The following is a 72,089-nucleotide window of genomic DNA, read 5'->3' on the forward strand; positions in this document are numbered from 1 at the left end:
GAGTCATCATTGCTTATCAGATGGTATGTGCCAAGGCTGTGTGCACTCCACTGGGGTGTGATTTCTATGTGAAGTAATTAGCCACCAGCTGCGTACGGGCTGCCTCACCCCGTGCCCTCTCCCCTCCCATGCGCAGCGGGCGTGCATGTGGTTGGGGATGTGGGGGCACCACCATGTCCACAGCCAGGCCCCGGCGTGTTGCAACATTGTCCAGGACACATGCTGCCACTATGATCCTGCACACTACTGGGGGCGCATATAACAGCTGCCCGCCAGAACGGTCAAGGGACCGAAAGCGTGATTTGAGCACTCCGAATGTGCGCTCCACTATGCCCCGGGTTGCAATATGGGCTGTGTTGTATCTTACCTCTGGAGGCGTGATGGGGTTCTGAATTGGCGTCATCATGTGGGTGCTCAGAGGTTAGGCACTGTCCCCTGGTGAGGAGGTGATGGGTATCATTAGTAGGGTAGTGACATAACTCTGCATCTGACATGCATGCATGTGCAGTGGCATTCATACTCACCAAGCAGCCATGTATCGCCATGCCGCCCAGCTTCTAGGTCCCGGCTTAGGGTAGACATTCGGTAAATGAAGCTGTCGTGGGTGGACCCTGGATAGTTGGCATATACTGAGGTGATGATTCCCTTAGCATTACATACTACCTGCACGTTGATGGAATGCCAGTGCTTGCGGTTCCTAGAGATGTGCTCTGATGCCCTGGGGGGACGTAGTGCCACATGGGTGCAGTCAATGGCACCTAGCACTTTTGGGAATTGTGCCACACCGTGGAAATCGAGGGTGGCAGCCTGCCTTTCTGCAGATGTCCTGGGCAGGTATATGTGCCTATGGACTGATGGGCGTGCAGTGATGATGTTCAAGACCTGGTGTAGGCAGCGTGACTGCGTGGCCTGTGACACCCCACCCACTATGGGACTTGTCCGCTGAAATGATCCTGTGGCCAAGAAGTGCAGTACATTGAGGACCTTCTCCAGGGGGCTGAGTGCTTGGGAGCACAGGGTGGGTGATGTGAGGTCATCCTCCCACTCACTGACCAGGTCCAGTATTATGTGTGATGGAAACCTATACCTCCCATACACCTGGTCATCAGGCATCCCAAAAAGGCTGGTTCTGGGAGTGAAAATTCTGGCCCTCACTATCCTCCTCCTCCTCCTTTGGTAATCCACGGCCACTGCTGCTAGGAACGGTATATTCATCCTGGCATATGAGCTTGTTTGTTGTTTGCGCGCACTTTTATGCTGCGCGGGTCGACGTACGCCTGCTTCATGCTGGCGCACGTGTTTCAGGATTAGACCATTTATTTTTTCGGCACGTCGTAGGCGAACGTGTGAATCTTCCCGCCCACCCCAGGAATACACGTAGCATGCTCTCCCAGGCCCAGTCGCGAGTAAATATTCCCGCCCACCCCTGGAATACACGTACCCCACTCTCACAGGCCCAGCCGCATGTGGAAGTTCACGCGCACCCCGAAGTACACGTACCCAGGCCAATCGCGTGTGGAACTTCCCGCGCACCCCCAAGTACACGTACCCAGGCCAATCGCGTGTGGACCTCCCGCGCACCCCGTGGTACACGTACCCAGGCCAATCGCGTGTGGATCTTCCCGTGCACGCGGAAGTACACGTACCCAGGCCAATTGTGTGTGGAACTTCCCGCACACCCCGAAGTACACGTAACCAGGCCAATCGCGGGTGGGACCTCCCACGCATCCCGTAGTACACGTACCCAGGCCAATCGCGTGTGCAACTTCCCACGCACCCCAAAGTACGTGTACCCAGGCCAATTGCGTGTGGAACTTCCCGCGCACCCCGAAGTACACGTACCCAGGCCAATCGCATGTGGAACTTCCTGCGCACCCCGTAGTACACGTACCCAGGCCAATCGCGTGTGGAACTTCCCACGCACCCCGAAGTACACGTACCCAGGCAAATCGCACGGCTGGGGGGTGGGGGTGATGGGAGACATGAGTGGGGGCCTGGTGGAGGCTGCCCCTGGTGGCTGGGGGGTGGGGGTGGTGGTAGACATGGGTGGGGGCCTGGTGGAGGCTGCCCCTGGTGGCTGGGGGGTGGGGGTGGTGGTAGACATGGGTGGGGGCCTGGTGGAGGCTGCCCCTGCACTGCTGGGGGTGGGGGTGATGGGAGACATGAGTGGGGGCCTGGTGGAGGCTGCCCCTGGTGGCTGGGGGGTGGGGGTGGTGGTAGACATGGGTGGGGGCCTGGTGGAGGCTGCCCCTGCACTGCTGGGGGGTGGGCGTGATGGGAGACATGAGTGGGGGCCTGGTGGAGGCTGCCCCTGGGGGGTGGGGGTGGTGGTAGACATGGGTGGGGGCCTGGTGGAGGCTGCCCCTGGTGGCTGGGGGGTGGGGGTGAAGGTAGACATGGGTGGGGGCCTGGTGGAGGCTGCCCCCGGTGGCTGGGGGGTGGGGGTGGTGGTAGACATGGGTGGGGGCCTGGTGGAGGCTGCCCCTGGTGGCTGGGGGTGGGGGTGGTGGTAGACATGGGTGGGGGCCTGGTGGAGGCTGCCCCTGGTGGCCGGGGGTGGGGGTGGTGGTAGACATGGGTGGGGGCCTGGTGGAGGCTGCCCCTGCACTGCTGGGGGATGGGGGTGATGGGAGACATGAGTGGGGGCCTGGTGGAGGCTGCCCCTGGTGGCTGGGGAGGTGGGGGTGGTGGTAGACATGGGTGGGGGCCTGGTGGAGGCTGCCCCTGCACTGCTGGGGGGTGGGGGTGATGGGAGACATGAGTGGGGGCCTGGTGGAGGCTGCCCCTGGTGGCTGGGGGGTGGGGGTGGTGGTGGACATGGGTGGGGGCCTGGTGGAGGCTGCCCCTGGTGGCTGGGGGGTGGGGGTGGTGGTAGACATGGGTGGGGGCCTGGTGGAGGCTGCCCCTGGTGGCTGGGGGGTGGGGGTGGTGGTAGACATGGGTGGGGGCCTGGTGGAGGCTGCCCCTGGTGGCTGGGGGGTGGGGGTGGTGGTAGACATGGGTGGGGGCCTGGTGGAGGCTGCCCCTGGTGGCTGGGGGGTGGGGTGGTGGTGGACATGGGTGGGGGCCTGGTGGAGGCTGCCCCTGGTGGCTGGGGGGTGGGGGTGGTGGTAGACATGGGTGGGAGCCTGGTGGAGGCTGCCCCTGATGGCTGGGGGGTGGGGGTGGTGGTAGACATGGGTGGGGCCTGGTGGAGGCTGCCCCTGCACTGCTGGGGGGTGGGGGTGATGGGAGACATGAGTGGGGGCCTGGTGGAGGCTGCCCCTGGTGGCTGGGGGGTGGGGTGGTGGTAGACATGGGTGGGGGCCTGGTGGAGGCTGCCCCTGGTGGCTGGGGGGTGGGGGGGGTGGTAGACATGGGTGGGGGCCTGGTGGAGGCTGCCCCTGGTGGCTGGGGGGTGGGGGTGCAGGGGGACATGTGTGGGAGCCTGGTGGAGGCTGCCCCTGCACTGCTGGGGGGTGGGGGTGATGGGAGACATGAGTGGGGGCCTGGTGGACGCTGCCCCCGGTGGGTGGGGGGTGGGGGTGGTGGTAGATATGGGTGGGGGCCTGGTGGATACTGCCCCTGGTGTCTGGGGGTGGGGGTGGTGGTAGGCATGGGTGGGGGCCTGGTGGAGGCTGCCCCTGGTGGCTGGGGGGTGGGGGTGTAGGGGGACATGTGTGGGAGCCTGGCGGAGGCTGCCCCTGGCAGCTGGGGGGTGGGGGTGATGGGAGACATGAGTGGGGGCCTGGTGGAGGCTGTCCCTGGTGGCTGGGGGTGGGGGTGGTGGTAGACATGGGTGGGGGCCTGGTGGAGGCTGCCCCTGCACTGCTGGGGGGTGGGGGTGATGGGAGACATGAGTGGGGGCCTGGTGGAGGCTGCCCCTGGTGGCTGGGGGTTGGGGTGGTGGTAGACATGGGTGGGGGCCTGGTGGAGGCTGCCCCTGGTGGCTGTGGGGTGGGGGTGGTGGTAGACATGGGTGGGGGCCTGGTGGAGGCTGCCCCTGGTGGCTGGGGGGTGGGGGTGGTGGTAGACATGGGTGGGGGCCTGGTGGAGGCTGCCCCTGCACTGCTGGGGGGTCGGGTGATGGGAGACATGAGTGGGGGCCTGGTGGAGGCTGCCCCTGGTGGCTGGGGGGTGGAGGTGGTGGTAGACATGGGTGGGGGCCTGGTGGAGGCTGCCCCTGGTGGCTTTGGGGTGGGGGTGGTGGTAGACATGGGTGGGGGCCTGGTGGAGGCTGCCCCTGGTGGCTGGGGGGTGGGGGTGGTGGTAGACATGGGTGGGGGCCTGGTGGAGGCTGCCCCTGGTGGCTGGGGGGTGGGGGTGGTGGTAGACATGGGTGGGGGCCTGGTGGAGGCTGCCCCTGCACTGCTGGGGGGTCGGGTGATGGGAGACATGAGTGGGGGCCTGGTGGAGGCTGCCCCTGGTGGCTGGGGGGTGGGAGTGGTGGAAGACATGGGTGGGGGCCTGATGGAGGCTGCCCCTGGTGGCTGGGGGGTGGGGGTGGTGGTAGACATGGGTGGGGGCCTGGTGGAGGCTGCCCCTGCAATGCTGGGGGTGGGGGTGATGGGAGACATGAGTGGGGGCCTGGTGGAGGCTGCCCCTGGTGGCTGGGGGGTGGGGGTGGTGGTAGACATGGGTGGGGGCCTGGTGGAGGCTGCCCCTGCACTGCTGGGGGGTGGGCGTGATGGGAGACATGAGTGGGGGCCTGGTGGAGGCTGCCCCTGGGGGGTGGGGGTGGTGGTAGACATGGGTGGGGGCCTGGTGGAGGCTGCCCCTGGTGGCTGGGGGGTGGGGGTGAAGGTAGACATGGGTGGGGGCCTGGTGGAGGCTGCCCCCGGTGGCTGGGGGGTGGGGGTGGTGGTAGACATGGGTGGGGGCCTGGTGGAGGCTGCCCCTGGTGGCTGGGGGTGGGGGTGGTGGTAGACATGGGTGGGGGCCTGGTGGAGGCTGCCCCTGGTGGCCGGGGGTGGGGGTGGTGGTAGACATGGGTGGGGGCCTGGTGGAGGCTGCCCCTGCACTGCTGGGGGATGGGGGTGATGGGAGACATGAGTGGGGGCCTGGTGGAGGCTGCCCCTGGTGGCTGGGGAGGTGGGGGTGGTGGTAGACATGGGTGGGGGCCTGGTGGAGGCTGCCCCTGCACTGCTGGGGGGTGGGGGTGATGGGAGACATGAGTGGGGGCCTGGTGGAGGCTGCCCCTGGTGGCTGGGGGGTGGGGGTGGTGGTGGACATGGGTGGGGGCCTGGTGGAGGCTGCCCCTGGTGGCTGGGGGGTGGGGGTGGTGGTAGACATGGGTGGGGGCCTGGTGGAGGCTGCCCCTGGTGGCTGGGGGGTGGGGGTGGTGGTAGACATGGGTGGGGGCCTGGTGGAGGCTGCCCCTGGTGGCTGGGGGGTGGGGGTGGTGGTAGACATGGGTGGGGGCCTGGTGGAGGCTGCCCCTGGTGGCTGGGGGGTGGGGTGGTGGTGGACATGGGTGGGGGCCTGGTGGAGGCTGCCCCTGGTGGCTGGGGGGTGGGGGTGGTGGTAGACATGGGTGGGAGCCTGGTGGAGGCTGCCCCTGATGGCTGGGGGGTGGGGGTGGTGGTAGACATGGGTGGGGCCTGGTGGAGGCTGCCCCTGCACTGCTGGGGGGTGGGGGTGATGGGAGACATGAGTGGGGGCCTGGTGGAGGCTGCCCCTGGTGGCTGGGGGGTGGGGTGGTGGTAGACATGGGTGGGGGCCTGGTGGAGGCTGCCCCTGGTGGCTGGGGGGTGGGGGGGGGTGGTAGACATGGGTGGGGGCCTGGTGGAGGCTGCCCCTGGTGGCTGGGGGGTGGGGGTGCAGGGGGACATGTGTGGGAGCCTGGTGGAGGCTGCCCCTGCACTGCTGGGGGGTGGGGGTGATGGGAGACATGAGTGGGGGCCTGGTGGACGCTGCCCCCGGTGGGTGGGGGGTGGGGGTGGTGGTAGATATGGGTGGGGGCCTGGTGGAGACTGCCCCTGGTGTCTGGGGGTGGGGGTGGTGGTAGGCATGGGTGGGGGCCTGGTGGAGGCTGCCCCTGGTGGCTGGGGGGTGGGGGTGTAGGGGGACATGTGTGGGAGCCTGGCGGAGGCTGCCCCTGGCGGCTGGGGGGTGGGGGTGATGGGAGGCATGAGTGGGGGCCTGGTGGAGGCTGTCCCTGGTGGCTGGGGGTGGGGGTGGTGGTAGACATGGGTGGGGGCCTGGTGGAGGCTGCCCCTGCACTGCTGGGGGGTGGGGGTGATGGGAGACATGAGTGGGGGCCTGGTGGAGGCTGCCCCTGGTGGCTGGGGGTTGGGGTGGTGGTAGACATGGGTGGGGGCCTGGTGGAGGCTGCCCCTGGTGGCTGTGGGGTGGGGGTGGTGGTAGACATGGGTGGGGGCCTGGTGGAGGCTGCCCCTGGTGGCTGGGGGGTGGGGGTGGTGGTAGACATGGGTGGGGGCCTGGTGGAGGCTGCCCCTGCACTGCTGGGGGGTCGGGTGATGGGAGACATGAGTGGGGGCCTGGTGGAGGCTGCCCCTGGTGGCTGGGGGGTGGAGGTGGTGGTAGACATGGGTGGGGGCCTGGTGGAGGCTGCCCCTGGTGGCTTTGGGGTGGGGGTGGTGGTAGACATGGGTGGGGGCCTGGTGGAGGCTGCCCCTGGTGGCTGGGGGGTGGGGGTGGTGGTAGACATGGGTGGGGGCCTGGTGGAGGCTGCCCCTGGTGGCTGGGGGGTGGGGGTGGTGGTAGACATGGGTGGGGGCCTGGTGGAGGCTGCCCCTGCACTGCTGGGGGGTCGGGTGATGGGAGACATGAGTGGGGGCCTGGTGGAGGCTGCCCCTGGTGGCTGGGGGGTGGGGGTGGTGGTAGACATGGGTGGGGGCCTGGTGGAGGCTGCCCCTGGTGGCTGGGGGTTGGGGGTGGTCGTAGACATGGGTGGGGGCCTGGTGGAGGCTGCCCCTGGTGGCTGTGGGGTGGGGGTGGTGGTAGACATGGGTGGGGGCCTGGTGGAGGCTGCCCCTGGTGGCTGGGGGGTGGGGGTGGTGGTAGACATGGGTGGGGGCCTGGTGGAGGCTGCCCCTGCACTGCTGGGGAGTCGGGGTGATGGGAGACATGTGTGGGGGCCTGGTGGAGGCTGCCCCTGGTGGCTGGGGGGTGGGGGTGGTGGTAGACATGGGTGGGGGCCTGGTGGAGGCTGCCCCTGGTGGCTTTGGGGTGGGGGTGGTGGTAGACATGGGTGGGGGCCTGGTGGAGGCTGTCCCTGGGGGGTGGGGGTGGTGGTAGACATGGGTGGGGGCCTGGTGGAGGCTGCCCCTGGGGGGTGGGGGTGGTGGTAGACATGGGTGGGGGCCTGGTGGAGGCTGCCCCTGCACTGCTGGGGGGTGGGGGTGATGGGAGACATGAGTGGGGGCCTGGTGGAGGCTGCCCCTGGTGGCTGGGGGGTGGGGTGGTGGTAGACATGGGTGGGGCCTGGTGGAGGCTGCCCCTGGTGGCTGGGGGGTGGGGGGGGTGGTAGACATGGGTGGGGGCCTGGTGGAGGCTGCCCCTGGTGGCTGGGGGTGGGGGTGCAGGGGGACATGTGTGGGAGCCTGGTGGAGGCTGCCCCTGCACTGCTGGGGGGTGGGGGTGATGGGAGACATGAGTGGGGGCCTGGTGGACGCTGCCCCCGGTGGGTGGGGGGTGGGGGTGGTGGTAGATATGGGTGGGGGCCTGGTGGAGACTGCCCCTGGTGTCTGGGGTGGGGGTGGTGGTAGGCATGGGTGGGGGCCTGGTGGAGGCTGCCCCTGGTGGCTGGGGGGTGGGGGTGTAGGGGGACATGTGTGGGAGCCTGGCGGAGGCTGCCCCTGGCGGCTGGGGGGTGGGGGTGATGGGAGACATGAGTGGGGGCCTGGTGGAGGCTGTCCCTGGTGGCTGGGGGTGGGGGTGGTGGTAGACATGGGTGGGGGCCTGGTGGAGGCTGCCCCTGCACTGCTGGGGGGTGGGGGTGATGGGAGACATGAGTGGGGGCCTGGTGGAGGCTGCCCCTGGTGGCTGGGGGTTGGGGTGGTGGTAGACATGGGTGGGGGCCTGGTGGAGGCTGCCCCTGGTGGCTGTGGGGTGGGGGTGGTGGTAGACATGGGTGGGGGCCTGGTGGAGGCTGCCCCTGGTGGCTGGGGGGTGGGGGTGGTGGTAAACATGGGTGGGGGCCTGGTGGAGGCTGCCCCTGCACTGCTGGGGGGTCGGTGATGGGAGACATGAGTGGGGGCCTGGTGGAGGCTGCCCCTGGTGGCTGGGGGGTGGAGGTGGTGGTAGACATGGGTGGGGGCCTGGTGGAGGCTGCCCCTGGTGGCTTTGGGGTGGGGGTGGTGGTAGACATGGGTGGGGGCCTGGTGGAGGCTGCCCCTGGTGGCTGGGGGGTGGGGGTGGTGGTAGACATGGGTGGGGGCCTGGTGGAGGCTGCCCCTGGTGGCTGGGGGGTGGGGGTGGTGGTAGACATGGGTGGGGGCCTGGTGGAGGCTGCCCCTGCACTGCTGGGGGGTCGGGTGATGGGAGACATGAGTGGGGGCCTGGTGGAGGCTGCCCCTGGTGGCTGGGGGGTGGGGGTGGTGGTAGACATGGGTGGGGGCCTGGTGGAGGCTGCCCCTGGTGGCTGGGGGTTGGGGGTGGTCGTAGACATGGGTGGGGGCCTGGTGGAGGCTGCCCCTGGTGGCTGTGGGGTGGGGGTGGTGGTAGACATGGGTGGGGGCCTGGTGGAGGCTGCCCCTGGTGGCTGGGGGGTGGGGGTGGTGGTAGACATGGGTGGGGGGCCTGGTGGAGGCTGCCCCTGCACTGCTGGGGAGTCGGGGTGATGGGAGACATGTGTGGGGGCCTGGTGGAGGCTGCCCCTGGTGGCTGGGGGTGGGGGTGGTGGTAGACATGGGTGGGGGCCTGGTGGAGGCTGCCCCTGGTGGCTTTGGGGTGGGGGTGGTGGTAGACATGGGTGGGGGCCTGGTGGAGGCTGTCCCTGGTGGCTGGGGGGTGGGGGTGGTGGTAGACATGGGTGGGGGCCTGGTGGAGGCTGCCCCTGGGGGGTGGGGGTGGTGGTAGACATGGGTGGGGGCCTGGTGGAGGCTGCCCCTGCACTGCTGGGGGGTGGGGGTGATGGGAGACATGAGTGGGGGCCTGGTGGAGGCTGCCCCTGGTGGCTGGGGGGTGGGGGTGGTGGTAGACATGGGTGAGGGCCTGGTGGAGGCTGCCCCTGATGGCTGGGGGTGGGGGTGGTGGTAGACGGGTGGGGGCCTGGTGGAGGCTGCCCCTGCACTGCTGGGGGGTGGGGGTGATGGGAGACATGGGTGGGGGCCTGGTGGAGGCTGCCCCTGGGGGGTGGGGATGGTGGTAGACATGGGTGGGGGCCTGGTGGAGGCTGCCCCTGGTGGCTGGGGGGTGGGGGTGGTGGTAGACATGGGTGGAGGCCTGGTGGAGGCTGCCCCTGGTGGCTGGGGGGTGGGGTGGTGGTAGACATGGGTGGGGGCCTGGTGGAGGCTGCCCCTGGTGGCTGGGGGGTGGGGGTGGTGGTAGACATGGGTGGGGGCCTGGTGGAGGCTGCCCCTGCACTGCTGCGGGGTGGGGGTGATGGGAGACATGAGTGGGGGCCTGTTGGAGGCTGCCCCTGGTGGCTGGGGGGTGGGGGCGGTGGTAGACATGAGTGGGGGCCTGGTGGAGGCTGCCCCTGGTGGCTGGGGGGTGGGGCTGGTGGTAGACATGGGTGGGGGCCTGGTGGAGGCTGCCCCTGGTGGCTGGGGGGTGGGGGTGGTGGTAGACATGGGTGGGAGCCTGGTGGAGGCTGCCCCTGCACTGCTCGGGGGTGGGAGTGATGGGAGACATGAGTGGGGGCCTGGTGGAGGCTGCCCCAGGTGGCTGGGGGGTGGGGGTGGTGGTAGACATGGGTGGGGGCCTGGTGGAGGCTGCCCCTGGTGGCTGGGGGATGGGGGTGGTGGTAGACATGGGTGGGGGCCTGGTGGAGGCTGCCCCTGCACTGCTGGGGGTGGGGGTGATGGGAGACATGGGTGGGGGCCTGGTGGAGGCTGCCCCTGGTGGCTGGGGGGTGGGGGTTGTGGTAGACATGGGTGGGGGCCTGGTGGAGGCTGCCCCTGGTGGCTGGGGGGTGGGGGTGGTGGTAGACATGGGTGGGGGCCTGGTGGAGGCTGCCCCTGGTGGCTGGGGGGTGGGGTGGTGGTAGACATGGGTGGGGCCTGGTGGAGGCTGCCCCTGGTGGCTGGGGGGTGGGGGTGGTGGTAGACATGGGTGGGGGCCTGGTGGAGGCTGCCCCTGCACTGCTGGGGGCTGGGGGTGATGGGAGACATGAGTGGGGGCCTGTTGGAGGCTGCCCCTGGTGGCTGGGGGGTGGGGGTGGTGGTAGACATGGGTGGGGGCCTGGTGGAGGCTGCCCCTGGTGGCTGGGGGGTGGGTTGGTGGTAGACATGGGTGGGGGCCTGGTGGAGGCTCCCCCTGGTGGCTGGGGGGTGGGGGTGGTGGTAGACATGGGTGGGGGCCTGGTGGAGGCTGCCCCTGCACTGCTGGGGGGTGGGGGTGATGGGAGACATGGGTGGGGGCCTGGTGGAGGCTGCCCCTGGTGGCTGGGGGGTGGGGGTGGTGGTAGACATGGATGGGGGCCTGGTGGAGGCTGCCCCTGGTGGGTGGGGGATGGGGGTGTAGGGAGACATGAGTGGGGGCCTGGTGGAGGCTGCCCCTGCACTGCTGGGGGTGGGGGTGATAGGGGACATGAGTGGGGGCCTGGTGGAGGCTGCCCCTGGTGGCTGGGGGGTGGGGGTGATAGGGGACATGAGTGGGGGCCTGGTGGAGGCTGCCCCTGGTGGCTGGGGGGTGGGGGTGGTGGGAGACATGAGTGGGGGCCTGGTGGAGGCTGCCCCTGCACTGCTGGTGGGTGGGGGTGGTGGGAGACATGGGTGGGGGCCTGGTGGAGGCTGCCCCTGGTGGCTGGGGGTGCAGGGAGACATGAGTGGGGGCCTGGTGGAGGCTGCCCCTGCACTGCTGGGGGGTGGGGGTGGTGATGGACATGGGTGGGGGCCTGGTGGAGGCTGCCCCTGAACTGCTGGGGGGTGGGGGTGGTGGGAGACATGGGTGGGGGCCTGGTGGAGGCTGCCCTTGGTGGCTGGGGGGTGGGGGTGCAGGGAGACATGAGTGGGGGCCTGGTGGAGGCTGCCCCTGCACTGCTGGGGGGTGGGGGTGATAGGGGACATGAGTGGGGGCCTGGTGGAGGCTGCCCCTGGTGGCTGGGGGGTGGGAGTGGTGGTAGACATGGGTGGGGGCCTGGTGGGGGCTGCCCCTGGTGGCTGGGGGGTGGGGATGGTGGTAGACATGGGTGGGGGCCTGGTGGAGGCTACCCCTGGTGGCTGGGGGGTGGGGGTGGAGGTAGACATGGGTGGGGGCCTGGTGGAGGCTGCCCCTGGTGGCTGGGGGGTGGGGGTGCAGGGGGACATGTGTGGGAGCCTGGTGGAGGCTGCCCCTGCACTGCTGGGGGGTGGGGGTTATGGGAGACATGAGTGGGGGCCTGGTGGAGGCTGCCCCTGGTGGCTGGGGGGTGGGGGTGGTGGTAGGCATGGGTGGGGGCCCGGTGGAGGCTGCCCTGGTGGCTGGGGGTTGGGGGTGCAGGGGGACATGTGTGGGAGCCTGGTGGAGGCTGCCCCTGCACTGCTGGGGGGTGGGGGTGATGGGAGACATGAGTGGGGGCCTGGTGGAGGCTGCCCCTGGTGGCTGGGGGGTGGGGGTGGTGGTAGACATGGGTGGGGGCCTGGTGGAGGGTGCCCCTGCACTGCTGGGGGGTGGGGGTGATGGGAGACATGAGTGGGGGCCTGGTGGAGGCTGCCCCTGGTGGCTGGGGGGTGGGGGTGGTGGTAGACATGGGTGGGGGCCTGGTGGAGGCTGCCCCTGCACTGCTGGGGGGTGGGGTGATGGGAGAAATGAGTGGGGGCCTGGTGGAGGCTGCCCCTGGTGGCTGGGGGGTGGGGTGGTGGTAGACATGGGTGGGGGCCTGGTGGAGGCTGCCCCTGCACTGCTGGGGGGTGGGGGTGATGGGGGGCCTGGTGGAGGCTGCCCCTGGTGGCTGGGGGGTGGGGGTGGTGGTAGACATGGGTGGGGGCCTGGTGGAGGCTGCCCCTGGTGGCTGGGGGGTGGGGACGTGGTAGACATGGGTGGGGGCCTGGTGGAGGCTGCCCCTGGTGGCTGGGGGGTGGGGGTGCAGGGGGACATGTGTGGGAGCCTGGTGGAGGCTGCCCCTGCACTGCTGGGGGGTGGGGGTGATGGGAGACATGAGTGGGGGCCTGGTGGAGGCTGCCCCTGGGGGGTGGGGGTGGTGGTAGATATGGGTGGGGGCCTGGTGGAGACTGCCCCTGGTGTCTGGGGGTGGGAGTGGTGGTAGGCATGGGTGGGGCCTGGTGGAGGCTGCCCCTGCACTGCTGGGGGGCTGGGGGTGATGGGAGACATGGGTGGGGGCCTGGTGGAGGCTGCCCCTGGTGGCTGGGGGGTGGGGGTGGTGGTAGACATGGGTGGGGGCCTGGTGGAGGCTGCCCCTGGTGGGTGGGGGATGGGGGTGTAGGGAGACATGAGTGGGGGCCTGGTGGAGGCTGCCCCTGCACTGCTGGGGGGTGGGGGTGATAGGGGACATGAGTGGGGGCCTGGTGGAGGCTGCCCCTGGTGGCTGGGGGGTGGGGGTGATAGGGGACATGAGTGGCGGCCTGGTGGAGGCTGCCCCTGGTGGCTGGGGGGTGGGGGTGGTGGGAGACATGAGTGGGGGCCTGGTGGAGGCTGCCCCTGCACTGCTGTTGGGTGGGGGTGGTGTGAGACATGGGTGGGGGCCTGGTGGAGGCTGTCCCTGGTGGCTGGGGGTGCAGGGAGACATGAGTGGGGGCCTGGTGGAGGCTGCCCCTGCACTGCTGGGGGGTGGGGGTGGTGGTAGACATGGGTGGGGGCCTGGTGGAGGCTGCCCCTGAACTGCTGGGGGGTGGGGGTGGTGGGAGACATGGGAGGGGGCCTGGTGGAGGCTGCCCCTGGTGGCTGGGGGGTGGGGGTGCAGGGAGACATGAGTGGGGGCCTGGTGGAGGCTGCCCCTGCACTGCTGGGGGGTGGGGGTGATAGGGGACATGAGTGGGGGCCTGGTGGAGGCTGCCCCTTGTGGCTGGGGGGTGGGAGTGGTGGTAGACATGGGTGGGGGCCTGGTGGAGGCTGCCCCTGGTGGCTGGGGGGTGGGGGTGCAGGGGGACATGTGTGGGAGCCTGGTGGAGGCTGCCCCTGCACTGCTGGGGGGTGGGGGTGATGGGAGACATGAGTGGGGGCCTGGTGGAGGCTGCCCCTGGTGGCTGGGGGGTGGGGGTGGTGGTAGACGGGTGGGGGCCTGGTGGAGGCTGCCCCTGGTGGCTGGGGGGTGGGGGTGGTGGTAGACATGGGTGGGGGCCTGGTGGAGGTTGCCCCTGCACTGCTGGGGGGTGGGGGTGATGGGAGACATGAGTGGGGGCCTGGTGGAGGCTGCCCCTGGTGGCTGGGGGTTGGGGGTGGTCGTAGACATGGGTGGGGGCCTGGTGGAGGCTGCCCCTGGTGGCTGTGGGGTGGGCGTGGTGGTAGACATGGGTGGGGGCCTGGTGGAGGCTGCCCCTGCACTGCTGGGGGGTGGGGGTGATGGGAGACATGGGTGGGGGCCTGGTGGAGGCTGCCCCTGCACTGCTGGGGAGTCGGGGTGATGGGAGACATGAGTGGGGGCCTGGTGGAGGCTGCCCTGGTGGCTGGGGGGTGGGGGTGGTGGTAGACATGGGTGGGGGCCTGGTGGAGGCTGCCCCTGGTGGCTTTGGGGTGGGGGTGGTGGTAGACATGGGTGGGGGCCTGGTGGAGGCTGCCCCTGGTGGCTGGGGGGTGGGGGTGGTGGTAGACATGGGTGGGGGCCTGGTGGAGGCTGCCCCTGGTGGCTGGGGGGTGGGGGTGGTGGTAGACATGGGTGGGGGGCCTGGTGGAGGCTGCCCCTGCACTGCCGGGGGGTGGGGGGGGTGGTAGACATGGGTGGGGGCCTGGTGGAGGCTGCCCCTGGTGGCTGGGGGGTGGGGGTGGTGGTAGACATGGGTGGGGGCCTGGTGGAGGCTGCCCCTGGTGGCTGGGGGGTGGGGGTGGTGGTAGACATGGGTGGGGGCCTGGTGGAGGCTGCCCCTGGTGGCTGGGGGGTGGGGGTGGTGGTAGACATGGGTGGGGGCCTGGTGGAGGCTGCCCCTGGTGGCTGGGGGGTGGGGGTGGTGGTAGACATGGGTGGAGGCCTGGTGGAGGCTGCCCCTGCACTGCTGGGGGGTGGGGGTGATGGGAGACATGGGTGGGGGCCTGGTGGAGGCTGCCCCTGGTGGCTGGGGGGTGGGGGTGGTGTTAGACATGGGTGGGGGCCTGGTGGAGGCTGCCCCTGGTGGCTGGGGGGTGGGGGTGGTGGTAGACATGGGTGGGGGCCTGGTGGAGGCTGCCCCTGGTGGCTGGGGGGTGGGGTGGTGGTAGACATGGGTGGGGGCCTGGTGGAGGCTGCCCCTGGTGGCTGGGGGGTGGGGGTGGTGGTAGACATGGGTGGGGGCCTGGTGGAGGCTGCCCTGCACTGCTGGGGGGTGGGGGTGATGGGAGACATGAGTGGGGGCCTGTTGGAGGCTGCCCCTGGTGGCTGGGGGGTGGGGGCGGTGGTAGACATGAGTGGGGGCCTGGTGGAGGCTGCCCCTGGTGGCTGGGGGGTGGGGGTGGTGGTAGACATGGGTGGGGGCCTGGTGGAGGCTGCCCCTGGTGGCTGGGGGGTGGGGGTGGTGGTAGACATGGGTGGGAGCCTGGTGGAGGCTGCCCCTGCACTGCTGGGGGGTGGGAGTGATGGGAGACATGAGTGGGGGCCGGGTGGAGGCTGCCCCTGGTGGCTGGGGGGTGGGGGTGGTGGTAGACATGGGTGGGGGCCTGGTGGAGGCTGCCCCTGGTGGCTGGGGGATGGGGGTGGTGGTAGACATGGGTGGGGGCCTGGTGGAGGCTGCCCCTGCACTGCTGGGGGGTTGGGGTGATGGGAGACATGGGTGGGGGCCTGGTGGAGGCTGCCCCTGGTGGCTGGGGGGTGGGGGTGGTGGTAGACATGGGTGGGGGCCTGGTGGAGGCTGCCCCTGGTGGCTGGGGGATGGGGGTGGTGGTAGACATGGGTGGGGGCCTGGTGGAGGCTGCCCCTGCACTGCTGGGGGCTGGGGGTGATGGGAGACATGAGTGGGGGCCTGTTGGAGGCTGCCCCTGGTGGCTGGGGGTTGGGGGTGGTGGTAGACATGGGTGGGGGCCTGGTGGAGGCTGCCCCTGGTGGCTGGGGGGTGGGGGTGGTGGTAGACATGGGTGGGGGCCTGGTGGAGGCTGCCCCTGCACTGCTGGGGGGTGGGGGTGATGGGAGACATGGGTGGGGGCCTGGTGGAGTATGCCCCTGGTGGCTGGGGGGTGGGGGTGGTGGTAGACATGGGTGGGGGCCTGGTGGAGGCTGCCCCTGGTGGGTGGGGGATGGGGGTGTAGGGAGACATGAGTGGGGGCCTCGTGGAGGCTGCCCCTGCACTGCTGGGGGGTGGGGGTGATAGGGGACATGAGCCGGGGCCTGGTGGAGGCTGCCCCTGCTGGCTGGGGGGTGGGGGTGATAGGGGACATGAGTGGGGGCCTGGTGGAGGCTGCCCCTGGTGGCTGGGGGTGGGGGTGGTGGGAGACATGAGTGGGGGCCTGGTGGAGGCTGCCCCTGCACTGCTGGTGGGTGGGGGTGCAGGGAGACATGAGTGGGGGCCTGGTGGAGGCTGCCCCTGCACTGCTGGGGGGTGGGGGTGGTGGTGGACATGGGTGGGGGCCTGGTGGAGGCTGCCCCTGAACTGCTGGGGGGTGGGGTGGTGGGAGACATGGGTGGGCGCCTGGTGGAGGCTGCCCCTGGTGGCTGGGGGGTGGGGGTGCAGGGAGACATGAGTGGGGGCCTGGTGAAGGCTGCCCCTGCACTGCTAGGGGGTGGGGGTGATAGGGGACATGAGTGGGGGCCTGGTGGAGGCTGCCCCTTGTGGCTGGGGGGTGGGAATGGTGGTAGACATGGGTGGGGGCCTGGTGGGGGCTGCCCCTGGTGGCTGGGGGGTGGGGATGGTGGTAGACATGGGTGGGGGCCTGGTGGAGGCTGCCCCTGGTGGCTGGGGGGTGGGGGTGGAGGTAGACATGGGTGGGGGCCTGGTGGAGGCTGCCCCTGGTGGCTGGGGGGTGGGGGTGCAGGGGGACATGTGTGGGAGCCTGGGTGAGGCTGCCCCTGCACTGCTGGGGGGTGGGGGTGATGGGAGACATGAGTGGGGGCCTGGTGGAGGCTGCCCCTGGTGGCTGGGGGGTGGTGGTAGACATGGGTGGGGTCCTGGTAGAGGCTGCCCCTGGTGGCTGGGGGGTGGGAGTGGTGGTAGGCATGGGTGGGGGCCTGGTGGAGGCTGCCCCTGGTGGCTGGGGGTTGGGGGTGCAGGGGGACATGTGTGGGAGCCTGGTGGAGGCTGCCCCTGCACTGCTGGGGGGTGGGGGTGATGGGAGACATGAGTGGGGGCCTGGTGGAGGCTGCCCCTGGTGGCTGGGGGGTGGGGGTGGTGGTAGACATGGGTGGGGGCCTGGTGGAGGGTGCCCCTGCACTGCTGGGGGGTGGGGGTGATGGGAGACATGAGTGGGGGCCTAGTGGAGGCTGCCCCTGGTGGCTGGGGGGTGGGGGTGGTGGTAGACATGGGTGGGGGCCTGGTGGAGGCTGCCCCTGGTGGCTGGGGGGTGGGGGTGGTGGTAGACATGGGTGGGGGCCTGGTGGAGGCTGCCCCTGCACTGCTGGGGGGTGGGGTGATGGGAGACATGAGTGGGGGCCTGGTGGAGGCTGCCCCTGGTGGATGGGGGGTGGGGTGGTGGTAGACATGGGTGGGGGCCTGGTGGAGGCTGCCCCTGCACTGCTGGGGGGTGGGGGTGATGGGGGGCCTGGTGGAGGCTGCCCCTGGTGGCTGGGGGGTGGGGGTGGTGGTAGACATGGGTGGGGCCTGGTGGAGGCTGCCCCTGGTGGCTGGGTGGTGGGGAGGTGGTTGACATGGGTGGGGGCCTGGTGGAGGCTGCCCCTGGTGTCTGGGGGGTGGGGGTGCAGGGGGGCATCTGTGGGAGCCTGGTGGAGGCTGCCCCTGCACTGCTGGGAAGGTGGGGGTGATGGGAGACATGAGTGGGGGCCTGGTGGAGGCTGCCCCTGGTGGGTGGGGGGTGGGGGTAGTGGTAGATATGGGTGGGGGCCTGGTGGAGACTGCCCCTGGTGTCTGGGGGTTGGGGTGGTGGTAGGCATGGGTGGGGGCCTGGTGGAGGCTGCCCCTGGTGGCTGGGGGGTGGGGGTGCAGGGGGACATGTGTGGGAGCCTGGTAGAGGCTGCCCCTGGTGGCTGGGGGGTGGGGGTGATGGGAGACATGGGTGGGGGCCTGGTGGAGGCTCCCCCTGGTGGCTGGGGGGTGGTGGTAGACATGGGTGGGGGCCTGGTGGAGGCAGCCCCTGCACTGCTGGGGGGTGGGGGTGATGGGAGACATGGGTGGGGGCCTGGTGGAGGCTGCCCCTGGGGGGTGGGGGTGGTGGTAGACATGGGTGGGGGCCGGGTGGAGGCTGCCCCTGGTGGGTGGGGGATGGGGGTGTAGGGAGACATGAGTGGGGGCCTGGTGGAGGCTGCCCCTGCACTGCTGGGGGGTGGGGGTGATAGGGGACATGGGTGGGGGCCTGGTGGAGGCTGCCCCTGGTGGCTGGGGGGTGGGGTGATAGGGGACATGAGTGGGGGCTGGTGGAGGCTGCCCCTGGTGGCTGGGGGGTGGGGGTGGTGGGAGACATGAGTGGGGGCCTGGTGGAGGCTGCCCCTGCACTGCTGGTGGGTGGGGGTGGTGGGAGACATGGGTGGGGGCCTGGTGGAGGCTGCCCCTGAACTGCTGGGGGGTGGGGGTGGTGGGAGACATGGGTGGGGGCCTGGTGGAGGCTGCCCCTGGTGGCTGGGGGGTGGGGGTGCAGGGAGACATGAGTGGGGGCCTGGTGGAGGCTGCCCCTGCACTGCTGGGGGGTGGGGGTGATAGGGGACATGAGTGGGGGCCTGATGGAGGCTGCCCCTTGTGGCTGGGGGGTGGGAGTGGTGGTAGACATGGGTGGGGGCCTGGTGGGGGCTGCCCCTGGTGGCTGGGGGGTGGGGATGGTGGTAGACATGGGTGGGGGCCTGGTGGAGGCTGCCCCTGGTGGCTGGGGGGTGGGGGTGGAGGTAGACATGGGTGGGGGCCTGGTGGAGGCTGCCCTGGTGGCTGGGGGGTGGGGGTGCAGGGGAACATGTGTGGGAGCCTGGTGGAGGCTGCCCCTGCACTGCTGGGGGGTGGGGGTGATGGGAGACATGAGTGGGGGCCTGGTGGAGGCTGCCCCTGGTGGCTGGGGGGTGGGGGTGGTGGTAGACATGGGTGGGGGCCTGGTGGAGGCTGCCCCTGGTGGCTGGGGGGAGGGGGTGGTGGTAGGCATGGGTGGGGGCCTGGTGGAGGCTGCCCCTGGGGGTTGGGGGTGCAGGGGGACATGTGTGGGAGCCTGGTGGAGGCTGCCCCTGCACTGCTGGGGGGTGGGGGTGATGGGAGACATGAGTGGGGGCCTGGTGGAGGCTGCCCCTGGTGGCTGGGGGTGGTGGTAGACATGAGTGGGGGCCTGGTGGAGGGTGCCCCTGCACTGCTGGGGGGTGGGGGTGATGGGAGACATGAGTGGGGGCCTGGTGGAGGCTGCCCCTGGTGGCTGGGGGGTGGGGGTGGTGGTAGACATGGGTGGGGGCCTGGTGGAGGCTGCCCCTGGTGGCTGGGGGGTGGGGTGATGGGAGACATGAGTGGGGGCCTGGTGGAGGCTGCCCCTGGTGGCTGGGGGGTGGGGTGGTGGTAGACATGGGTGGGGGCCTGGTGGAGGTTGCCCCTGCACTGCTGGGGGGTGGGGGTGATGGGGGGCCTGGTGGAGGCTGCCCCTGGTGGCTGGGGGGTGGGGTGGTGGTAGACATGGGTGGGGGCCTGTTGGAGGGTGCCCCTGCACTACTGGGTGGTGGGGGTGCTGGGAGACATGAGTGAGGGCCTGGTGGAGGCTCCCCCTGGTGGCTGGGGGGTGGTGGTGGTGGTAGACATGGGTGGGGGCCTGGTGGAGGCTGCCCCTGGTGGCTGGGGGGTGGGGGTGGTGGTAGACATGGGTGGGGGCCTGGTGGAGGCTGCCCCTGTACTGCTGGGGGTGGGGGTGATGGGAGACATGAGTGGGGGCCTGGTGGAGGCTGCTCCTGGTGGCTGGGGGGTGGGGGTGATGGGGGGCCTGGTGGAGGCTGCCCCTGGTGGCTGGGGGGTGGGGGTGCAGGGGAACATGTGTGGGAGCCTGGTGGAGGCTGCCCCTGCACTGCTGGGGGGTGGGGGTGATGGGAGACATGAGTGGGGGCCTGGTGGAGGCTGCCCCTGGTGGCTGGGGGGTGGGGGTGGTGGTAGACATGGGTGGGGGCCTGGTGGAGGCTGCCCCTGGTGGCTGGGGGGAGGGGGTGGTGGTAGGCATGGGTGGGGGCCTGGTGGAGGCTGCCCCTGGGGGTTGGGGGTGCAGGGGGACATGTGTGGGAGCCTGGTGGAGGCTGCCCCTGCACTGCTGGGGGGTGGGGGTGATGGGAGACATGAGTGGGGGCCTGGTGGAGGCTGCCCCTGGTGGCTGGGGGGTGGGGGTGGTGGTAGACATGAGTGGGGGCCTGGTGGAGAGTGCCCCTGCACTGCTGGGGGGTGGGGGTGATGGGAGACATGAGTGGGGGCCTGGTGGAGGCTGCCCCTGGTGGCTGGGGGGTGGGGGTGGTGGTAGACATGGGTGGGGGCCTGGTGGAGGCTGCCCCTGCACTGCTGGGGGGTGGGGTGATGGGAGACATGAGTGGGGGCCTGGTGGAGGCTGCCCCTGGTGGCTGGGGGGTGGGGTGGTGGTAGACATGGGTGGGGGCCTGGTGGAGGTTGCCCCTGCACTGCTGGGGGGTGGGGGTGATGGGGGGCCTGGTGGAGGCTGCCCCTGGTGGCTGGGGGGTGGGGTGGTGGTAGACATGGGTGGGGGCATGTTGGAGGGTGCCCCTGCACTACTGGGTGGTGGGGGTGATGGGAGACATGAGTGAGGGCCTGGTGGAGGCTGCCCCTGGTGGCTGGGGGGTGGTGGTGGTGGTAGACATGGGTGGGGGCCTGGTGGAGGCTGCCCCTGGTGGCTGGGGGGTGGGGGTGGTGGTAGACATGGGTGGGGGCCTGGTGGAGGCTGCCCCTGTACTGCTGGGGGGTGGGGGTGATGGGAGACATGAGTGGGGGCCTGGTGGAGAATGCTCCTGGTGGCTGGGGGGTGGGGGTGGTGGTAGACATGGGTGGGGGCCTGGTGGAGGCTGCCCCTGGTGGCTGGGGGGTGGGGGTGGTGGTAGACATGGGTGGGGGCCTGGTGGAGGCTGCCCCTGGTGGCTGGGGGGTGGGGGTGGTGGTAGACATGGGTGGGGGCCTGGTGGAGGCTGCCCCTGGTGGCCGGGGGGTGGGGGTGGTGGTAGACATGGGTGGGGGCCTGGTGGAGGCTGCCCCTGGTGGCTGGGGGGTGGGAGTGGTGGTAGACATGGGTGGGGGCCTGGTGGAGGCTGCCCCTGGTGGCTGGGGGGTGGGGGTGGTAGTAGACATGGGTGGGGGCCTGGTGGAGGCTGCCCCTGGTGGCTGGGGGGTGGGGGTGGTGGTAGACATGGGTGGGGGCCTGGTGGAGGCTGCCCCTGGTGGGTGGGGGTGCAGGGGGACATGTGTGGGAGCCTGGTGGAGGCTGCCCCTGCACTGCTGGGGGGTGGGGGTGATGGGAGACATGAGTGGGGGCCTGGTGGAGGCTGCCCCTGGTGGCTGGGGGGTGGGGGTGGTGGTAGACATGGATGGGGGCCTGGTAGAGGCTGCCCCCGGTGGCTGGGGGGTGGGGGTGGTGGTAGGCATGGGTGGGGGCCTGGTGGAGGCTGCCCCTGGTGGCTGGGGGGTGGGGGTGCAGGGGGGCATGTGTGGGAGCCTGGTGGAGGCTGCCCCTGCACTGCTGGGGGGTGGGGGTGATGGGAGACATGAGTGGGGGCCTGGTGGAGGCTGCCCCTGGTGGCTGGGGGCTGGGGAGTGGGTGGGGGCCTGGTGGAGTGTGCCCCTGGACTGCTGGGGAGTGGGGGTGATGGGAGACATGATTGGGGGCCTGGTGGAGGCTGCCCCTGGTGGCTGGGGGGTGGGGGTGGTGGTAGACATGGGTGGGGGCCTGGTGGATGCTGCCCCTGGTGGCTGGGGGGTGGGGGTGGTGGTAGACATGGGTGGGGGCCTGGTGGAGGCTGCCCCTGCACTGCTGGGGGGTGGGGGTGATGGGAGACATGAGTGGGGGCCTGGTGGAGGCTGCCCCTGGTGGCTGGGGGGTGGGGGTGGTGGTAGACATGGGTGGGGGCCTGGTGGAGGCTGCCCCTGGTGGCTGGGGGTGGTGGTGGTGGTAGACATGGGTGGTGGCCTGGTGGAGGCTGCCCCTGGTGGCTGGGGGTGGTGGTGCAGGGGGACATGTGTGGGAGCCTGGTGGAGGCTGCCCCTGCACTGCCTGGGGGGTGGGGGTGATGGGAGACATGAGTGGGGGCCTGGTGGAGGCTGCCTCTGCACTGCTGGGGGGTGGGGGTGATGGGAGACATGTGTTGGTGATCAGTAGCGCAAGATGACATGTGGGTTGGCTGGTGGGCATGGCCATGGTGGATGGGTTGCCTGTGGGACATGAGCAGGGGTGCAGGGTAGTACCCTGTGGTGTGGGCTGCCTGCAGGGGCCGTGGAGGGTGTAGAGGGAACACCTGGGAGGATCCACATGGCCAAATCATGTGTAGCAGTCCCCGGCACCACCGAAATACACGTACCCTGCTGAAATCGCATGTGAATCTTCCCGCGCACCTCGGAATACACGTACCCAGGCCAATCGCGTGTGGAACTTCCCGCGCACCCCGAAGTACACGTACCCAGGCCAATCGCGTGTGGAACTTCCTGCGCACCCCGAAGTACACCTACCCAGGCCAATCGCGTGTGGAACTTCCCGCGCACCCCAAAGTACACCTACCCAGGCCAATCGCATGTGGAACTTCCCGCGCAACCCGTACTACACGTACCCAGGCTAATCGCGTGTGGAACTTCCCGCGCACCCCGAAGTACACGTACCCAGGCCAATCGCGTGTGGAACTTCCCGCGCACCCAGGAACACGCGCACACGCTATTTTTCACATAGCGGGTGTCCGTGTTTGTCGGTGCCCCTTTGCACCTCATTTGTCCTAGAGGGCCACTGTATGGCCCATTCATCATGGCTGTATATGGGTGCTTTTTGTTAGCGCACATTTTGGCGCACATTTTTTTCAGTCGCAGGGGCGCTACCGCCTGCTTTCTTGTGGCGTACTTGTTTGGCCCTGTGCGCGTCTTTGACCGTGCACTGGTTTGCCCTATTCGATTCCATGAATACGGGTTGTAGGCGAGCGTGTGGGCGTTCCGCGCACTTGCCTCCTGTACTTCCCCCGTGACGCCCATATTTTCACGCGTTGTTCCCCATTCCGAGTGTTACGCCCCTTGTGCCGCCTACTTTTGTGATGTGCGCCGCGCTATGTGCGATTTCGCAGTGGCCGTGGCGCACGCTGTTGGATGACCTGTGCGCCGGCGTGCGCGGCGCACATTTTTAGCGCACATCCAAGGTTTTTCTCGCACACGGACTTCCATGAATCGATGTGCGCTGGTTTCCCTGCGATTTTCGCACTTGCACTGCGATTTTCGCACTTTTACTGCGATTCGCACGTTTTGGCACCTCTGTGCGGGAATTTTCGGCGCACATTATTTCCATGAATCGACCCCAGAGTGTTTACTTGTCATGGCATTCCACAGAATACATCGGCCAGGTCTCTGTGAAGTGCTATCAGCAGGTGACCTTCCTGGAAAAGTACTAGTCTGTAGTTCTGTAAGTTAGATTGGGGGGCATAAGATGCGGCTGGCAATGAGAGACACATAGCTTCAGCTGAACTGAGAGAGACGGTAGACGTATTGAATCCGGTTCTAGTCATGTTGTGCTGTCTCTCTACGCCAAGCCTGGTTTAAGAAGCATTTTTATTTTGTAATGTATATTTCAGCTAATATCTGTTCATGTGAGTGCCTGTTTTGTAATCACTGAGAGTGAGTGAATTCTTGTCTTCCAAATGTACATGACCTTCCTATTAAGGGCAGATTCTCGTGATGGCACAATGAGTGTGTTAATTAGCACGTCTCACTGTGCCATATCTTGACGCCCAGACACCACGACTATTCTGAAGTGGGCTTGGGCGTCTTCGTAAAGCATGACAGTGCTTTCGCTGTAATCCGCCTGTTTCTAGTGGAAACAGGCAGATTGCAGAATCTCTGCAGCACTTTCGTTAAATAATGAGGGATTAATTATCTAACGAAAATGCTGCCAAGATCAAAACAAAACACACGTGCGGACTACAGGCAGGCAAGTGGGAAGGAAGGTAGCGGCAGCCTTGATTTTTGGGCAATTTTAAAAGCTTTTTGGGAATCAATTGGGCTGCAATTGTTACGTTCACCTGGTATCCACAGGGACGCCACCCAGCAGGGTTACTCGCTGGTATGCTTCTCAGTTTTGCCCAGATGTGGTCTGCGGGGAAGGTTCTGCCTTGTGGTAGAGTTAGGCATGCTCTTTGTCCTGCCTTCTTTGCAGGGGGGCGTTGTCTTTCGTGTGCTTGTGCGGTCCAGTGCCTTCACTGACGCCGGCCCGTTTAATATCGTTCAGGTAGGTCGTATTGCTATTCTTTAGTATTGTTGCTATCCTGCATGCCTTTCATTGTTTGATAATGTCTCTTTTTCTCCCTTAGGTATGCAGTGCTTCAGCGCAGTGAACTGGCTTGGTTGAGCCCCGCTGGTAAATGATGGCGCTTTAAGAGCGCTGTGATGCGGTAAGTAAGCGATATGCGCAGCGCTGCGATGGCTTGCCTTTGCTAACCTGTTTTGTCTTCTTTCCTTGCAGGTCGCAGTGTTCTTCAGCGCGTATGGAATTTCCGGAATGGTGCCAGCCGAGAGGTGACCAGCCAGGTAAGCCTTTTGAGCAGTTCATAATTTGCAATGTCTCTTCTGCTTTCTTAATGTTGCCTCTATCTTCCTCTTTCAGGTCGTGCAGTCCGGGAGGCGTGCAGATCCATGGAAAGCTGTTCTCAGGAGCTGCGAGTAACTAAAGATGAAGACTGCAGGTAAGATGCTGTTGCTAATGATGTTCCTTTTGTCTCCATGCAGGTTCTGTTTCTCGAAGGTTCGGGGGTATAGCTGGAAACGGTGAGCGTCACGTTGCAAGCTGCAAAGTAACGTGAAGCGTGTTGTCTTGCTCGGGTGTGGTTTAAAAAGCCCCAACAAAATAGTCCAGGTAAAGTAGTCCCTAGGCTACCACACCCAAAACACTAGACCGCATAGCTTGGTTCCGAGGAACCAAGCTATGTGGATGCCTCCATGTTGGCTGACAACACAATAAAGTAGTTCCCAAGCACATTGTTTTCATGGTGTATAAGCCGGACGCCATAGGTGCCAGGACTGGCCCCAAGAGGGTTTTGTAAGAGGATGCCAGGCTCTAGAAGCCCGAGTCCTGACTCCACCTGGCCAATGAGTTTGCCAGAGGGGGTTTTGGGCGCGGGTTGTGACAGCAATTGGATATTGTGACAGCTAAGGACAGAAGTGCACAGGAGTGCAAACTGGGAAGGTGTCAGGGATTGGAGAGGGGTGGCTGTGGATTTCGCAAGGCAAACAGGATAAAATAAGGAATTTGGCCAAACACTACAGACAGCAGGCTCCCATGACAGATGGAAAAGATGCAGATGCACAAAGTGGAGGGCGCAAAAGAAAGGCAAAGTTCAGTGAAGTGGTGCTGGGTATCGTAGTGGACAAGGTACTAGCGCATGAAGTGCTGTTATTTGGTGCAATGGCCCACAGAACCCCCCTGTCAGAGAAAAAACACCCATGGGACAGCATTGTTGTGAAATTCAACGCGGTATCAAATACCTTAAGCACAGTAGATGAAATGTAAAAACACTGGTATGATGTTCGCTGCAGAGTTCCTGAAAAATATCTTGAAAGCAAAGAGCAGTGCAAGGGCACTGGTGGTGGTTCTCTGTATGAGCCAAATTATACATCTGCCGAACTAAAGGTGCTTGCAGCAATGGACCCCGGGAGCCTTGAAGGTGTTGGAAGCATGGATACGCTTTGCACTGGTAAGTGAAAAAACATGTGCTATATTCATTACATAGAACAGAGATCTCTTTGTTGCAGGGCAATCACTTTAAGTTTGTACATGCAAACCCCAGTGAAGGGGGTCCGTTAAAGTAATTAGGGTATGCCATGGTGTAAATATACATTTCTGATGTCAAAGGACTTTCTTTTCTTGCAACATGTGTCAGTGTCAGAAGATCAACAAGAGGATACAGAGATACTGCTGAATGAGTACTATGAAGATGACAGCAATGCTCAGAATATGGTGCATTATGTAAAAGAAGCACCCATGCAGCAATTAATGCCCGTTGACATCCTTCCACCCAAACACAAGCAGAGGAGTCCACTGGTACAAAAAGTGATGAAGGTGCACATGATGATGCTCGTTTACTTCACTTCTCAGAAAAGCAGACCTCGCCTTTGGAGCAAATTCGTGCCCACTTGAAAAGTGAACTGGTTGCAATCAGGAAAGGCAATTCGGTAGTTAATGCTGACATGATCACTCTGGCGGGGGCCTTGATGGACATACAAGGTGATATAGGTAAAGTGTGTACATCTGTTGCTTATGTGGCCAGTGCAGTGGGCAGGAGTGCAGAAATGCAATGTGAATTGATGAAGGAAAACGCACAAATCATGATTGCTTAAAAGGAGGCGGTACACATGTGCTCAACAGCTGCAAAGGTAAATGCATTGTGCCTTCAAACACTGACTACCTTATTGCAGGTGCAGGAAAAGGAGTACACACTACTAATAGCAGGCATGGCTGCCCCTGTATCTGAAGAGGAGACTGCTGTAGGGTTATGATGCGACGCACCCGCTACCTCGAAAGATGCCAAGGTGGAAGTCGTGATGCCTAGCAGACCTCAGCGGCAGAGTAAGAGGAAACAAAGTAAAAAGTGACTGTTAATAGATGCACATCGTCAGAAGGGAGATGCCCCCCTGTTTGGTTGTTAGTACATTGTAGCAGGTTGTCGATGTTTAGAAATACTGCAAGTAAGTGCAGACAAAGTGCTGGTAGGGGGACTGTAGGGATACAGAACAACGGTCCCCAGGTGCAGGGGTTGCCAGGGAGGCAGTGCAAGTGGGAAATTGCTGGGGCCTGAGCCAGAGATCAGAAAGGGTGGCCAGGTAACCCGATCAGTTTCAGTCAGGAAATCAGCAGGGGAGAGGGGGAGAGAAAGCTGAGGCAAAGAGGAAGGTTTTGAGGTGCTTCCGGAACCGGAGATGATTCTCCTCGAGCTTCAGGGAGGCAGGAAGGCTGTTCCAGAGAGAGGCCCCAGCCGAAGAGAGTAATCTGCCACCAACTCGTTGCTTGGAGAAGCGACTGACACTGAGGGAGTTGGAGGCGGATGAGCGAAGAGCTAGAGAAGGAAGATATTTAGGAAGAGAAAGTTGAAGGTATTGCGGCCCTATGCCCCAGAAGGCCTTGTGTACAATGCAGAGGGTTTTGAACTTAATCCTCGCAGCCACTGGGAGCCAGTGCAGAGATTTCAGTCCTTGAGAAATACGATCCCTGGGCTTGAGGCCAAGGACAAGTCTTGCAGTCCTGTTCTGGATAAGTTGCAGAGGGTGGAGAGTAGAGGCAGGCAGATTTAGATAGAGGCTGTTACAGTAGTCCAGCTTAGAGAGGACCAGGGCTCTGGAGACAGTGAGCTTCTGGGGGAAGGAGAGAAAAGGAAGAATACAGCTGGTAGTGTGACTTCTTAGAGACGTTAGAGATGTGAGGGGAGAAGGAGAGAGCAGAGTCGAAGATGACCCTGAGGTTTTTAGCCTTGCAGGTGGGAGTAGGAAGATGGCCAAGAGAGGCCGGCCAGATAGCTGCAGGGAAGGAGGGAGTGGGTGTGCCGATGAGTAGAATCTCAGTCTTACTGGCATTAAGGCAGAGGTAGTTGGCAGCACACCACTCCTGGATGGCAGACAGACAGTCAGAGATGAGGGAAGGAGAGGAGGAGGCCGAGGGTAGGCTGAAAATGAGCTGGGTATCATCCGCATAGCACTGAAAGTTGGGACAGAGAGCAGCGATGCGGTGGGCAAGGAGTGCCAGGTATTGGTTGAAAAGCCAGGGAGAGGGGTTAGATCCCTGGGGGACACCACAGGTGGAGAAAAAGATGTCAGAGAGGAAGGACCCCAGTTGGACCTTGGAGGGTCGGTAAGAGAGGAAAGAAGTCAGCCACGCCAGAGCCTGACCAGTGATACCCAGGTTATCATGGAGACGGTTGAGCAGGATGGCATGGTTGACAGTGTCGAAGGTAGAAGAGAGCAGTTTCCGTGCTTCTGGCAGCTCTGAAGCCAGACTGATGGTCATGAAGACAACCAACAGATTCAGTATGGAAATTAAGCTGGGAGATGGCCCGTTTCTCCAGGAGCTTGCCCAGGAAGGGAGTGATGGAGATTGGGCGATAGTAAGCCGGGCAGGAGGGGTCTGCAGAGGGTTTCTTTAGAAGAGGGTGCACAAGGGAGTGCTTCAGGGGGGAAAGGAAGACTCCAGTGGCGAAGGAGTGGTTGCAGAAATCAGCAAGGGCAGGAGCCAGGGAGTCGATGTGGTCCTTGATAGTTTTGGAGGAGCAGGGGTGAACCTGTTTCGACGAGACTTTCATAGATCGGACTTGTCTAGAAACCTCGTCTGCAGAGAAAAGCGGAAAGGCAGAGAAGGTGGGAGGAGGGGTGGCTGAGGAAGGGACAGGGGGGAGGCGAGAGGAGGAGAGTGAGGACAGGATGTCCTGGGTTTAGAAATGAAGTGAGAAGCCAGTGCCATGCAGAGGGCCTGGGTAGGGACAGGAGAGGTGGAGACTGCGGCAGGATTGGCCAGTTCCTTGCAGATTTGAAAGTGTTCAGCCGAGTTGTTAGATGCCGCAGAGACGCAGGCTTGGATATGAGCTCCCTTCTTGGTAAGGACGGAGAGCCGGTATTGCCTTTGCAGCAAGCAGCAGGCCAGTTTGTCAGAGGATGAAATTGAAGCACGCCATTTCCTCCCGGCAACCCTACACCTGCTTTTTAGGGTGATGAGGTCTGAGTCATACCAGGAGTTGCACTTAGCTTTGGGCTTCAGGCGGATTCTCATGACAGGGGCAAGGATATCAAGAGTATCAGATATTGAAGAGTGGAGCGTGGATGGCATGCAAAGGCGTGGTTTGAAAATGTTTTGCTTTCTGCATATGGGTGAATAAAAATTATTTGCCGTTGCAAATAGAAAGTTTGTAAGCATTTTATTGCAAAACTTGTATGCATGTCTGACTTTACATACACATTTCACACAACATTGCACAAGAAAATGTACACTTTCGTGCCATTACATATACTACTACAAGACAAAATTTGCAATAACATTAAGACGCACATCTCCATCTTCCATCGCACACTCCTCGTTGAGCATGGGGTCCTCCACCTCCTCCTCCAATATCCCCTCTACTTGTTCAGGTAATCTGCGGCAAATTGCTAAATTGTGTTGCATGGAGCACAACACAATAATTTTACATACTTTCCTAGTGCGTACCCTCCAGACACATGCAAGCACCTAAAACGACTTTTCAGAAGTCCAAAAGTATGTTTTATTTTGTTCCCTGTTTTGATATGCACCACATTGTATTTTTGTACTGCTGCACTACGTGGATTCAAAATTGAGGCATGGGCCACTGCTTAGAGGGTATGCTCCATCACCCAACAGTCAGCTTTTGTCTGGAGACATGCTAGACATCACCACAGGGAGGTTGCTGCTGCGTAAAATGTATGCATCATGTGCAGACCCAGGGAAATTGGCATAGCAATTTGTGATTTGCAAGTCAGTACTGCAGGACATCTTAATATTCAGAGAGAAGTGCATTTTCCTGTTTCTGACCATTTGCTCCCTTGCATGGGGTGGTACTATGCAGACATTTGTGCAATCAATTCCCCCGACAATGTTAGGAAAGCCAGCTATTGAAAAGAATGCACATTTAACAGTGGCCAACTCTGCTGCTGTTTGTGGAAACTGAATGAATTTCGACATGTGCTGCAGAAGTGCTTGTAGCACCACACAAAAAACTTTGCAAAAAGCTGGTTGTGACAGCCCTGCTGCCATGGCTACAGTACCCTGGTATGACCCAGTTGCACAAAAATGCAGAACCGCAAGCACTTTCACTAAAGGTGGAATGGCAGTTGTCTTTTTAGAGTTAGCTTCCAAATCAGCCTTAATCAGCTCCACCAAGTATGAAATTGCTCCAGTGTCCAGCCTGTACATGTGATAATTTGTTCGGGTGACATGTGAAACAAATTCACCTGTTTTCGATATATACCTTGTTTAATTCGCCATCTCCTTCCTTGCGTGGCACACTGCACTTCAGGTAGGATGATGTCTACAACTGGATGTACTGCTTGGTGGCCTTCGTTGTTGGCATTCCTACCACGAACTAAAAAATAAACTGCCACTGCACCTGCCATTGGTCGTCACCACCAAGTGTACTACAATCACTGGAATGCTGCATGTGTACTTGAAGCCGGTGTTCTCTTTTTTCCTATACATAACACATAACACAGAAAGCATATGTAAAGATGCACTTATGCAGGGAAACGCAACAGAACAAGAATTCATGCAGCAGAACTGGCGGCTAGCACTGAAGGCAGCTTTCCATTTGGTGTATGCCTTTGTGCAATGCCTTTAAGCAACACTCTACCCACAAAAGGCATGCAAATTGCAAACGCAGTTACATACAAGCGTGCATTGTACAGCGGAAAATGAACAACATGGACTGTGACACGCACATGACTTTGAATGGCCTTCATGCCCTAGGATGAAGCTCACATCCGATTTTCTATCATCACTTCCCACATTTCCACTAATGTTCCTGAAAAAAGTATTCATTTTTCGCGTCTTATCAACTCTCCCAAATGGGACCTCAGTGCAGATGCAACGATAGGTCTACATGTCCCTGAATGGACATTAGTATTGATGCCACCAGCGGACAAGAATGGATCAGGATGGACTGCCCCACTAAGTACTAAGGCGTTCACAGAGGTTAATGTCCCAGAATGTGTTCTCTCCCACTCAACATAACTGAGGCCACATACTATAATGCACTCATTAACTACAATGACATTCAAATGTGAACATTTTGCAATTCCCTCTGCTTCGCTTACTATGGATATACCCCCACATCACTACACAATCCATCAGGCAGATTAAAAGACTATCAAATGCAGCCATGTTGCCACACAGGGGATTTAGATGTGTTCCATAACATCCCAAAGGATTGCATTTCTGCACCGATGGCAGGGACACAAGAGCTTGCTTAGTAGTGTTGACACACAATGAAAATGTGTATGGATATACCCCAACATCACTACACAATCCATCAGGCAGATTAGAAGACTATCAAATGCAGCATGTTTCCACACAGGGGATTTAGATGTGTACCATAACATCCCAAAAGATTGCATTTCCGCACCAATGGCAGGGACACAAGAGCTTGCTTAGTAGTGGTGACACACAATAAAAATGTGTCACGCCTTGCCACAGGGAATAAAAAGTAGAACCATGGATGGCAGTATGACCTCTTCTGCAAGCAAAGATAAACAAATGCAGTGCAGGACCTACCTGTCACTGTCTGCGCAACCAAGCAACTGTGCTTCCTGTGGTACTCCTCCTGTACGACACCAATTTGGTACCAAAGATTGCATTCCCGCACCGATGGCAGGGACACAAGAGCTTGTTTAGTAGTGGTGACACACAATAAAAATGTGTCAGGCCTTGCCACGGGGAATAAAAAGTAGAACCATGGATGGCAGTATGACCTCTTCTGCAAGCAAAGATAAACAAATGCAGTGCAGGACCTACCTGTCACTGTCTGCGCAACCAAACAACTGTGCTTCCTGTGGTACTCCTCCTGTACGACACCAATTTGGTACCGTACTTCTACGTCAATTTCACACACTTAAGAAATTGGAGGCATGCCACAAGAATACCCATGCAAAATGACAGATAATGAAAGTGCTAGTTGCTAGGTCGGTTTTCAGCCCTTCTTAGCAACTGGGACCCATATTCAAAAAGTGGTGCACTCAGTCCGACTTCAGAAGAATGCGCCACCTTCAGAATAGGTATTAATTACCGTAAAGGTCTTTACCACTTTTTACGAGATTTTCGGTAATTAACACCCACTTCGGGCCCTCAGTGTGTTGGGGAAAAAATACTAAGAATATAGACACCCGTGCACTGACATTTGGAGGAGCAAAACACTTTCCGAGCTAGGGAAGAAGATGGCGCCATATTTTGAATTGTGATAAGAGAATGAAGAAGTACGGGCTCCGTATAATTAGAGAGCTGAGATTCCTGTGCCCAATATATCCCGGGTGGGGGAATGAGACAAAGTAGTGGTTGTTATTTTAGTTTATAGTTTTCACTTGTTTTAGTGTTTTAAGATTTGACTGTGTAGCAAGCAGGGGCTAAGGGAGGGCATGTGGAAGAAGTAGTGTGCATATTGGGTGTGAGGAGTGGAAGAGTGTGTGTGTGTGTGTGTGTGGCGGGAGTGCCACACACACACACACAGGGAGCGACAAGGGAACAGGGGAACAGGGAACAGGGGTGAATGACTGGTAGGACCATTGATGACAAATTGCATCTTGTATATAGGTTGATATTTTTGTGAATTTAAAGGTTGTCAGCAATAGAGGAGTGACTCTGTTGGACTATATATGTAGTGCATTGCCGTTGTATTAAGATAAGATTGAGAAATACCACAAACAGTGGGTTGGCGGAGACACAAGGGGGAATGTTCCGCCCATGGTCAGAGCAGGGTATGACTAATAGGGCGATATTGGAACACATGTACATGTTTTTGGCTGCTAAATACAAGGGTAAGAAGTGTCAAAGGAGAAAAGAGATCTTAGAATTGTGCAAAATGGTGGAAGACATAGAGAATAATGATGAGTGAAAGTCCCAGTGTGATAGCAGCCCAGCCACGAATGTAGTTAAACCAGCAGCACCTAAGGGAACACAGTCACCCCTTCACCAAATAAGGCTTTATCCAATGCTTCCCGTCACAGGATATACAAACCCAACATATGTGCCCTCGCCCGCCACAGGCCCGCCCCATCAATATTACTGCCCCCATATCAAACAAACACTAATACTGCAGTGCCACCGGGTAGGAAATCCCAGAAGGAATTGGAAGAAGGTTTACAGACTGCACAAGCAGAATTGGTGTGGTTGAGGGCCCTCCGAGAAGAAGGGAGCCACTTGGGGTGTGGACTAGATAAGTGGAGGGCCAGAGATACTTTGTTCAGACTAGATAGCACAGAATTCAAGGATGTACATATTGAGAAGGAGAAGAGTGATGAAGGGGAAGTGTAGGTTATGGGACAATGAGGTCAGACGGAGATACAAAAAGAGAGTTGAGGGAGGAGGAGTGGGACACAATGGATGAGTTGGAGGATGAGGAGGAGGCACCGGCAGTTACCCCACGGGTAGAGAGCTTGCGGGGTCTGCAGTTGAGGAACAGGTACGTGCGGGTAGCAGTGGCTAGGAAAAAGGGAAGTGACGACGGCGAATGGGCACGCAGTTGCCATTACTGCATAAAGGTCCAAGGACGGCGCAGTATGTGCCCTTGGCTAAGATGGATAAGACCAACCTGATTAAAGCGCTCCCGCCCCTAACTGCGAGGGCTGGGAAGTGGACATATGCTTTTGAAAAACAAACAGCAAGAATACCTTTTAGCAGTGGGAGACATACAAAGTTTGCTTGTAGCAATTGTAGGAGATCAGGCAAGAGATGTTTGGATTAAGGCTGGATATCTGGGAGTTAAAGCAGATGATGACACACATTATTGGGCACCATTTAATAATAACAGAGCGGAAGTGTGGGGCACACTAAGGCGGGCGTACCCCGACACACCGGACTTGCAGTCCATAATGCAATACACAATGGGGGATGATGAAGATCCCACACAGTAAATTTTGATGGTACATGAGATGTGGAGGGCTGAGACGGGGCCCAGCCGGACCGATCAGTTCCACTTTTCTATTTTGTTATCAAAAGGGGATTACCCAAAGAAGTGCAGAAAGGTCTCGATAAGATTGTAGGCACAGAAGCTAAAGCATGGCCGAAATACAGACTATAATTATACATCATTATAAACAAATAAAAGAGAGAGAAAAGGAAATGGCACAGAGGCTACAGGCTGAGGAAGCAAAACTGGTTCAGAAAAAAATTGCAAAAATAGCAGTTGAAGGGGTGGTAGCAGCAGTAAGACAAGCGCAGAACAGGAAGCGGCGTGATGTCAAGATTGTCAAACTTATCACAGGATTCCTCGGAACTAGAACTGTCTTTATCTTGAACCCATTCCTCCTTACCTGAATCTTCTGTAGATGACTTGTGTCTTCACCCCTTTCTCCTTGATGTTTTCTTTTTAGTGAAGAGAAAAGGCCTTCTGCGGTTAGAAGCCACCCTGTATCCCTGATAGAACAGGAATGCAAGGAACCCCTTCCCGAAGAAGCCACGAAGAGAGGAAAAAAGCGGGTGCTTAAAAAAACCTCTCTTGAGTGTTGAATCTTGTTGCAGAGTAGCTGTATTTCCAGTCAAGGGCTGATTCCAGGTAAGTGTTGATTCCAGGTAAGAGCTGACTCCAGGTGTATCGTAGGTCCAGGTAAGCGAAGGATCTTGTAACCGCAATAAGGATCACGTGATGAGAGGAGCTGAATGCGGTGTACGTGGAACACTGGCAGATCGGGATTCCAAAGAGAAAGAAACCCAGATCGTAAGAAGGACGGCTAACAAGCCGGAGAAGAAGGAAGACAGAAGGAAATCAAGAATGAAAAGGGAAGAAAAAGGTAAGAGGTGGAAAACCCAAGAATGGGTCGGAGTGCAGGAAGCGAGCAGGAGAGGGAGCGGCCGAGGAGCTGAAAGAAAGGGGAGAGACTTGCAGGAGGAAACGGAATAAGCGGAAGAATACAGACGGGAAGCAAAGGCAAAAAATAAGGGAAAAGGAACTTCCAACCACAGGCTTAAAAGACAAAAAAAATAACACGGGGAGGGAAAAAACGGCACCGTACTGGGACCGGTAAGGCAGCGAAAACTAGGCAAAGCTGTAAGCAAGGCACAGCGCGGGTTACGGAGCGTTAAGGCAAAAAAGTTGCAACGTGCTGAGCCAAACAAGGAGGTGTGGTTAAATGCGGAAGCAGCGGATAGGTAGGCAGAAAGACTAGAGCGACACAACAGGAAGTAAAAGGTCAAGGTGGGACATTCTAATGGCAGAGAAGTTGCCATCGGCTTCCTAGACGCCAGGGAATCCTTCTTGCAAACGGCATGACACGTGAACAGACACAAGAATAGCAGCGTTCTAGCCACGTGGTGGACAAGGGCAATGGAGCGGTAAACCTCAGCCGCCGTATTGTGAGTGGTACCAAGGAGGTCAGCAGCATGGAAGAGGGGGGTTTCAAGGAGGTAGAATGGGCAGGGGTGGATTTGGAGGGGTGGAGCCAAGAGGGGGAGCAGGACCAGTTCAGTGCTGGGAATGTGGGAAGTGGGGTGATTTTGCAAGGATATGTAGAAACAGAATGGGAGCGGGATACAATCCATACACCCCTGCAGGTCCCGTACAACAACAGCAACATTTTCCTGCACCCCCGATGCCTACATCCATCCCATATGAAATACACCAAGCATACACACAGCTACCAACACAGCACCCACATGCTGCCTGCCCCGGCTAATGCCCAAGCACAAGCAGCGCCAGAACCAATCATACGGTGGTCCAATCCCTGAAACGAATGCCTTCCCGAATGAGACAGTGGCACCTTATCGGGGTGAGTGTTGTGGGAGGTAACCCATTCATGTTCCCAGGTACCTATATATATCTTGACTAGGACAGCCCACCGAAAGCTCTTGCATTCCCAGTCCTGTCCGTGACTATCCACCCTGATGAGGAACGCTTGGTGGGTGCTGAGATAGGAAATAAGCAATTCATCTTTATGTTCGACATGGGTGCCACTAAATCATGCATCGGTGAGGGAAACCTCCCACTATCATGTGAAACTCTTGACATGCAAGGCTTCTCTGGGGCTGTCGCCACGGTTCTCTACACAGAAGAAGTAGCTATTAAAATAGAAGGAAAGTGGTGCATGCACCCTTATTATATTCAGAAACCTCCCCAGTAAATTTGTTAGGTCGTGACCTCTTGAGTAAATTGAACGTGACCATCTCCTTCACAGATCAAGGAATAATATATGCCACCCATGAACATCATTTAGGGGTTGCCAGGGGTTGCAACTTCTACCCCTGATGCCTCCCTTGCTACCCCTGTGGTCTCCCTTGCTACTCCTAAAATACAAATCGAAATAAAAAAGTGTTGGTCTTTTTTTCTTCTTTTTTCTTTTTTTTTAAATTGAGGCTCATGGGCTGTGGCCAGCAGCATGCGGCTCTTTGTTTCTGGAGTTCTGGAGTGGCTGGTTTTCTGATAGCTATAGCCGGTAAGATAGCTCAGTGGGTTCAGCGCAGGCTGCTGCAATATGTGTGTGATCTGCAGGTGGCATGTTCGACTCTCAGCAAGGTCAACTCAGCCGTTCATCCTGCTGAGGTTGATAAATGAGTACCAACACAGGTTGGGTGATATTGTATGTGTATTTGGTCTATATGAAGGCTTAAGTGTAAGTGCTATATAATAACACATCATTATCATTTGGGCTTGGGCGTCTGCTTGCATTCACAGTGATTTGGTTATATGGGCCTATACGCACTGATATTAATGATACATATGGTGATCCACTCCTGTATGAAATGTATATCAGTTTACAGTGATAGCGAAACCATATTTTTCATAGTGTAATTAGAAACAATGCTATGTGAACACCATTTCCTGTTTTGTCGAGGGGTGAAAGGTCATGTTCCATTGCTTTATGTGATTTCACTTCTGGGTGGGGTCAAATTACATCACTTCCTGTGATGTCATCAAAGGTCAAGGGGCGTGTGATGTCACTTCCACTACCTCTGAGATTTTCATGAAATGACATCCCTGGTGCCACCCCAGAAATGTGTGCTATGGGGGGGATGGTGAAAATACAGGACAGAGGAGGGGAGATGGTGGTTCGTAGCATTCCTGTTGACCTTGATATGTTTGTGCATGGGATTACAATTTTATTTATTTATTAATGTGTTAAAGTTTATAAATAAACTTTTCACATCTTACATAATATATATTCATCATTCACTAAAAAAAGAAGCCAAACTACAAATTCATAGTTAATTCACATAAAAACATGCTAAGAACCATATCTAAATGCCTAAAATGCAATCAATAAAATCAATTCTAAAACATTCTTTTATATACATCCATGAATAACCAATCTGCATTTCTACCTCTAAGTATATATACAAATTATGCCATTACCTTACATTACGCTTAGCTCAGATGGAGATATCCAGTCTTTTCTCAATCTCTAACCAGACATTGTACATTGCTATTAAACCTTTCAGTTTTGTGGAATTCAAGATACCCCACCAGAGGATTTCCTCCTTAATGTGTTCAATCTTATGCACAAGATCCCCATAATATCTGGAATAGATGTTTACCATTCTTGAGCAGCAAGTCAGAACATGTAGCCCCGTCTCAATAGTTGCTTTGTCCTCACATAATCTACAGCATCGCTCCTCAATCCTTACTTTTTTTGTTACACCAGTGTTTTTGAGTACTGGTAAATAATTAATCCTAACAAGTAATATAAATCTTCGGAGTCTGATGCTTGGACATAGATTTAGATACTGTTGAGGTTTTTTATATGTATATAAAATGTATTTTACAAATTGATATTTTCTCAGCTGTTCTAAGTGAGTGTAATTGTTAATCCAATCAGCCAAGTCAACATTCCTTGACAGAGCAGATTTAGCTGCTAGGGAGAATATCTCCTGGCTAAAGTTCCAGTTTATCATATGCATAAAATTTTCAATACTGGTTTTTAAGATCGATCTCTTCGATTCCATACGCAATTCTTGCCACAATGATACCAGCAATTGATTACTAGAGGTACTATTGAGCTTCAAATACAATTCTGTCCTTTTCTTAAGTACCATTGATTTCAGGGAAAACAACCCCAGTTCCAGTCTGATAATGGCCATAGGAATACAGGTTGGGAGTCCCAGCACTTTTCTCCAAAATTTACCCTCCACAACCTGTAGCCACTTTAGATCAATTTTTTGAAGTGCCTCAAGGCCATAGATCATCATAGGGGTAAACACCTGCTGGAACAAAAGCCGTGCAGCCCAAATGCTGAATCCCCCATGAGTTAGAGTGAAATGATAGACTAAGGCTGTTATTTGAGCTGCCCTAATTTTACGTACCTGGACGCAGTGCACATAGTCATTAGTCATCTCAAACTCAAAACCTAGTTATCTACAGGAAGGAGTGTAGCATATAATCGATTCAAGGACTTCAAGTCTGACACGTGCGATCTTTTTGTTAGCAAAGACCATTACTTGAGTCTTTTCCAGGTTAATTTCCAGCTCGTTATTTTTACAATATACCCAGAGAGCTTCCGCCGATCGTCGCAGACCACTGAATGTGTGGTCAAGGATGACAAGATCGTCGGCGTAGGCAAGTACCGGGCATCTGTCCACCCCAATTCGTGGGGCACAATTATGTACCTTATCAAAAACTAAAGGGAGATCATACACAAATAAATTATATAGCGTTGGTGCCGTGACACACCCCTGTTTGACCCCCCCGATTCTGTACAACTTGAGCAGTCATATTACCCTGTGTATCAAGTTTTAAGCAGACCGTGTTATTATCATGTAAGAGTCTCAGATAATACATTAGACCGTCAGGGCATCCCAGCAGTTCTAATTTTGCCCAAAGCAACTCTCTTCGTACTCTGTCAAAAGCCGCTTTGAAATCCACGAATAAAGCGTATATCGGGGGGGTTACCCTTTTACCTAGCATTCATACGCAGGGTATCAAGAATAAATAAATTATGCGTAGTAGAGTAGCCTTGCCTAAAACCACTCTGGAATCGATAGAAAAGACCTTTCTGGTCGATCCAGCTTTGAAGTTCTTTTAATAGAAAACTGGCGAAAATGTTGCTAGTGCAATCTAACATGGACAATAATCTGTAATTCATTGGCTCTAACTTGTCTCCCTTTTTATGTATGGGGATCAGTATTGCCTTACGCCAAGAATCAGGTATTTTACCTTCACGGAAGACTTTGTCAAACAAGATCTTTAGAAGCTCTGCCCAAAACCTCGGCTTGCTTTTCAAGGTTATATTTGCCAAGCCATTCGGCCCCGGAGCTCGAGATGATTTTAATACTTTTATTTTATCAATAAGTTGATTAATCGAAATCGAGAAAGGAGGCACAGGAGGCATAATCTTCCTTATAGGATTGACTTTGTCTTCTGTCTCAATGTTACGTTCTAACAGGAATGTTTCCCATCTCGGGGCACTAATAGGATTAATCATAGGGATTGTCCTATTGCCTCGGGCCTCCCTAAGTATTGCCCAGATATTGCGCGTATTCTTAGTGCATAATATACGTACCGTGTCCTGCCACTGCTTAAGTTTATTTAAGTATCCTTTTTGTTTGATCCACATTTTCTACTTATTCTTAAGCAATCTGCTCGATATGAGGAAGGACTGCACATTGGGGGAAGAGATCTTAGCTTTGCGAATTCCTATTCTAAGTAATCTCTTGGCGTCCCTGATTTCTGAGTCATACCCGTTAGCCTTCTTTTGCTTAGACCATGCTAATCCCGCATTTACAGAAGCATATTTAGTAGAAAAGGTAGATATCCAAGTCTCAATGTTGTTAATTGTCATTTCCCGGAAAATATCAATCTCTGGCTGACTTGTCTCCGTTATATGGAGAGCAGCTTTAGCTATATTTTTCTCAGAGCAACTTATACATGTGGCCGCATTATTCACCCTCAGAGTACCCAGAGATTTAAATGCATGTCTACTTATGTACGGGGTAATTGTTAATGAGAGTGAAGCATGGTCACTCCACGTATTCTCTAATACAAGAAAGTCTCTAACCAATACAGCCAGTTCAGGGGTAACAAAAATATAATCAAAAGTACTCTTCCTTTTACTGTTCCCCCAGGTTTCTTTACCTGGATTGTCCCCTCTCGATCTTCCATTAATCATTTCCATATCCCAGAATTTGAAAAAGCTCAACCACTGCAATCCCTCCGTAACAGTTCTCACCTGGCGCATATTACTCTCAGCCCTTAAAAAAGGATTACTCGTGGACCAATTCCCTCCCCCCATGTGACAATTAAAGTCCCCCATAATCGCAATCAGTTTGTTTCCCTGCTTAATAGACCATTTAATCATAGTCTTATGCAAGGATTCTTGGATTGCTTCGGTATGTGCCGCACCTGGAGGGGAGTACAGAGTAATTATCAAGATGTTTACTATGTGATCCACAGACCATAATTCAAATTCCATGGCAATCACAAATTCGCCTGAGTCAGTCTCAATCTGGCGGGATTTTACATTATGCTTAATTCCCACGATCAGACCCCCGTAAGGTCTTCCCCTTGGCCCCTTATTCGCAAAAGATTGATAAACTGTATATCCATTTATCACAACTTGAGAGGTTAACCATGTTTCCTGTAAACAGAAGCAGGGTAATTTAGTCATTATAGTTAATGATCCTCCTGCTTGAAAAAGATGGTTAAAACCCCTACAATTCCAGGACATAATGGCAAAATTTCAATCTTTGTTTAGGACCGCCGGTAATGCTTCCACCAACCACTTCAAAGCGTTCTGAATATCCTCTATCTGAGGGGATCTCTCTTTCGTTCCCACAGGAATTGGTGTGTTATTCTTGATCTTCACAATCTTCTTTCTGGGACAAATATGGTCTTTCTTTCCAAGATCAGCGTCCAATTGTACATCCACCTCCACTAGATTGTCTTTATATGATCTCAATAGCTGTATAGTAGAATGGAATTTACAGTGGATAGCAGAACGTTAGTATTCACACAAGTTAGGGGTTCAATACATTCAAAGTCCTCAGATCTTAAAACTCTCAGTTGAGGAATTGAATGTAGTCTAGTGAGTAATTCAGTTCTTGTGAGCCAGTCTAATTCACTCTTTTGATAGAGTTCTTGATGATACATATATTCCTCTTGCTTCCCTCCTGACTCCTCTCAGCCTCTTTCGTAGTTGAGCTGTCATTCTCTCTTATCGGAGAGGTCATACTTCTACTACGAGGAGTGGAAGAAATCTTATCGGGGTCTTCTCCCATAAATGAATCTGGTAAGACAATAGAGTTTTCTGCAACACTATTAACTTCTTTGGTCTTTTCTGCAATCAACCAGCTGGTTAGGTGGCCCTCTGTCACCAGCTTACGTTTCTTTGCCCGTGTCACTTTTTTTCTAGCTTTTTTTGTGATCTTAGTAGGTGCCGGAGATAGTGATATTGAGACTGCAACACACGGTCTCTTCTTCATGGTTGCCCTTCTGGCCATTCTCCTCTGCTTTCGGGAGAAAAAGATCTCAGAGTTAGTCGGCTCCTCTATATCATGCACCGGGTTCGCATTATTCTCTGGCTCTGCTTCCACCATAGCCATCGCAACTGACAAATTATTCTCCGCATTGTCAATCTCATTGCGGTTTGCTTCATTTACCATAGTCATATTGTTGGTATTTTCCAAAATGCGTCCATACATTTTTAATAATATTTTAAGGGCAAATTGCAGTGACGCCACTGATGCTTGTAACTCTTTAAATCCGCCCATCGAGGTGTAGGAGTCATTCGATGGATCCTCTTCAGACTGGTCCACCAGTGCTTCCAAATTCGGTGACGCGGATAGCCTAGCTACCCCGTTTGGTGATTACGTCACATTTGACGATTGGGTATTCACCGCCTGTGCTTCCGCAATATTCATTACTGCTGGGGTCATCTGCCTTTGTATTGAGATGCACATATCCAATAAGGAATTATTGTCTATCTCTTCGTTTATAGTCTGTTCCAGAGAGTGATTATCCAGATCGATCAGAGGTATCACACAATGTTCTTGTGGAGGGTTGCCCTCAGCTGGGGGATTGGGTTGGAAAAAGGAAGTGATCCCTCCCGTTGTTACCGGGGAGAAGATTTTTGTTTTTACCCATCTTGTTATCAATTCCCAGCAGCAGTCCTTTCTCTTTGGTCTTACGCAGATTATATCCAGGGGCCATGGAACAGGTGGTCATTATCTCTCAGTCTGTTTCTTTATACCGTCCCACAAAGGATAATAGGTATCTCTTCTACCAATGATGTACCGTTGCTTTCGATTGTTAATTATATAGTATCAACTGGCTTCACACCGTGGAAAGAGAAACCTCGTCTACAAGGAAAGTAATCAACAACACGCAGCGTTCTCACCTGTGCTGTTTTAGTCCCGGGGATAAAAGCATTATTTCCTGCAGTCTCCCCGTCGTATCGCAGCGTTTGTCTACTTTACCTCAGTTCACAGTTACCTATAGAACCTTCTATCAACTTTACCTAGTAATGACTTGGTAAAAGATAAGCAGTAGGTGATAAGCTATGGGACTACTATCCACTCAGGGCAGTCACCCTAGTGGATAGAGTCCCTAAGTGAACTTATAAGTGAGCTTATACCCTTATACCCTGGCCGGGCCAATCTACCATGACCAATAGAAGGAGCCAATACTGCCTGTGATTCTGCAGGCAGTTTCTGTATGCTTTAAGGGGCAGACCTTACTGGCTCAAGGTGCTCATTAAATCCAGGTTGCCACTGCTTGTATTCGTGGTAGAAAACCCTTGCATCCGCCCTCGTCCCTGTGCGAATCAGCTGTAATCACCGCGCGGTGTCTCAGCAGCAGCCCAGCAACACAAACTAGGACTCTCCCTCACACGCTCCCAGACGAGCGAACAAACGCTCCTGTGTGAGACTGAAAACAGGCAAAAAACAGGCGGAGAAACACGTGCCAGCTAATACTTCAGTAAGGAACAGCTTGAGGCAGCCAAAAGCCAGAAGCCCTGCCTCACCTTTCCTCACCGTCACTTTTAGCCGTCCGCTGTCTGCCTTCTGCTGTCTGCCTGCTGTATCGTACCGATCCAACAGCTAGGAGGAGGAGTCAGAGGAGTCAGCTGTAGCTGTGCTGTAGATTTGCATACCTCCGACGTCTCTGATGCCTCCGACACGCTCTCAGGAGTCGGGAGTCGGGGTCAGGAGTCAGACTGGGAGATCAGCTCCTCCGTCGACTTCTCTCAGTGGCACCCAGTCGTGTATCGTCAATCTAGAGGAAAGGACCTTCGCTGACGTGTCAAGCCGCACCTCACATGAGCCGCGAGCCGTAGCCGTAGCAAAAGCTCGAGGAACCGAGGCCGCTTCCGACACAGAGGGAAAACTATTACAATTTTACTTGAGGCAGTGCCCCAAATTGGTAAGGCATGTTGGAGGATACCATCTGATTTGAGATTGTGGCAGGGATGATACTCTCACTAGATTTGCAAGGCCTGGTGGTATCGTTGAAAAGGACTGTTGTGGTTGGAACGGGTTCAGATGGATGCGAGCGGTGTACTGTGTTGTGCATTGAGCCGACAGTAGCTCTTAAAGATATAACAGATGCCAAATTGTTTGAGGATCGGGTTGATGATGGAGAAATAGTGCTGGCTATTTATATCCCTTGTGAGATGATGGTGCAATACCGTAAGCTGCAATGTTCTTTTATGGCCCTTGTCACCCCACCCTCCTTCACTGACAAAGATCTAGAGTAGGTCCCTGAGAGGTTATGGACAACCAGTGCCCATGATGTAGGGCTTTTGCAGGGAATAGCACTCAGACCAGGCGCAGTGTTGCCCCAAGTAAAACAATATCCACTATACAAAGAAGCAGAGGAGGGAATACGAGACACCTTTACTGCACTCCTAAATAAAGGATTATAGTGCCCTCCAACTCCCCGTGCAACACAGCTATATATCAGATAAAAAAGGCAAAGTGGGCAAGTTGGAGAATGATCCAGGATCTTCGCCCCTTGAATGACATTGTACAGGCAGAATTTCCTGTAGTTCCAAACCAAAAAAAACATTTTGTGCAGCATCCTAAAACAAGCAACACATTTCACTGTGGTGGATTTGAGAATGCCTTCTTTTCCATAACCCTTTACCCAGACTCTCAATATCCCACCACATTTACGCATGGCGAAAGGCAGTTAGAGCTCACAAGATTACCACAGGGGTACTGCGAATCCCCTAGTATTTTTAACAGAATACTACATGCAGATTTAGGGAACATCCAAGTGCCCAGTACTATACTCCAATATGTGGACGATCTGCTAGTGTACAGTCACAGGATCTGCTAGTGTGCAGTGACAGTGAACAGCAGTGCCAAAGTGACTCTGTCACTCTCTTGCAGCTGTTAGCATATAAAGGGTACAAAGTAGACAAAGCAAAGTTACAATATTGTCTCCAGGAAGGCCTTTATTTGAGCTAATTGATATCGGCCCATGGAAAGAAAATAATACCAGAACACGCTGCATCTGTGTGCTGTGCTCCCCAGCCCAAAACCGTCAAGGAAATGCAGAAGTTCCTCGGGTTGTGCAATTACTGTAGAGTGTGGATTCTAGATTACGCAGCATAAACCAGGCCTTTGTTGCAAGGGCTTAAAAAAGGCACAAGCGACTGATAACAAGATTGTTTGGACAGAAGACATTCTCCTAGCTTTAATTAATTGAAAGTGGTCATTTCTTCTGCCCCAGTGTTAGAAACTCCTGAACACACATAAGAGTTCTACTTGTTTTCGCATTACAATGACAGCAATACTCACCCAGAAAAGCACAAAGGGCCACAAGTCATTGGCCTATTACAGCAGAATGTTGGATTCAGGAATGCAGGGCAAGCGCTTGCTGCTACATTCGCAATTGAGAAAAGTTTCAGTATTACTATGGGCTGCTCCATAACATTGTATGTGGCTCATGCAGTGTTAGCCATTCTGGAGAGGTCTAAATCAACGTTCACCACTCAGTGGGCTTCCGTGTATGAGGTCATTTTGTCCAGCCCAAACATCCACATAGTGAGGTACAAGACAGTAAATCCTGCTACCTTTTCTAACAGAATTGTGTACTGAAGAAGACCTTGTGTGTAACATTTAAGGGGGGTTAGGGGAACATACCAAAGCAAAAGACAGCCCGCTCGTAGGGTGGGATGTCCTATTCGTTGATGGGTCAGCAACCATTGACCAGGGGACAGGCCTGAGACATACTGGTACGTCAGTGGTTTGCCTAGTGGACGGAGAGTATGAGGTGGTGGTGCAAAAAAGGTTACCAATGCACTATTCCGCTCAAGCAGCAGAATTTATAGTGCTTATCGAAGTGCTTTCTGTGTCCCAGGGGTGCCGCGTGACTATCTATTCTTACTCTGCCTGTGTTACCATGACAGTGCATTCAGGGTTAGCACAGTGGAAAATGAGAGGGTTCAGAAAAGCTGACGGGTCCCCATGACAACATGCAGCATTATTGGATAAATTGATCGAAGCACTTTCCCAGCCTTCTATGATGGCGGTGGTTAAATGCACTGCCTAAATGCACATACTAATGGCACAGAAGCAGTTTCCCTCAACAAAGCTGCACTGGACGTGGCGGCCAAACTAGCTGCGTATCTTCCCATGCCTTTCATTTCAGAGTATCCGGTAACGCATAGACAGGAGCAGTTGCCGGCCCGCACACTTCCCTCCCAATAGCTCAGATAACTGGATTACAAATGCAGGCACCACAAGAGGAGAAAGATTTGTGGATGAAGAGAAGGTGTTCACATTCCCCTGCAGAGATGTTATGGCGGCAAGATAGAACAGGCAAAGATGTTCTGCCATGCGGACTGCTGCTGATCACTTTTGACCAGTTGCACCATCCAGCTCATTTGTCAAAACAACACATTGCTACAGACATACAGGAGTCCTGGTTTGCTCCCAATCTTCAGGAGGTTCTTTCTAATATGGTGATAAATTGCATCACCTGCCAGGCATCTAGCATTGGTCACACTCTAAGAACAATACAAGGTACTTTGCCCCGCCCTACTGGGTGTCATGATGCCTACCCCCGGGGACCCAGACCAAGTCCAGCAACCCCAGAAGCAGGCATCAAGTTACCCCAAGCAAGCCCAACAACCCCGCTAGGGGCTATTTGGGTGCAGTCCTGGCGCCTGTGGCGCCAGGCTCATATGGAGAATCAGTCCCGGCGCCATAGGCGCCAGGCTCATAGATTAAAACTTATCTGATGCAGACCATGCTGCAAACTTACCTGATGTAGACCATGCTGTAAGAGCTCCAAGCCAAATGAGGCTTGGAAGGGACTATTTTACCTAGGGACTATTTTTTTACTCGGGTGGGGCTGGGGAGGAATACTTACCTGGGACTACTTTGGAGGCTTTTTAAACCACGTCTGAAGAGCAGCACACGCTTTGCGTTATTGTGCATCCAGCAGCGTAACGCTCACCGTGCCTGCAAGTCTGCATCCAGTCTTCTGCCACGCCCGCCTCGAGTTTGGAGCTCCTAGAAAAAGGGGGAAAGAAGGAGAAAAGGTTAGAACAAGAGCAATACCTTTGATCCTTACCTGAATTCCCGATCCATCGCGCCTTCGAGCTGGAAGAAAGAAGTTATTTTATGCGCGTCGCCTCGCCTGCTGCAGCGCCGTGCTGAACTCACCGGCCTTCGCAACATCTTCACATTTCACCGCATCCTCCTGCATGTTTCCGCGGCACTCCGGCACCTAAGGAGAAGATAAGAACAGCAAGGTGAGTCAAGGGAATTCACAGAGGAATACCGCCCATAGACTTACCTGATTTTACCACCGGGGGTACTATTCTTCTTCACGGGTCGGCGCAGCTTCTACTGCATCCTAGCCGAACCCCGGCCCCTAAGGGGAAACAAAAGGACAGCAAGGTGAAACAAGGGACTAACAAGGGGAACCCTCCTCACCACAAAGGACTTACCTGATTTTACCGCCGGAGGAATTATTCCCTGTGACTTCATACTTTCTCTCAGCGCCTGAATAAGGGAGAAAGCAACAGGTTACATATTGACATTATTTTAACGAACTGTGTTGGATAATACAAATCCTTACCAGAACATTACCGGTTGCCACGAGGAACTCTTCAGTAGGGTCAAGCTGCAACCTGCAAGGAATCGGACAAGAGTGAAAGTCAGGCATTTGAACTCTTACGAACTACATACTTACGGCGTCTTGCTGGGAATATCAGAGTCAATATTGTCCTGGAACTCACCAATTCCTTCGAGCCAGTGAAGCAACTGGTTATCTACGTGCCCCTGCGCTCAATGCAGAATGGAGAGCTCATCTTTTCAAATCATCAGTGAGACTATAAGAGTGGACATCCAAGGTGATCAGTGGGGAGAACAGCGAGGTGGGGGGATTTACTCTCAACTCCATGGGTGGTTAATTCCCTTTCTCCATTTACAGAAGAATATTCCTACGGGCCAAGCAAACAAAGCTAGGTGGGCCAGTCCAGTCCGTCATCTCGGCCCTACGCGCCACATTGGTGGAGACAGCAGCAGTCCAGTCCAGATCGACGCCTCTGTGGGAGCCAGGTGAGCGTAACAGAACGCAAAGCCTACCTACAAATTCCCACCCAGGCGTTATGGATACCTCAGAGACTGACCAATTGGCCCAATTACTAGGGGAACTGAGGGCCGAAGTGCATTCCGCCCGTCAAGAAACCAATGCCCTTAGAAGAGAACTGATTTTGTCAAAGGAGCGAACTGATGACCTTGCTAGGCAACTATTGCAAAGCCAGGCTGGACAAGCACCCCTACTTGGTTCCGGGGGAAATCCAGCTCCTGTGTTATCGAGTAACCGAGTGCAAATAAACCTACCTGGAAATATTCCATTAGCTCTACCCGAACGCTTTGCTGGAGATCCCAAAAGGTTTGCCGTGTTTATGAACCAATGCCGCTTGCACTTTTTATGCAGACCTGGAGCCTTCCCAAACGATCAAGCCAAGGTAGCCTTTGTATTGTCATATCTCAGCGGCAGTGCAGCTGATTGGTCAATTCCACTAGTTACTCAGGTTGACCCAATTCTTCGGGATTTTCAGGGCTTTCAAACGAGCATGGAAAGACTATTTGTCCGGCACTCCCATGGACAGCCATGGATAACAAACTTTTGTCCCTACGACAGGGTAACCAGGACCTTCTATCTTTCATCGCAACCTTTAATAGGTTGATAGTGGAACTGGCCTGGGGTAAAACAAATCATGTTATTTCATTGAGGGCTTCGAGGAGAACTCAAGGATGTCTTGGCTCAAGTCGTGAACCCACCTCAAGACTGTGCTGAATATATAGACTTAGTGGTCCAGTTAGATCACAGACTTCAGAACAGAAAGGCTGATCGAGCCAAGTTTGAGAACAGGGTGTTGGTCAAAACCCACTCTAACCCCAAAGGAGCAGAGGCTTCAGAACCCATGCAAATCGGAGGGGTTAAAGGACCCTTTCTCCAGAAGGAAAGAGAAAGGAGACGGCAAATGCAATTGTGTCTATATTGTGGAACTTCTGGGCATTTTCTACGGGATTGCCCTGTAAAACCACCCAAGAAAGTGGTAGGAGCTGCTGATAAAAGCCATATGGAGTCAGACTCGGGAAACAACCATGCCCGACAAGCGTAGAGGTCCGCTTGCCGACCTTGAAGAAGGATACTCAGACCTCGCATTTCATCATACCAATGGTCCTCGTAGATCCAGGGCAGCCATCGCGTATGCACGCAGTAAGGGCATAGATTGATAGCGGGGCCATAGGAAACTATGTGGACTACAAATTGGCTTCCAGGATGAATCTGCCTCTCTGCCGAAAAACCACCTCAGATGTCATCACCACAGTTGATGGAACTGAAATTGCCTCTGGGCCTGTAACTCATTCCACCGCAGAGATGACATTATTGGGTCGGGATGGACATCGAGAGGCTATTGTGTTTGATCTAATCAAGGCCCCACAGTTCCAAATAATACTGGGGATACCTTGGTTGGAAACACATAATCCTTGTATTGATTGGCGAGAGAAGAGATTAACCTTCTCGGATTGTGCGCAAACCTGTTACCCAAAAAGAAATCTGAGCGCAGGCCTGGCCACAGTAACCACAGCAGTCATGCAACTACCTCCTGAATACCAAGAATTCCAGGATGTCTTCCAAAAAGAACAGGCAAACACCTTACCTCCTCACAGATCATACGATTGCCAAATCGATCTCATACCCGGTGCACAACCCCCTTGTAGCAGGATCTATGCCCTTACGGAACCTGAGAACCTTCACTTACGACAATACTAAGACCAGTACCTTGCCAATGGCTTTATTCGCCCATCTACGTCCCCTGCACATTCAGCTTTGTTCTTCGTGCCCAAAAAGGAAGGTGACCTCAGAACATGCATAGACTACCGCGCATTGAACCAGATAACTGTTAAGAACCGATACCCATTGCCTCTGATCCCTGAACTACTAGACCAAGTGAAGGACGCTTGCATATACACTAAATTAGATCTCCGGGGGGCATACCATCTGGTACGTGTAAAAGAGGGCGACGAATGGAAGACTGCTTTTCGCACTAAGTATGGGTTATTCGAATACCAGGTGATGCCTTTCGGGTTGTGCAATGCACCTGCAGCCTTCAAATACTTCATGCACGATGTCCTTCGTGAACTCATTGACGTTTGTGTTGTCGTATATATCGATGATATTCTAGTATACTCCTCTTCAGAATCTGACCATGTGAAGCACGTCCGAGTAGTCCTTGAGAAAGTGCGCCAGCACAAACTATATGCAAAACTGGAAAAATGCGTTTTTCATGCCACAGAAGTTGAATTCCTTGGGTTTATCCTGACCCCAAAGAGAGTCCAAATGGACTCACGAAAGGTGGATGCAATCCTTAAGTGGCCATCACCAAGTTCAGTTAAAGGAGTACAAAGTATGCTCGGCTTTGCTAATTTCTACCTCAGATTCATCCCAGATTTTTCACATGTTGTACATCCCATCACAGCACTCTTGCGAAAAAATGATTGCTTTATATGGACTGAAGAAGCTGAAAATGCCTTCCAAGAGCTGAAAGCGAAATTCACGTCTGCACCTGTATTAAAGCACCCGCGCCCTGAACTTCCATACATAGTGGAAACTGATGCATCCAGTCTAGCCATGGGAGCTGTCCTGTCTCAAAGGGACCCTGAAACTGGCCAGCTTCACCCAGTAGCGTTTCGGTCCAGAAAGTTCTCAGCACCTGAGTTAAACTATGCGATTACCGATAAGGAGTTATTAGCCATTAAATCCTCCTTCAAGGCTTGGCGGCACTATCTTCTCGGTGCCAGGCATACCATTAATGTGATCACCGATCACCGAAACTTACAGTATTTAAAGACAGCCAAGGCCCAATCGTCACTTCAAATCCGATGGGCATTATTCTTTGCCGAGTTCGATTTCGTGATAACCTATCGACCAGGTTGTAAGAATGGTAAAGCAGACGCCTTATCCCGAATAGGGATGGGAGAGGCAGGAGTGAACCCTGAACCAGTACCTATAATTCCCGAACAAAGTATTCTTGGCATGACTACTCTACAGACTCTAGAGGACATTCAGGTAAAGATCCAGCAACTCTTTGATTCTACAGCCTTGCAGGACTGGGTAAAGAAAGGCCCGGACTACTCTGTCACCAATGATCTGCCTTATTACCAAGGACGGCTATTTCTGCCACACAAGGAACTACAAGAGCTAGTCATTTCCCGTTATCATGATACCCTAATGGAGGGGCACCCAGGTTTTGCAAAAACTGAAGCTAAAATTAAAAGACAATTCTGGTGGCCCACCTGGCGAAAGGATATCACATCATTTGTGATGTCTTGTGGCATTTGCGCCCAAAACAAAAGTCAAAAGATAAAACCAGCTGCACTCTTACAACCTTTAGACATTCAGCCTACACCATGGCACACCTTATTGTTAGACCTTATTACTGATCTACCCCCATGCAATGGATTTAACACCATTCTAGTTATTGTGGATCTTTTTTCCAAGATGGCCCACTTTATTCCTTTAAAGGGATTACCTTCTGCTTCAATCCTGGCCAAGGAGTTCCTCGAAAACATTGTTCGCATACACGGATTTCCGTCCGTATTGGTCTCTGACCGGGGCAGTCAATTAATTTCACATTTATTGAAAAAATGCTGTCAATTGGCACACATCGATGTGAGGTTATCGACCAGTCACCACCCCAGACCAATGGTCAAACAGAGAGGACCAACCAGACTCTCGAACAATACCTGCGTTGTATGTTACATCAGACGGAGAGTAATTGGAAAGACATTCTTTGGATCGCCGAATATGCATACAATAATTCAGTACACTCTGGAACTGGACAAAGCCCCTTTTATACCTTATATGGGCACCATCATCGAACCTCAGACCTTGACTCACCCCAAGACTTAGAAATGCCCGCAGTGGACCATCTGCACGCTACGATTACACAAGCCTTTAAGGAAGCAACTACACATTTAAAACAGGCGAACGAAAAATACAAGAAAGATGCTGATCGGCATAGAAGTGATTCTCCACAATACCAAATAGGGGACCAAGTATGGTTACCCACAGAAAATATACCTCTAAAGGGAACACTGACCTTTAACCCCAGATATTTGGGACCTTACTCTATTAAGGCCATTATCAACCCGGTGGCTGTCAAGTTGGACTTACCTACTAATATGCAAATTCATCCCGTCTTTCATATGTCACTTTGAAGCCAGTACAACCAGGGACAAGACTAACCAAGCCACCAGACCCCATCCTTGTAGACGGAGAACCCGAATTTGAAGTTAAGAACATCCTGGACTCCAAGCTGATAAAGTCAAAACTTTTTTATTTAATCGACTGGAAAGGTTACGGACCACAGGAATGGTCATGGGAACCTAGCGACCATGTTCATGCACCCCGATTGGTGAAAAAATTCCACTGAAATTTCCCAGACAAACCGAAACCACAGGGAAGAACAACTTTATGAGGGGCCTTGTGGGGGAGTGCTGTCATGATGCCTACCCCCGGGGACCCAGACCAAGTCCAGCAACCCCAGAAGCAGGCAACAAGTTACCCCAAGCAAGCCCAACAACCCCCGCTGGGGGCTATTTGTGTGCAGTCCTGGCGCCTATGGCCCCAGGCTCATATGGAGAATCAGTCCTGGCGCCATAGGCGCCAGGCTCATAGATTAAAACTTACCTGATGCAGACCATGCTGCAAACTTACCTGATGCAGACCATGCTGCAAGAGCTCTAAGCCAAACGAGGCTTGGAAGGGACTATTTTACCTAGGGACTATTTTTTTACTCAGGTGGGGCTAGGGAGGAATACTTACCTGGGACTACTTTGGAGGCTATTTAAACCACGCCCGAAGGGCAGCACACTCTTCGCGTTATTCTGCATCCAGCAGCGTAACGCTCACCGTGCCTGCAAGTCTGCATCCAGTCTTCTGCCATGTCCGCCTTGAGTTTGGAGCTCCTAGAAAAAGGGAGAAAGAAGGAGAAAAGGTTAGAACAAGAGCAATACCTTTGATCCTTACCTGAATTCCCGATCCATCGCGCCTTCGAGCTGTAAGAAAGAAGTTATTTTATGCGCGTCGCCTCGCCTGCTGCAGCGCCGCGCTGAACTCACCAGCATTCGCAGCATCTTCACATTTCACCGCATCCTCCTGCATGTTCCCGCCGCACTCCGGCACCTAAGGAGAAGACAAGAACAGCAAGGTGAGCCAAGGGAATACACAGGAATACCCCCATAGACTTACCTGATTTTACCACCGGGGGTACTATTCTTCTTCACGGGTTGGCGCAGCTTCCACTGCATGCTAGCCGAACCCCGGCCCCTAAGGAGAAACAAAAGGAAGCAAGGTGAAACAAGGGACTAACAAGGGGACCCTCCTCACCACAAAGGACTTAACTGATTTTACCGCCGGAGGAATTATTCACTGTGACTTCATACTTTCTCTCAGCGCCTGAATAAGGGAGAAAGCAACAGGTTACATATGGACATTATTTTATCGAACTGTGTTGGATAATACAAATCCTTACCAGAACATTACCGTTTGCCACGAGTAACTCTTCAGTAGGGTCAAGCTGCAACCTGCAAGGAATCGGATAAGAGTGAAAGTCAGGCATTTGAACTCTTACAAACTACATACTTACGGCGTCTTGCCGGGAATATCGGAGTCAATATTGTCCTGGAACTCACCAATTCCTTCGAGCCAGTGAAGCAACTGGTTATCTACGCGCCCCTGCCCTCAATGCAGGATGGAGAACTCATCTTTTCAAATCATCAGGTGAGACTATAAGAGGGGACATGCAAGGTGATCAGTGGGGAGAACAGCGGGGTGGGGGGATTTACGCCCAACTCCACGGGTGGTCAATTCCCTTTCTCCATTTACAGAAGAATATTCCTACGGGCCAAGCAAACGAAGCTAGGTGGGCCAGTCCAATCTGTCATCTCGGCCCTACACGTCACATTGGTGGAGACCGCAGCAGTCCAGTCCAGATCGACGCCTCTGTGGGAGCCAGGTTAGCGTAACACTGGGCCATTCACAGAACTCCACATGACTATGCAGACATGGGAGAGTGCTTTAATGGGTTAAGGTATTTAATCATTGTGGTATGTCCCTTTTCATGATGGGTCAAGGCTAGTCATTGTGCACATCCCAATGCTAAAAGTGCAGCCACATTTTTTGTGAGGAAGGTGCTCCCTCGGTGGGGTGTTATAATAATGGCACCCATTTCTTTCATTAACCTTTCAGGGAAGTGACCGCATTATTCGGCATAACGCATCGGATGTGCACAATTTACCACCCGCAGGCCCACGGGATCGTAGAACGGATCAATGGTCTATTAAAGAATAAACTTTCAAAGTTATTCCAAAATGGTGAACAAAAAGATTTAGTGCATTGTTTGCCCCTGGCGTTGTTCAGTATGCACACGCAGAACAGTAAGGATCATCATTTATCACCTCATGAGGTAGTAACAGGATGGCGAATGTGCACGCCCTTATCTCCTAGCAGAAAAGCCTGGGATGCTCACAGGGTGGCGTCCGTTCTAGGGGATGAGTTCAGAGATTATCTTTCTGACTTAACAAAAGCCATGAAATGTATCACTCAACTGATAATGCCACCGCAGTCTGAAGATACAACCAGCACTACACCCACCTCGGTGACATCACTACCACTCCAGCTCTTCCCGGAAAACCAAATTTTCATTATAATTGTTGCCCGAAGATGGAGTGAGCCTAAATACAATGGTCCTTTCACCGTTGTCTAAGCCACTTCCCTTGAGGTAAAGGTTAAGGAGCTGCAGTATTGGATACACCTTTCGGATGTCTGGAAACACCCCATACCGCACCCCCTGCACAAGAAGTACAGGTGTGAGAACGGTGATACAAACTGACATGTCAATACAACAGACATAGGTGTGCATATGTATATAACCAGTGCTAGAACATTCATATTACAGTACTACCTACAACAATCCATGTTTACTATATTACTCTTATTGTGATTATGCTATTCATATATACCATTACTATCTCAATGCTGTTATACACGAGTTGCACTTTATTCCCCTGTACTTTTTCCCTTCCTTCATCTTCTTCCATCTCCCTCCTACTATCTTTTTTCTCACTCTTGTCATGATGAAAATACAAATGCCTATGAATGCGTTTGATGCACACACACAGCCTTCTCCTTGTGAGGGCTATGTCACAGTTGCAATTTCTTCTCTCTAGAGTTGTGTGATCTATTGTGCAGTTGGACTGTTTAGCTTGTCTATGGTTGGATTACGAATATATTTGGGATATAGTTCTATATGGGGAGGCAATATAAAAGGGGGGGCAGGGAAATGCCAATATTTCATCATCACTGGATGCTAATACTTTATCACTGAATGCCAATATGTCATCATGGAATGGGAGGACAGGGAAAAATAACACAACTGTTAATAATATGAATGCTGCTCAAAAAGGAATGACAAATCTTACTACACTTGTCATGTCATTATTATTCCCTAATCAGTTTTGTGATCATGATATAATTGCAACTTCAAATACATTCAAATGTTTTAGGAGGAAAGTAAAGAGAAATAATTATGACAAGTACAGAGGATTAGGTTTGGATGCGATAGAAGATGTGCACCATCCAGAATTGAGTAATAGCTGCTACGCGGACATGAGCTTGATGGGGAAAAAGAGGGTTAATGGGAGCTGTTACATTGTTCCTCCATACCACATACATCAGGGGCTCACCAGGTATTAATGCCACAGGAGGTTCCACTCTTGGAGGACCAATGTTTGGTTCATTGTACATTATGCAGACTCCAAAATACTTTCCAGGCCATTAGCATACAACTGGCCCTGATGGATCCTGATGAACAGCAATGTGCCCTGAATTCCAAAAGCCCACAGTGTTTTCAAAGGCCATACATGAAGCTGGAAGGTGTAGAATCTGTGGCAAACAGATGGCAAGAGACTACAATGAGCTGCATGGTAGGACGCCTCCTGGGATTCGGAGAAGAAGTAATCCAAAAGGTGAATGCTGTATGTAGATACTATTGGAATGAACCTGTGGCAAAAACCACACGGATCGAGGTATTGGAAAAACCAGTGAAAGACATTATACATCCCAGACCTCAAAAAAGGGACAGCTGCTATGGTGGACAATTACTGGGCCTGTGCCCAGCAGGCATTTCTGCACCTCCTGTCACAATGGAGGGGCACCTGCTCACTGGGCTCATTACACTCTCGTCCCTTTGTGGTCCACGAAGACCCCTTGATAGTGGGACCAGGTGGGTTGTCCATCCCAACGACCGCACCAGTGTCAGATGCTCCTACCACAATTCTGCCGCAGCAACCCATATTCCGCATCCTGCCAGAGAAGGAAAAGAAAGAAAAATTGCGGGAAAGTGGAGATCCAATTATTTGTGCCAAGACTCATCATAGCTGCTCAAAGAGATACCTGACCAATACAGACTGTATAGCAAAGAAGATACTTTTTTCACATCACTGTTACTGCCAGGAGTACAAGCAGCTGCCAATGCCAAGTGGCTTGAAATAGTCTGATGGGAGCTGATACAGTTGGCAAATGACACTGAACAAGGATAGAATGCCATAAAGATGGCAATGCAAGCGATCAGTTTGATGACATTGCAGAATCGCTATGTGCTGGATTATGTCGCGGTACAAAAGACAGCCAAGTACAAACAGATGACCCTAAAATACCCTGCGTGGTTCGGTTGGAGCAACGCCCTCACTCTCCCGCATCCCCATGCACTGTCATTATTCCCCCACCAGACCCAAAAACTATGACGAACATTGGGTAGACCTTGAAGCAGATGGGGGATGTATATACATCACATGCACCCCAGAACAGTATGCACAAGCAGGGGAACATTTACGATTTGTGTGCAAAGCATGGGTGCCCAAGAAGGGAACATGTGTCACGACCCTCACCCCAGGCCCCCACTGGCAAGCCCACTTGCCAGGTGGAATCAGGGCTCGGGTCTCCATCAGGGCCTTGAAGGCCTGGCATCCACTCACAAGGCTCTCTTGGGGCCAGTCCTGGCACCTATGGCACCAGGCTCATGCACCTTGAAGAACATGTGTGCAGGGAACTACTTTTTTCATTTGGGGCCTTCAGCCAACATGAAGGCATCCACATAGCTTGGCTCCTAGGAACCAAGCTACGCGGTATAGTGTTTTGGGTGTGTTGGCCTAGGGACTACTTTACCTGGACTACTTTGTTGAGGCTATTTAAACCACACCCGAACAGGAAAGCACGCTTCGCGTTACTTTGCAGTCTGCAACGTGACGCTCACCGTGTCCTGTGATACCCACGAGCCTCGGAGAAGCAAACCTGCAAGTAAACAAAAGGAACATCATTAGCAGCATCTTACCTGCAATCTCCATCTTATTTTCCGCTCGCAGCTCCAGTGAACAGCTTCCTCTGGATCCGCATGCCACCCGGACTGAAAGACCTGAAAGAGAAAGGGAAAGGACAATATTAAAGAAGGCATATTAGACATTGCAAAACCATGAACTGCACAAGAAGCTTACCTGGCTGGTCGCCTCCCGGCCGGCATCGTTCTGAAATTCCACACATGCTGGGAAAACACTGCGACCTGCAAGAAAGGAAGAAAACAGGTTAGCAAAGGCAAGATAATGCAGAGCTGCGCATAGCGCTTACTTACCACATCATAGCGCACATCACGCGCCATCATTTACCGGCGAGGCCCAACTCAGCCAGCTCGCCACGCTGAAGCTCCGCACACCTAAGGGAGAAAAAAAATACATTATTCAAACAAAGAAGGGCATGCAAGAATAACAACGCTATACAAAAGCTGCAGTAAGACCTACCTGAGAGGCACCAAACGGGCCCTCGCCAGTGAAGTAACTTGGCCGTACACACCCACACAGACAACTTGCCCCTGCCAAGAAGGCAGGAGGGAGAGCACGCCTAATTCCACAACAAGGTGAGGAGAGGGCCCTGAGGGGTTGAAGTCACACATGGTGGTGGGAGGATATTTACCTCAGTCGGCCAGTCTTGAACACAGTCCTCCTGTATTTTCAGGCGGAATCTTCCCCGCAGGCATACCTGGGGAAAAAACTTGGAAGAGGATAAAAGCACCCAAGTGCTGAGTGGCGTCCCCGTGGATACCAGGTGCGCATAACAGAACACAAAGCCTAACATAACTAATCCACCTGAGCGCCATGGAGACATCGGAAATCGACCAATTGGCTCTATTGTTGGGACAACTTCGTGCCGAGGTTCATTCTGCCTGGCAAGAGACTAACGCTCTCCGGAGAGACCTGGTAGTGACCAAGGATCGCACTGAAGAGATCGGTAGGCAGTTATTGCAATCACAGGCAGGACAGACTCCTCTTCCCGGGAACAATCCATCGGTACAAGACCCCACTTTACCATCCATTACCCCCACTCCAGTAAAAAATTACGATACCTGGGACAGTTCCGCTGGCACCACCAAAACGGTTCTCAGGCGACCCAAGGAAGTATGCAGCGTTCATAAATCAGTGTCGCCTTCACTTTCCTTGTAGGCCTGCAGCATTTCTAAACGACCAAGCTCGGGTAGCTTTTGTTTTGTCATACCTCAGTGGAAGCGAAGCGGACTGGTCGGTGCCGTTGGTGATCCATGATGATCTTCTGTTACACGACTTTGGGGGGTTCCAGAGACAAATGGAAAAATGTTTTGCTCGCCATACCCAAGAACAAGCAGTAGACAGCAAACTCTTATCTCTCTGACAGAGGAATCAGGACTTGTTAACGTACATTGCCACCTTCAATAGACTGGTTGCTGAATCTAGGTGGCTAAAAAGCAAAAGAACCACGCTATTTCATCGAGGCTTACGAGGCGAATTAAAGGACATCCTAGTCCAGGTGGTTGATCCCCCCAGAGACTGTACCGAATTAATAAATTTGGTCGTGCAACTGGACCACTGGTTGCAGGATCGAGAAGCAGATCGGTCTAAAACAGACACTCGGGCTGTGTATGTTCGACCAAGGGACAATGCATCACGTGTGCCAGAAAACAATGTAGAACTCATGCAACTGGGAGGGATACGACCTCCATTAACAAAACAAGAACGGGATAAAAGAAGACAACAACAACTTTGTTTGTATTGTGGAAAACCAGGACTGCCCAGTGAAACCCCCAAGGAGAACAGTCAGGGCCACAGAGAAGGATGAGGTTAAGGAGTCGGAAAACTACCAAGCTCGGCAAACGTAGAGGTCAGTTTGTTGAGTGAGAAGAAAGAGTCACTGACCTCGCACTTTGCAATACCAGTGATCTTAATTAACCACCAACGGTCGTCTAGGATGCATGCCGTTGAGGCATACATAGACAGTGGAGCAGTTGGGAATTATATTGATCAAGAACGGGCAGCAGAGATGGGGCATCCTTATGTGCCGACCACGGACAAGGTAACCACCATGGATGGGAAAGAAATCGCTTCCGGACCAGTAACCCAGTGCACAGCCCGGGTAACCTTGCTATGTCAGGATGGACACCGGGAGTCCATTTCGTTAGATCTCATCAAGGCATCTCAGTTCTGGCTAACATTAGGGATGCCTTGGTTAGTTGCTCACAACCCTTTGATAGACTGGCAGGCATGGAAATTAACCTTCCCCGGCGACTGCTCCCCTGCCTGCTATTACCAAGAGCAGAAACCTAACTTCTGTACCCCCATGGCTCCCAGAGCGACAGTATCAACTCTGGGAGTAACTAAAACCTTACCAAGTGAATACCACGATTTCCAGGATGTGTTCCGAAAAGACCAAGCCAACACATTACCGCCGCACAAGCCCTATGACTGCCAGATCGACCTTGTTCCAGGTGTACAAATCCCTTGTGGCAGGATCTATGCACTCACAGAACCAGAAAACCTCCACCTGAAATCCTATCTAGACCAGTACCTTGCAAACAAATGTATCCACCTGTCTAAGTCCCCGGCAGCCAGTCCTTTGTTCTTCGTACTGAAGAAAGAAGGGGACTTGAGGACCTGTATTGACTACCGCGCATTAAATTAGATCACCGTAAAGAACCGCTCCCCTTGCCACTCATCCCTGAAATGCTATACCAAGTCAAAGATGCCCAGATTTATACCAAATTGGACCTTCGAGGAGCGTACCACCTGGTCCGAGTTAGAAGCGGAGATGAGTGGAAAACCGCTTTCCGTACCAAATTGTCATGCATGCTGGACGTGGTCCTACCTCCTACGCTCGTAGAACAGCTAGACCGTTCTATTCCAAATGGTGGTTGTTCGATACGTTGCCGGGAAAACGACGTTTGCACTTTTCACGTCGCTAACTTCACGTGTATTCTGCTCGTCACGTGAACTACGGCATTACGTATTTAAGCAGTGTGGAAACTTCACTCGCTGCTTCTGATCGAATCATTTGGCATTGTGTAGCTGACCCTCCGGTCTGCATCCTTGCAGGTTACTACAGCTACTTTTTGGGCCTTCTATAGCGTGTTTTCCGTCACACGCTGATTCCTGGAGCTGTTTGGTTGCGTGTAAATCCACGCGCACACGCTATCTTCAAGCGCTGCTGATCTGGACTGCGTGAATCCTGCTCGCGTGTCAATCCACACGCGCACGCTATCTTCAAGCGCTGCTGGACTGGACTGCGTGAATCCTGCTCGCGTGTAAATCCACACGCGCACGCTATCTTCAAGCGCTGCTGGACTGGACTGCGTGAATCCTGCTCGCGTGTAAATCCACACGCTCACGCTATCTTCAAGCGCTGCTGGCCTGGACTGCGTGAATCCTACTCGCGTGTAAAATCCACACGCATATATTGCTCGCGTGTAAATCCACACGCGCACGCTATCTTCAAGCGCTGCTGGCCTGGACTGCGTGAATCCTGCTCGCGTGTAAAATCCACACGCATATATTGTCTTCGAGCGCTGCTGGCCTGGACTGCGTGAATCCTGCTCGCGTGTAAAATCCACACGCATATATCGTCTTCGAGCGCTGCTGGCCTGGACTGCGTGAATCCTAATCGCGTGTAAATCCACACGCACACGCTCTTTTCTTCGCGGCTGTACAGAACCGCGTGAACTTTGTTTATACCTCAAAAGGAGCGCTATTTCCAACTCCTGCACCTGTGATATTAACAGGGGGATTGATTCATTTCTATACTTTACTCTACGTGGGAAGGAAGCTTTTCAAGGATAATTGGAAGGTGACAGTGAACAGTACTTTGGACGCTATCCTGTGGTGCATCAACCCGGTATCTAGCGTGAGCCTCGTTCCGTTCGGGATAAGTCTCCCTTACTAATCTTCCCTTCCTTGTCGTTTGTTCTACCTTGGATTCCTCAAGAGACTCTGCTGGATTCGTCTGCCCTAGACTCAAGGTCAGTGTGTGCATTCATGACATTTTCTATTCCATCATACCCAGGTTGGGGCAGTTATTCATGATACTTTATTTTGTTCTAGGCTGACTTCCTATACCTTACCCACGCCCTTTCCAGTGATCCATCGCTCTGCCTGTTTTACCGGTCAGAGAGTTGTATCATTTGGAAGGTCTTAACTTGACTTCACAACTATCAAAACACGTGAACAGGGATCTGGAAGACCCTACCACCTGTATCCTTTTGAGTACCGTATCCTTTTCAGTTAATACTTTGGTGCTTTCTGACAGAATCAGAAGCCATGGAGGGTACGGATCCTTTAGCTGTTTTGACTCAGTTGATCAGCGATTTGAGAAATGAAATGGTTACGGCACAGGACATGTTACGGCACCGTATGGACGTTATGCAAGACGCCATGCACGGTAGTCCTCAGGGAGCACAGGTTCCAATGGCCACTGCATCTGGATCGGGGACTATGACACCCCCACAGGAAACTATTAATGTGGTTATGCCCACTCAGTTTCCCTTGGCCCCTCCGGAACGGTTCACTGGTGATCCCAAAACCTATAGAACCTTCGTTAATCAGTGCCGACTCCATTTTCTTTGCCGTCCTACATCTTTTCCTGACCTAACCACAAAAGCAGCATTCGTGCTTTCCCATTTAGGGGGCACAGCTGCTGCTTGGGCTAACCCTTTGTTGGAAACAAATAGCCCTTTGTTGTACGACTGTGACGATCTCTTGGCTGCTATGAGTAAAGTCTTTGACATGCGTATGCTACTCAAGCCATGGATCTGGAGTTACTTAATCTACAACAAGGCAATCAGCCTCTTTTGCCTTAGATTGCCCGGTTCAATCAACTAACAGCCGAAACTCAATGGCCTGACGGCAAGAAAACGGCTGTTTTCTACAAGGGTCTTTCAGAAGAACTGAAAGATGCCTTATCTACAGTTCCGGTGGTTCCTACGGGATTCACAGAGTTGCTCGATTTGGTTTTACAAATCGATGCCCAAAGGAATGCTCGGAAAGGAGAGAAAAAGCCTTTCATGCAAGCCTCGGGGCGTTCAGAGACACCGTCAGTCCTCTCCAACGACCCCGAACCCATGCAGATTGGCGTCGTGAGAGGCCGGTTGTCCAATACAGAACGAGAGAACCGAAGAAAGAACCATTTATGTATGTATTGCGGTTCATCTGAGCATTTATTGGCGACATGTCCTAAAAAACCCATCAAGCGTTCGGGAAACGCCAAAACTCGACAATAGCAGGAGTCCCTATGTCAAGTGTTTCATCGGACTCCAGTACCATTCCTAAACACGCACCCGTAATTGTTGAGGTGACGTTACGTTGTGGTGAACGAGAATTGGTTGCCAAGGCCATGGTTGATTCCGGAGCCACCAACAATTACATAGACATCACATATGCCAAGAATTGTTCCATACCCCTTGTAAACAAGAACAAACCTGAAACGGTTAATACCGTGGACAGATCTGTTTTGACTTCTGGTATGGTAACCCAGGAGACGGTATCTGTTCAGATGACATTATCGAATAATCATTCGGAAGAAATCATCTTCGATGTTATAGCTGCTCCGCAGTACGAGATCATACTTGGTCTTGCATGGTTAACCCTTCATAATCCCGCCGTTGACTGGGTTTCGGGATTGCTCCAGTATCCTTCGATTCATTGCAATGAACATTGCTTTACCAGTCAGGAGGTGTCAAACAAGCAACACATATTAGCCTCTATGGTGGGAGCTTCAACTATCAGCGTGGTTCATCAAAACGACACTACCATACCATTCGAATACGCTGAGTATGCTGATGTCTTTGACAAGGGCCAGGCAGAACAATTGCCTCCCCATCGACAGTACGACTGTCCTATTGAATTGATTCCTGGTGCCAAAATCCCTACAGGTCGTTTATATTCACTGACCCCAAAAGAAGACGTTGTGTTGAAAGAATACATTGAAAAAGCTTTAGCGATGGGTTTCATACGGCCATCACAATCACCTGCTGCGTCTCCTCTATTCTTTGTTCCGAAGAAAGAGGGAGATCTAAGGCCTTGTATTGATTACAGGGCACTTAACGACATCACCATAAAAAACCAATATCCTTTACCACTGATAAACGTTCTATTGGATCAATTAGGTACTTCCAGTCACTTCACCAAATTGGACTTGCGAGGAGCATACAATTTAGTTCGCATTCGTGAAGGCGACGAATGGAAGACCGCTTTCAAGACACGGTATGGTCTTTACGAATATTTGGTGATGCCTTTTGGTCTGTGCAACGCTCCCGCCACTTTTCAATTCTTCATGAATGATATATTCAGGGACATAATGGACCAGTTTGTGGTGATTTATCTGGATGACATTCTGATCTATTCGTCTTCTTTTTCGGAACACGTCAAACACATTTCTACAGTCCTACAAAGACTCAGGGAGAACCTTCTTTATGTGAAAGCCGAGAAATGCGTCTTTCATTCACAGGAAGTGGAATTCCTGGGCTATGACATTACCAATCTAGGGGCTCGAATGAGCCGTTCCAAGGTGAAGGCCATATTGAATTGGCCGGTTCCGCACAATGTCAAGTCATTACAGTCTTTCTTAGGCTTTGGGAATTTTTATCGCAGATTTATTTATTCCTTCTCCAAAACAGTAGCTCCTTTGACGGCCTTAACTAGTTCTAAAGTTCCTTTCTGTTGGAACCCTAATGCCCAAGCATCATTCGAAAAATTGAAAGAAGCATTTACCACTGCACCCGTGCTTCAACATCCAGATCCAGATCGCCAGTTTATCGTTGAAGCGGATGCATCCAGTGTCGCTACTGGAGCGGTACTCTCACAAGTTTGCACATAAACCAAGGAGGAGCACCCAGTGGCTTTCTTCTCTCGCAAACTCACCCCATATGAACGAAACTACACCGTCACTGAGCGGGAACTGCTGGCTATCAAGGATGCCTTCCGAGAATGGCGTCATCATCTTCTTGGGGCCAAGCATCCGGTGTTAGTGTACTCTGACCATAGAAATCTTCAAGCATTCAAATCCATGAAATGCCTTACGGCCCGACAGGCCAGATGGCATGTCTTTTTTGCCCAATACGATTTCCAGGTCACATATCGTCCTGCCCGAGAACACGTTAAGTCGGACGCGTTGTCCCGTATGGGTGAAGAGGCGAAGGAAGAAGCACAAGTACAGAATCAGTTGTTGGCAGATCATGTAATATGTAGTTGTTCTGTTCAACCATCCTTAAAAACTGAAGTACAAGAGTGGGTAAAAGATCATCCACAAGTTATCCAGGATATGAATCTGGACGTACATAACGGTTTACCGTTCACACAAGGAGTGCTCTACCTACCGACGTCTTCATCGCGGAATAAAGCCCTCAAGTGGAATCATGATTCCTTGATCGCAGCCCATCCTGGACGGAAGAAAACACTAGAACTACTCAAGAGATGGTGCTGGTGGCCGTCCATGTCAAAAGATGTCATAGATCACGTATCAACTTGTTCTGTATGCATCCAATGTAAAAGCACTCCTGGTAAACCAGTGGGCTTACTCCAGTCCCTACCTGTCCCTAACAAACCATGGGACATGATATCTATGGACTTTGTGGTAGAACTCCCACCAAACCAGGAATACGATACCATATGGGTTGTAGTGGATTATTTCACTAAATTGGCGCTTTATATTCTCTGTATTGGTTTACCAACCGCTGCTGTTCTGGCTGACCTATTCATCCGACATGTATTTCGTTTCTTTGGTCTACCGTCAGTAATCATTACGGACAGGGGCTCACAGTTTGCGTCACGCTTTTGGAGAGCACTAACCTCTGCATTACTGATTGATGATAGAATGTCCAGTGCTTATCATCCTCAAACTGATGGACAGACCGAAAGAGTCAACTGCACTATGGAACAATATCTGCGGTGTCTGTGTCTGCAGTACCAATCGGATTGGCTCACGGTCCTGCCGGCAGTTGAATTCGCCTATAACAACTCCTATCATAGTGCCATAGGCACTTCACCGTTCTATGCGCTTTATGGACAGCACCCCCGATCAATACCTTTGGATTCCAGCTTGTCTTTGGATACTCCTGCCGCAGGCCGTACCTTTCGTGATCTGAAGAGATTACAGAGGAAAGTGAGGCAGCAATTAGAGCAGGCTAAAAGACGCGACAAGTTCTATGCCGATGCTCATAGAATACCCGCACCCGTCTACAAGGCTGGTATGAAAGTATGGCTGTCCACTAAGAACTTGAGAATTCCAGGCAAAAAGAAATTATTGCCTAAGTACATTGGTCCGTATGTAGTGCTCCAAGTAATTAATCCGGCTGCTGTCCGTCTGGCTTTGCCACAACGATGGCGAGTGCATCCCGTATTCCACGTGTCACTCATTAAACCATGTTCTGAAGCTACTAGATTGCCTGTCCGGCCTGTTGCTATTTCTGTGCGGGGTTCGGATGAATACGAAGTACAGGACATACTGGATATGAGACTACGTTCTGGTAGGCCGTTTTATCCGGTTGGCTGGAAGGGCTATGGTCCCGAAGATAGGTCCTCGGAACCTCTTTCTAATATTCATGCTCCTGCTTTATTGAAGCGTTTTCACACGAGAAGGGGAGAGATTGCCCCTTTGGGGGATGGCACTGTCATGCATGCTGGACGTGGTCCTACCTCCTACGCTCGTAGAACAGCTAGACCGTTCTATTCCAAATGGCGGTTGTTCGATACGTTGCCGGGAAAACGACGTTTGCACTTTTCACGTCGCTAACTTCACGTGTATTCTGCTCGTCACGTGAACTACGGCATTACGTATTTAAGCAGCGTGGAAACTTCACTCGCTGCTTCTGATCGAATCATTTGGCGTTGTGTAGCTGACCCTCCGGTCTGCATCCTTGCAGGTTACTACAGCTACTTTTTGGGCCTTCTATAGCGTGTTTTCCGTCACACGCTGATTCCTGGAGCTGTTTGGTTGCGTGTAAATCCACACGCACACGCTATCTTCAAGCGCTGCTGATCTGGACTGCGTGAATCCTGCTCGCGTGTCAATCCACACGCGCACGCTATCTTCAAGCGCAGCTGGCCTGGACTGTGTGAATCCTACTCGCGTGTAAAATCCACACGCATATATTGCTCGCGTGTAAATCCACACGCGCACGCTATCTTCAAGCGCTGCTGGCCTGGACTGCGTGAATCCTGCTCGCGTGTAAAATCCACACGCATATATTGTCTTCGAGCGCTGCTGGCCTGGACTGCGTGAATCCTGCTCGCGTGTAAAATCCACACGCATATATCGTCTTTGAGCGCTGCTGGCCTGGACTGCGTGAATCCTAATCGCGTGTAAATCCACACGCACACGCTCTTTTCTTCGCGGCTGTACAGAACCGCGTGAACTTTGTTTATACCTCAAAAGGAGCGCTATTTCCAACTCCTGCACCTGTGATATTAACAGGGGGATTGATTCATTTCTATACTTTACTCTACGTGGGAAGGAAGCTTTTCAAGGATAATTGGAAGGTGACAGTGAACAGTACTTTGGACGCTATCCTGTGGTGCATCAACCCGGTATCTAGCGTGAGCCTCGTTCCGTTCGGGATAAGTCTCCCTTACTAATCTTCCCTTCCTTGTCGTTTGTTCTACCTTGGATTCCTCAAGAGACTCTGCTGGATTCGTCTGCCCTAGACTCAAGGTCAGTGTGTGCATTCATGACATTTTCTATTCCATCATACCCAGGTTGGGGCAGTTATTCATGATACTTTATTTTGTTCTAGGCTGACTTCCTATACCTTACCCACGCCCTTTCCAGTGATCCATCGCTCTGCCTGTTTTACCGGTCAGAGAGTTGTATCATTTGGAAGGTCTTAACTTGACTTCACAACTATCAAAACACGTGAACAGGGATCCGGAAGACCCTACCACCTGTATCCTTTTGAGTACCGTATCCTTTTCAGTTAATACTTTGGTGCTTTCTGACACAAATACGGTATGTATGAATATCAAGTAATGCCCTTTGGGGTATGCAACGCTCCCGTTGCATTCCAATATTTCATGAATGACGTCTTGAGAGAATTAATTGATGTTTGCGCCTTGGTTTACATAGATGACATCTTAGTGTACTCAGCCTCGAAGCAAGACCATATCAAGCACGTTCGTTCTGTTCTCACCAAGCTCCGTCAACGTCGTTTATTTGCAAAGCTTGAGAAATGTTTTTTTCACACTACCGAAGTGGAGTTCCTTGGTTTTATCCTCACTCCAGGAAGCATCAGAATGGACGTACACAAGGTAGACGCCATTTTGAAATGGCCATCACCAACGTCTCTAAAAGGGGTTCAAAGCATGCTGAGTTTTACAAACTTCTACCGCCGGTTCATCCCAGACTTCTCTCAGATTGTACACCCGATCACAGTACTATTACAAAAAAATAATAAAAAGTTTGCTTGGACCGAAGAAGCAGAAAAAGCTTTTCAAGAACTTAAATGAAGGTTCACCTCTGCTCCGATCCTGCGCACCCTCGTCCAGACCTCCCTTATGATGCTTCCAGTATGGCAATGGGGGCTGTCCTTTCACAGAGAGACCCAGAAACTGGCCAGCTACATCCTGTGGCCTTCTGGTCAAAAAAGTTCTCACCTCCGGAGATTAATTATGCCATTATCGACAAAGAACTCCTGGCTATCAAATCCGCCTTTAAGGTCTGGCGACACTACCTCCTGGGGGCCAGACACACTATTACAGTTATCACGGACCACCGTAACCTGCAATATCTCAAAACAGCCAAGGTCCAGTCCTCGCGCCAACTTCAGTGGGCCCTTTTCTTCACCGAATACGACTATGTAATCACGTTTCGACAAGGAGTCCAGAATGGAAAGGCTGATGCCTTATCTCGTATGGGCATTGATTAAATGGTATATACAACTCCAGACCCAGTACCCATTATACCTAAAGACAAACTCTTGGATCTCACGGCCGCCTTAACGCAAACAGAACTCCCAAACGAAATTCAACGGGCAATGAACCCCGATGCTTTACTTGCATGGCATACTCAGGGAGAACAATACTCCATCAAGGACTGCCTGCCCTTTTTTAGGGACAGTCTATATGTACCCAAGAAAGAACTACAGCAACATATTATTTCAGATTATCATGATTCACTGATTGAAGGGCACCCTGGAATCACCAAAACCCTAAGCAAGGTGAAACAGAACCTTTGGTGGCCTACCTGGCGTAAGGACATCATCCAGTACATTCAGTCCTGTGGTGTCTGCGCACAAAATAAATCACAAAAACAGAAACCAGCTGGTCGCCTACAACCATTGGACATTCCTCCTGCTCCATGGCACACCATTTCCCTTGACTTCATCACCGACCTGCCAGTCAAGGGTTCAACACCATCCTAGTAGTCGTGGACTTGTTCTCGAAGATGGCACACTTCATTCCTCTCAAGGGTCTCCCAGATGCATCCAGTTTAGCAAAGTGTTCCTGGAAGGCATTGTTAAACTACATGGTTTCCCATCAGTTTTGGTGTCTGATCGAGGCAGCCAGTTTGTGCCCAACTTCTGGAGGAAGTGTTGTGCAATGGCGCAAATCGACATCCGGCTATCCACTAGTCACCATCCCCAAACGGACGGCCAAACCGAGAGGACCAATCAAACTCTCGAACAATATTTACGGTGCATGCTGCACCACGAAGAAAGGAATTAGAAGGACTTACTATGGATAGCAGAGTATGCATATAACAATTCCTTGCATTCTAGCACCAGATAAACGCCCTTCTACACCCTTTATGGCAGACACCCACTTACTTCCGAACTAGACCTTCCAGCCAGCTTGGAAATGCCAGCAGTGAAGACTCCTCACACAACCATCTCCCAGGCTTTTAAAAGGGCGAAAGAACATCTCATTCACGCCAATGACAGACAAAAGAAATTCGCCGATCAACACCGAAGAAAACCTCCTGACTATCAAGTAGGAGACAAGGTTTAGTTAGCCGCTAGATTTGTACCCATCAAGGGAACCCGGACCTTTCATCCTCGATATTTAGGACCCTATACCATCAAGGCAATTATCAACCCAGCAGCCGTCAAACTGGAATTACCACCCAATCTGCAAATCCACCTGGTATTCCATGTGTCCCTCTTGAAACCGATGCAACCCAGTACACGGGGTATGACACCACCAAAACCCATACTTGTTGATGGAGAACCAGAATTCGAAGTCAAAGCTACCATGGACTCTAAGTACACTAGGTCCAAATTATACTATCTCGTTGATTGGAAGGGATATGGACCCCAAGATAGGTCCTTGGAGCCCAGTGAGAACATCCATGCACCACGTCTGATCAAGAAGTTTCATCAGAACTTCCCAAATAAACCTGGGCCGGACAGAAGGAACACCATGGGAGGGGCCTTGGGGGGGAGTGCTGTCACGACCCTCACCCCAGAACCCCACTGGCAAGCCTACTTGCCAGGTGAAATCAGGGCTCAGGTCTCCATCAGGACCTTGAAGGCCTGGAATCCACTGACAAGGCTCTCTTGGGGCCAGTCCTGGCGTCTATGGCACCAGGCTCATGCACCTTGAAGAACATGTGTGCAGGGAACTACTTTTTCCATTTTGGGCCTTCAGCCAACATGGAGGCATCCACATAGCTTGGCTCCTAGGAACCAAGCTATGCGGTATAGTGTTTTGGGTGTGGTGGCCTAGGGACTACTTTACCTGGACTACTTTGTTGAGGCTATTTAAACCACACCCGAACAGGAAAGCACGCTTCGCGTTACTTTGCAGTCTGCAACGTGACGCTCACCGTGTCCTGTGATACCCACGAGCCTCGGAGAAGCAAACCCGCAAGGAAACAAAAGGAACATCGTTAGCAGCATCTTACCTGCAATCTCCATCTTATTATCCGCTCGCAGCTCCAGTGAACAGCTTCCTCTGGATCTGCATGCCACCCGGACCGAAAGACCTGAAAGAGGAAGGGAAAGGACAATATTAAAGAAGGCATATTAGACATTGCAAAACCACAAACTGCACAAGAAGCTTACCTGGCTGGTCGCCTCGTGGCCGGCATCGTTCCGGAATTCCACACACGCTGGGAAAACACTGCGACATGCAAGAAAGGAAGGAAACAGGTTAGCAAAGGCAAGATAATGCACCGCTGTGCATAGCGCTTACTTACCACATCGTAGCGCACCTCACGCGCCATCATTTACCGGCGAGACCCAACTCTGTCAGCTCGCCACGCTGAAGCTCTGCACACCTAAGGGAGAAAATAAAGACATCATTCAAACAAATGGAAAGGTTAGATATAAATCACAACTACCAGAATGCCTAGCGGTTGAAATTCGGCAATTTTGAACAACCTCTAATCAAGATTTCCACCTATGTTAGTATTGAGCTTGTCAATCTAGGTTTTCAATCTATCAATACATGAATATTTAAAGGCAGAGAAGAACTACCACTACCAGAATGCTTAGCGGTAGAAATGGTGGAAATCAAAACCATTTAGAATCAAGATATTAACGTGCGTTAATTAGACAGATTACTATTTCAGTAATAAAAAATGCTGTTTGATAAACATTCCTTACGCTTTAAACTATAAGTCAAAATAGAGTGCAAACCAAGATTTTAGAATTTGGACTCAGACGACCAGAATGCCCGATGTACCGTTCATTGGAAATGCGAGCAAAATATGCGGGAGCGCATTGACAAATGCGGCCAACAACAAGGTCAAAAAATACTAAAGCATCTAATTACATCAGGCCTCTAAAGAAACAAAAAACATTAGATATCTATTACTGAATTAACACTTACAACATACTTGGATTTGAAACGATTTTGGGTTCAAACACCCTATAGCAATATGTACATGACTAATTTAGCCCAAACCAAAACATGGCCGTCATCAGAAATCTGATGGAAATTAAGGTAAGACTACTCTGCCTCACAGGCAGTGTCATATCTAGTCCTTCTTCTATCATCCAAAAGGCAGTCTAACTGACTCGACGCTTGGAGCACGAATTGGACTTTTTTCAGGTAAGCCCTAGGTTCCTCTCACAAGTTCACCCTAAACTGGGAGCAATTAATGCAAGTGCTGCTCATTTGGGAACATGCTGTTTTTAAATGAGCTTGGTCAACATGCTTTTTAGAACCTTAACACGACGCAACAAAACTAATAGTTATCAAAGTGTAATGAACACTACCATGAGCATGCCTCATAGTCAAACCGTCTTTTTAGAGAGACTGAAATTATATTATTTTATTTTTCTCTACTCTGGAATTCGTAACATAAGAAGGAAATTGCAAATTAACAAACTCGCACTGCACTGCATGAAACTAGGATCTAAGCCTTAAACCAGGGTCATCCTAAATTTGTTTACTTTTTCTAGCAGATGGGATTTGACTGCAATTACTAACTGGACTGCAATAAAGCAGGCTATCGGGACCGCAATACTTTAGGGTAAGAAAGCCCATTAATTGCAACCAAATGTTTCACGCATATGCATTTCTTAAACAAAACAACAAACGATGACAACAGTTAGGTTTTCTTGTAAGTGAAAGGGAATGAGTGGGAGGAAACTTTAGGAAAATACTTACCAGGACGAAGTAGGGGACAAGATGAAACAGACATTAGAATGATAAATGGGGCTGAAATTGCTAAAAAGTAATTGTATGTATATGTCAATTTTCTTTTCACTTTCTCATCACCAAGTAATCTCGCAGGTTACTATAAAAGTATGAAGGGGCATTTTAGACCCCATTCTAACGCATACTTTCTCTGTAGCTTTATACTGCACAAATTGGTATAAGGTTAAATGTGTTGTGTTTTTTACTTCATGTATTCACTCTCTCACACGTTTTTGAACAAGGAAATGAATATGCAAATACCTTTAAGTTCTATGACATGATTTCACATTTTTTATTTATTTCTATTATTTCAATATTTTTTTGTCACAGAAATGCCCGGATTTCAAAAAGGGAAAGTGTAATGCCGAAACAAGTGTCATCCAAAAGGGCCTAGAATTATCACAAAAATAAAAAATCTACACGCAGACGGACTTGAATGCTTTCATTTATTCGTTGGGAATAGCATAAGTCATATATGTGAAGACAGGAACTACTGGCGCAAAGAAAGGTGCAAGCAAAACCAAAAAAGTTTTCTAAAATATATAAAGGGTGATTCTGCCAGGATCATTGAGCAAACTGGGGTTGCTGACTGGAACCAGGAGGCTAAGGAGCACAAGGCAGCAAGGAGAGGAGCCCGGATGAACCGGTGGAGTGCACGATGCCGAGACGATGGCCCAGTGTGTGTGAAGGGCTATAACATGGCGGGGGAGCCGTGTCTTCAGGGAGCCGGAGTGGGATGGAAGGCAGCTTTTTGGCATTGTTTAGGCCAATGCTCATTCCCTTGGGACGTGTGTGGGTCCCAATGGTGTCTGAGGGGCAGGTGGTGAGACCCTGACCTCGGCCCAAACCCATGTGAACTTACTTGAACTGTTCGCCGGCGCTGCGCTACTGTGGATGAGTTTCGCAAAGCAGAGAAAGACACTCAGTAGCGTGCGGGTGGCTGGATCAAGAGCAGGGGTGCTGTGAAAGGAAGAACACGGTGAAGCAAAAGCAGGAAGACAGCAAAGCAAAAGAAGCTACGTGCAAAGCGAAAAGGTGGAAAGCGGCAAGAGAAAGAAAGCAGAAAGTAAGAAAAGGTGCGCTAGAGGAGCAGATGAAAAGAAAGACAGAGCAAGTGCGCTGGCGGTGCAAAAGCAGCTAAGAGGGGGTGTGAGTGACCCAAAAAGAAGGAGAGGGGCACAGGCGACCCGAAACAGCGAGAGAGACAGTGAAAGGAAAACTGACAATCATGAGAGGGTGAGAGCAACCCGAGTATTGAGAAAGGGGTGCAAGCGACACAAAGGAAACACAGAGGGTGCCAGAGAACACAGTAAAGAAAAGAAGGTGCAGGAGAGCACGGTGAAAAGTAAAGAGAAGTGTGCAAGTGGCACTGAAAGGTGAAAAGCAGGTGCAAGGGTGCACAACAGGAAAAGAAGGTGTGCAGGGCACACAGAAAA

The sequence above is a fragment of the Ambystoma mexicanum genome, chromosome 1p (assembly GCF_040938575.1).
Source record: "Ambystoma mexicanum isolate Mex_15411 chromosome 1p, UKY_AmexF1_1, whole genome shotgun sequence".
NCBI lineage: Eukaryota > Metazoa > Chordata > Amphibia > Caudata > Ambystomatidae > Ambystoma > Ambystoma mexicanum.